The following is a 72,089-nucleotide window of genomic DNA, read 5'->3' as shown; positions in this document are numbered from 1 at the left end:
TCGCTCGCCACCTCCTAGGTGTTAACCCCAATACGAAGAAAGCAAAAGGAAATAAAAAAGACGCAAGGTAAAGGCGGAAAAAAGGTAGCCCGACTGAAGAAAGAATAGGAGAAAAGGCCAAAAGCGCAAGGGCAACCTTAAAAGTCCAAGGCAAACACAAAAGGGAAAAGGCACATTTTAAAATAAAAAGACGCACCCTGAAATCTTGTAAAAGAGCGCCGGGCTCTCACCCGTGCAATTTGTAAATGTAGAAGGGCGGTAGAAAGGAATCTAGGAAGATAGAAGGACAATGGGAAAAAGGGCCAAGGCTACGGCCGGCCATGTAAAAAGGAAAAAAGGGGATGACCACCCAAAAGGGATTTAGGGTTTTGTATATAAAGTTGAAAAGTGAATGAGAAGCTCATTCTTGTGTGTGGCCAAAAGTAGCTCTCCTCTTCTTCTTCTTCTTCTTCTTCTTCTTCTTCTTGCTTGCTTGAGCTTGTGCTTGAGAGAGGGAGTGTGAGAGTGTGAGGGAGTGAGTGTGTGAGGGTGAGGGACCGAGGAGGAGAAGCTCTGAAAGGTGAGAAGGATCGAAGCTTGCACGCGAGCTATGGCGGGAGAGCAAGAGCAAGAAAAGAGAGAGACAAGAAATGGAAACTCCAACGGTCACAATGTGTGACCGGGCCTTCCTTTATTCAAACTGTCACTAAAAGAATAAAGAATAAAGTGACGTGACGGGCGCCCGCCACCTGCAGTGTGCAGTGGCGGGTACTGTCAGTGTAGTAATACACGGGGCGGCACGGCGGAGGCGCCTTTACCCCCAACAACCTCCCACTTAAAGGCGAATCTGCCCTAGTGAGAGAGAAAAGAAAAAGAAAAGACAGTACAAATGTACATAGGTACAAGGGATGAGGAAAGGCGACATCTCATCCAACGCCCATCAACCTCCTGAGGAAGGCAAAGCGTTCAGTAGTGAGGCTCTTCGTGAGCAGATCTGCAGGATTCTCGTCAGTGGAGATCTTGACAAGATCAACAGACTTGTCCTCCACGACACCACGTATGAAGTGATACCTCACCTCAATGTGTTTCATCTTCGCATGGAAGACCGGATTCTTAGCCAACTGAATGGCACTCATAGAATCCGAATGCAGTGTAGGTGTAGCATCAATCCCAAGGTCAGCAACTAGACGGCCTAACCATATGGCCTCCTTACAAGCCTCAGTGGCTGCAACATACTCGGCCTCAGTGGTAGACAAAGCCGTACACTTCTGAACCCTGGACATCCAAGAGACAGCCCCTCCAGCATAGGTGAATACATAGCCAGAAGTGGACTTCCTACTATCTGCATGTCCTGCATAATCGGAGTCAGTGTACCCCACGACCCCTGTATCCTGGCTGCCATAGCAAATAAACATATCTGCTGTGCCCTTTAGGTACCTCATGATACCCTTCACGGCATCCCAATGTTTGTTGCCAGGTGTAGCCATATAGCGTGCCACAACACCAACTGCATGTGCAATATCTGGACGAGTGGCTATCATGGCATACATCAAACTGCCCACGGCTGAAGCGTAAGGGATCTTGGCCATCTCGGCCCTCTGCTCATCTGTCTGCGGACAATCGGCCTGTGATACCTTCACATAAGAAGGTAATGGACAGCCAATAGGCTTTACGTCCTGCATGCGGAAGTGTTCAAGGACTTTATGAATGTACTCCCACTGTGAGAGATACAAAAGCCCCTGATGCCTATCGCGCTTAATGCGCATCCCAAGTATATGTGAGGCCTGTCCCAAATCCTTCATCTCAAAGCTCTTCTTCAGCTGAGATTTAAGAGCATCTAGCTCATCATGAGCTTTCCCTGCTATCAGCATATCATCAACATAGAGTACCAAGATAAGCAAACTGCCATCACGGGCTTTCTTCGTGTAAAGACACGGATCCATAGCACTCCTGCTGTAGCCCTGTGACTGCATAAAGGCATCAAACTTATGATACCATTCCCTAGGTGCCTGCTTCAAGCCATACAAGCTCTTCTTCAACTTGCACACTAGGTGCTCCATGCCAGGTTCTGCAAAGCCCTTAGGCTGATCCATATAGATCTCATCATGTAAGTCCCCATGTAGAAAAGCCGTCTTGACATCCATCTGATATAGATCTAAGTCAAGCTGTGCAACCAAAGCCAAGACTAAGCGCAGGGTGGTCATCTTAACCACAGGAGAGAAGACCTCATCAAAGTCCACACCATGTTTCTGCTTAAAACCCTTTGCTACCAATCTAGCCTTGTATGCCGGCTTGGGGTGTCCAGGGGTACTTTTAAGCTTGTACACCCACTTGCATGGCAAAGCCTTCTTGCCCTTAGGCAAGGCAACCAAATCCCAAGTCTCATTCTTATGCAGGGAGTCTATCTCAGACTGCATAGCCCTCTCCCAGGAGTGACTGTCACCCCTGCGCATAGCCTCATCATAAGTGAAAGGCTCTCCTGCATCTGTAACCAAAACATAATGCATAGAGGGCTGAAATCTGTCAGGTGGACGTCTGTCTCTAGCAGACCGTCTCACCGCAGGCTCTGCTACCTGTCTAACTGCCTGTCCAACACCCTGGCCCTGTGGAGGAACTGCTGCAGGCTGTACTACTGGCTGTGCTGGAGCTCTAGGCTCCTCCTGAAAGATCACTCTGCGGATCTCAACCACCTTCTCAGGCTGCCTGTGCATCTTGTCTTCATGGAAGACGACATCACGGCTGCGTACTATTTTCCGCGCCTGCGGATCCCATAGGCGATAGCCCATCTCTCCTGACTCACCATAGCCAAGGAATATGCATTTAATGCTCTTTGGATCCAATTTACTCCTCTTGTCCTTGGGCACATGGCAGAATGCCTCACATCCAAAGACACGGAGATGCGCATAAGAGGGTGGCTTACCAGCCCAAACTTCCTCTGCAACCTGGAAATCCAATCCACTGGAAGGTGATCGGTTTATGACATGCACTGCCGTACGAACTGCCTCAGCCCAAAAACTCTGGGGTAGGCCTGCATGGCTAAGCATAGAGCGCACACGCTCCTGAATAGTCCTGTTCATGCGCTCAGCCAAACCATTCTGGGGTGGGGTGTAAGGGGCGGTCAACTGACGCTTAATACCCCTGTCATCACAAAACTGCTCAAAAGCACGTGAGACATATTCTCCCCCATTGTCAGTCCTAAGGCATTTCAGCTTATACCCAGTCTGGTTCTCAACAAGAGCAAGCCATCTCTGAAAAACTGCCAAGACATCGGACTTCTGCTTTATGGGATAAGCCCACACTTTCCTAGAAAAATCATCAATGAAGGTAACAAAGTACTTCGCACCACCCATAGACATGCAAGGCATAGGCCCACAAACATCGGAATGCACTAATGCCAAGGGCTCACTCATGCGTGGCCTACCCGATTTCTTATGCGTAGACCTATTCTGCTTACCATAAAGACAATGATCACACGAGTCAAAACGTGCATAATCCAAAGGCGGAAGATACTGCAAACCAGATAACATTTTCATTCCCTTCAAAGACATATGCCCCAAACGGGCATGCCAAAGTGATACATGTGGGATAGAGCCCACTGCCAAAACATGGTCTACAGAAGACCCAGATACAACAAGAGGATAGAGGCTGCCAGCCTTGGCGCCTCTAGCAAGCACAAGTCTGCCTTTGGTAATTTTCCAGGCAGAATCCCCAAAACATACATGAAATCCTGCATCATCCAGCTGTCCTGCAGACATAAGACTGTGCGTAAGCGCAGGTACATGACGTACATCCCTAAGCAAAAATGAACTGCCAGTGGAAAACTGCAACTAAATATCACCCATGCCCACAATGTCAAGAGACCTGTCATCTCCAAGTCGGACTGAACCAGATATAGTGCGGTAAGAGTGGAACCACTCACGGTAAGGCGTCACATGGAAGGACGCACCTGAATCCAATAACCAGCACTGTGTATACATACTAGGTGTCTCAGTCAAGTGTGAAGCATCAGAAGAACTAGCTGCAAGTATAAACTCATCACCACCATCGGACTCCTCAGTCTGCGTGACATTAATTTCCTCAATCTTGACGCTGGACTTCGTAGGTACTATGCTGCGATCAGAGGACTTCTCCTGCACTTTATCTTTCCCCTTATCCTTGCGCTTCTCATTGCGCAACTCATGTCACTGTGGTCTAATATGGCCCTTTTTCCCACAATGATGACAAGTGACATTTGCATTGCGCCCACGCGACTTACTATGCGACTTGCCACCACGAGATTTAGACCGACCCTTCTGCGAGTCACGGCCTCGGCCATTACCACGGTCATACCTGTCATTCCTACCTCTAACTGTCAAAGCATGACTACCACGAGAGGCATCCAAGTTTTTGCGATTCACCTCTTCCTGAAGAAGAGCACTCTCAACATCTGCCAATTTTAGAGTAGCACTAGAGGCACATAGGGCAGTGCGGAATACATCCCATGACTCATTCAGAGTCCCAAGCAAGAAAAGAGGAGTTACTTCCTCTCCAAAGGTGATATCCTGCGAAGTCAAATTCTTCAGTATAGCATGGAACTGGCTCAAGTGAGCAGACATAGTCGCATTATCCTTCATGCGCAGATCCATAAGCTGCTTCAACCAGTACATCTGACTCGCCGGACTTTTCTTATCATAAAGATTCTTGATCTTATTCCATAGATCCCATGCACTCTGTGCTTCCTCAAATACATTATAATGTACCTGTTCAGTGAGAGACAATACAATCGTGGACTTGCATAGCTCATCAAGTTCAAACCAGTCGTCATTGTCCATAGTTTCAGGCTGCTCCCCACTCAACCGAAGTGGCTTAATTTGAGATTTCTGCACCAAGACCTGCCAAATTTGACTCTTCCAATAAGAGTAGTTGGTACCATCCAACTTTGTAATGTTAAAGATGGCACTATCATGCGAAGATGATGCCATTATGCAGGCTGGAAATGCCCAAACAGTCCAAAAACTGCTTGCTGTTTTACTGCAGAAACTGCCCAAAAGTGACCAAAACGGGGTCCAAAGGGCGAGCAAAGTGTGCCAAAAGTTGCTGCCCACTTAGTACTAGGTGCGGTATACCAAATCAAGATATTTCAGCATGAAAAGTACACCTCAGTCCACCAATAACTGCTTGCTGTAATAAATTGCAAGTATGCAATCTAGAGAGCAAACTGTCCCAAAATAGGATCCATATGTCAAGCAAACAATGCTAGGTCCAAAGCCGGCATGAAACAGACATAAGCAAGGTCAATGACAGTGAAAAGAACATGAGCTCAACACCAAAGCATGTCAAAATAACATCTGCCAGTGAAAGGCACACCCCCAGACACTCTAGGCAAAGTGTTCCTGTAACTGCCAAAACCTGACACAAATAGGTGTCTGCTCAAAGAGAAAGATCCAAATATGAGACTCGGCTCATAAGCATCCTATGAACCAAGAGTACATCAATGCATATCCATAAATATCGGAGTATGATCCCAAAGTCTCAATGCGTATGTAGCTGCTCAATACATAAACTGCTCCAAATACATGTAAGTGCTCCAATAGCATGCAACTGTCAAAGGTCAAGCAAGCATGTAAAATGCTCCCACTGGCACAAAAGGCGTACAAGGCGAGCTTAGAAGCTCAGACAACCCAAGAGAAAGCACCAGTTATAAGTGACCCTGTCAATGCATCAAGCGCATCCAAGAGAGCATGACATACATGAAGCACCGGTCGTATTAACCATGAAGCAATACATAAGCCCAAATAAGCTCTCGGTCAACTCAATGACATCCAAATAGCAACCAAGATCAGTGATCAAGTAAGCCGGGAATGCTCAAATACATCCAAATCCAAGCTCCAAATGTCGGTATGGCATACACGAACCAAATAGCATATGTCACGAACCAAAGCATGTAATGCAAAAGCCTAACTGTCAAGCAGAGACATGAGGCATAGGCGGTCCATGAGCATGCCAAGTCGGTCCAAATGCCAGTGAAGATGGAGCTAATGCGAAGCTCAAAAGCATCCCATAATCTCATACATATGCTCCAAGTCGTCCCCAAATGTCAGAGACATCATGCCAAAGCTCAAAGCATACATCCGGTATCGGTAGGTAAGTGCCAAAGCATGTAAAGTACCTTCAGCCCACTATTATTCCAGCATGTATTTACTGTTCTAAACAGTAGATTTCAGCCCCGAATTCAAGCCAAAATCATGGTCAAACCAAATGCATACATCCCCAATACATCCGGGTAGGAAATAGACCGCATATGGGCATCAAACAAGGTAACCGGAGTAGGGTATAAGCATCAAATGCCAATGCCAAGTGTGGCTGCCCTGTTTCCAGCACTGTATAATAGTAAATAACAGTCCCAAATCAGCCAATATTTCAAGCCAAAATCATGGCATAATCATGTGCATACATTCCCAAGGCACTAGGCATCATGTAGACCGCATATGGGCATCAAATAGCACAACCGGAATGGAGTATAAGCAACAAATGCTAATGCCAATGGTGCTGCCCTATTTTCAGCCTGTTATGACAGTTTATGATAGTCCCAAATCTGAAGAAATCAGCCCCGAATGATCAAGACCAATGCCCAAATCTTGAATGACATCAAACATGAAGTCTATAGCCCTCTTGATCAAGGTAGAGGGCAAGAAGCAATGGCCAAGTGTGGAGCTGAAGTAGATGAGTGCTCACAGCCTGGAAAAAAATGATGCAATCTACCCTGTTGGTGCTGAACTTGCTGCTGCTCCACATGGGCTGAAAAGGGGGTAATGGGGGGCTCAAGAAGGGCCTATGAAAGGCCTATGACAAGCCTCTTTGAGCCTTGATAGGTGTAAGGCACAATATGAGGGGAATAAGCTTCAAGAGTTTGAAGCCATGGCTGCCCTTGCTATTTGCAACCTGTAGACTGAAATAAAACCGTGAAAGAATGATCAAATACCTCAGTATCAATGCCTTGAAGGTGCCTCAATAGGCTGGGAAGGTGCTCGGGAAGCCGGGGAGTGACGGGAGCTCGGGGAGATCGGATATGGCTGCCGGGATGGAGACCCAATGCGTGAAGCGAGTCGATGCGAAGGTCGGGAAGCACCGAGTCGAGCTCGAGCAAGAGAATGCCAAGCTCTGATACCAGTTGAAAGGTGAGAAGGATCGAAGCTTGCACGCGAGCTATGGCGGGAGAGCAAGAGCAAGAAAAGAGAGAGACAAGAAATGGGAACTCCAACGGTCACAATGTGTGACCGGGCCTTCCTTTATTCAAACTGTCACTAAAAGAATAAAGAATAAAGTGACGTGACGGGCGCCCGCCACCTGCAGTGTGCAGTGGCGGGTACTGTCAGTGTAGTAATACACGGGGCGGCACGGCGGAGGCGCCTTTACCCCCAACAAGCTCTCCATCTTCTCCTCTCTTCTTCTCTTCTCTTCTCTTCTCTTGTCTTGCTCGTGGCAATGAAGCTTGGAGCATGGAGCTTGAGGATGGAGCTTGCTTGAAGCTTGCACTTGGATTGTGGAGCTACTGGAGTGTGCGGGAGAGGAGGTAACTCGAACGGCACGGAGGTAAGCTCACTACACCGTAGATATGGATTGCGCGTCGGCTATGTGAGAGGTATCCATTAGTGCTCGCCTTGGAACACTTGAAACAATAAGCGGTCCGAGGGTCTTGGCGGTTGAGTGAAGGCTCCCACATTTTGGTTCCGTTGCCAGGACCAATGGATTCAAGCCTTGAGCGCTTGCGCGCTTCAAATCGAGCATCAAAGTAAGGGGTTTCCCCCCAACCGGTGCTTGAGGTAGATAGGTAGGAAGCGAGGGGGTTGAAGAGGGTATTCGATCTCCTTGGCAAGTAGGTTTTTTGCTTTCTGTGATTTATGTTGTGGAATGGAGTAGTATAGGTATTTATTTTGTGATTTGGATGCATTTAGGGTAGAAAAAAACAAAGAAAAAGAAGAAAAAAACAAGCAAATAGTAGGGTTTTCTGTTGCTATATAACAAGCTAAAACAGGGAAACAGGGGACCAGATTCAAGTTTTTGGGAAGATAGGGACAGGGAACTAGCTATGAGGTTCTGCAGTGTTGGGAAAGGACCTTAAGAGGCCTAGAAGGCCAGGACAGACCTCATTTCCTTGGTTTGCCTTGTGTGGGAGAGAGAGAGAACTTCTGGTTCACAGGACGAGGAAGTGCTGCCCGATTCCTAGGCATCGGTGATTCGTGCTACTTTAGGTGAGTCTGATGTTTTCCAACAAGTGCCCTGATCAAATTTAGAAAGTTTGTGGTGATTGTGTGCACCAGACAGTGAGGAGGGGTCAAACGCGCTGGAATCGCGCCCGTCGCCGACGCACTCGGACCAACTCGCTGTGGTCCGATTCTAAGAATCGGACACACTGGGAGTCAGACTGCATCCGATTCCTAGAATCAGACCAGCCCGATTGAACGTGCCACGTGGCACTCAAATCAACCCGTCTGATTTTGAGAATCGGACGCTCAGATCAATCCGTCCGACTCGGACACTCGGACGAGTCCATAATTGGACCACTCACAATCGGATCAGGCCATCCGATTCCCAGAATTGGACCAGCTCAGAATCGGACCACTCCAGAATCGGACCAGTCAGAATCGGACGAGTCCAGAATTGGACCAGTCATAATCGAACTACCCTGTCCGATCCGATTTCCAAAATCGGACCACTTTTTCGATCCGACTCCCAGAATTAGAAGTGACCAAAATCGGACCACTGGTCCGATCGGACCAACCCAAAATCGGACGTCCGATTCTGATAATCGAACTCTTGAAAATCGGACATTTGAGAATCGGACAAAAAACTGTCAAAATCGGACACGTATTTAGAATACAAATTCTGATACATTTAAACCCCGAGATTGACCCCTAAGGCTACGTAGAGCTGAAGGCACATCACAGATCCATAACGGGGCTAAAATTTAGAGCACGTAGTTCAAAATTTGGCTATAAAAGGTCCTCCAAATTGCATATGGTGTCTATCGTAACGGCCCTGCGGGCCGGGGGGACTGCCCCCCCCCCCCCCCCCCCCCGGACCCCCGCAGAGGGGGCTCTGCCCCCTCCGCACCTCCCCCAAGTAGGTTGGAGAGAAAACACGCGCCGTGAGAGGCCCTCCAAATTGGACCCTAGTGAAGTAATGGCTCTATACGAGCCTGGATTCTCACTTGCAAAAGAGTAGCCAAAAGCCCATACCCGAACAGAGAGAAACAGAGACCCTAGAACCTCAACGGGCCAATCTAGCCATCAAGGGTAAAAAGACCAGACCATGAGAACACAAATACATTGTATTCATACCATGTCTAGTCAGAGCAAAATGCAACATCAGCAAACTGCAAATGCCGAGATGACTAGACATGACACTCTGGATGAGAGATGTACCTTGAGCAACACTGCACAGACAACCCAAGACTGTGGTGGAGAATCCACGTCTGGACATGCGAGTGGGGACTCAAGGGCATCTGTCAGAAGGCTTAAATTTACAAGCCAAGACCCGGAAGATGAGGACATAGTGCCACCTGCTTATCTTAGGGTCAAACTCACCACAAAAAGAGAGCATATTATTGATGCTCTAATTGATGAAGGAGCAGATTTTAATATCTTGACCTATGAATCATGGACCCTCCTAGGCCAACCAGAGCTGACACCGACTAGTGCAACTCTTAGCCCTTATGGGGGACACCCACAAGCACTCATGGGGAAGTGCAAAATCCTTGCGACAATTGAAATGGAAAGCTTGCCTATCCTATTTCATGTTCCTCCAAAAAGTGCTAGCTGTGGGAAAGAAACCCTCCTAGGTAGACCCTTCAAAAGGGCGACCGAGTGTGAGGTTGATTATGTAGCACAGAGGATACACCTGACACTACCTGGTGTGAGGATAGTCACAACCTTTAGCCAGGGTGACCTCATCAAACCTCAAGGGAAAGGCAAGGAAGGTGTTGACGTAATAGTCAAGCCTACTAATGAGAGCAAGGACTTGTTGGAAGAGTTGATACAAGCACTGGTGGAACAACGAGGACCAGTGAGTGAGGCCATGCTTGAAACAAAAAGGTCAAGAGACAATGCCAAGGACGGGCTTTGGACCTACAAATATCATAGAAGACCCCAAAAGAAGCCCAAGCCTTATAGGCGAAGGCATCGATGGAGAGCTAGCACAATGCCACGATGGATATCCAAGGCGTTGCTTCGGGCTCAAGGGTATTATGCAGGCAACCGATGGATTTGGGTGCCAAAACCCCTTGCTAAACATCCCTGGTCGATTGAAGGCCAGAGTGCATCAAAAGCAATGAAGCACAGGAGGAAATCTAAGAGAAACTCTAGGTCTCGAGGCAAGAAACGAGACATGAGTATTCAAAAGAAAGAGCCTCAACCTAGCATGCTTAATAAGTAGATATCGTATGTAACCATTGAGCGTGCACAAAAGCCATTAGTATCCAATGAGCCTTTGATTTCCCAAGGGGAGAACAAACATCATAGACACAACATTGCTCATGGCAAGGCTACTCGCTCAACAAAGCAAATGGCACAATCATCCAATAGCCTTGAGAAAATCAGTCAGCTAGTGCCACATCCACCTAGGAGTCCTAGATCTCCTACGCCCTCTTCTCCTAAGCAGACATAGGAAGCACTACAGCAGTTGTCAAGGGTGGCTACTCAATTCCAATCTCTATCTCCATCTAAGCTTCCAACCGTCAAAAAGGTGGGACATGATGCCATCTGTACCTCTCGACCCAAGGATATGCCTGAAGCCACCTAATGCGACTAGATCAGCTCATGTTCGATCTACACAGATGAGTGCTCAAAGGCCAACAAAAGACACAACCACTTCTGATCACCCTAGGGACTTGACACCACAATCCACCAAGGATAGCCAGCCCACTAAACTAGCTGCTACTACTTCCAATTAGGGACCACAGCAGTCACAGCCCTTGGTTGTGACAATGCCCCTTGTGGAACGTGTCCTTAGTAGTTTACCTGTGGAGGAGGTGTTGCAACCAAATCCCTCGGAAACTCCAGCACTTTCAAAGTGCCTAAAGCCTAGGAAGGAGGAGTCAAGTGCAAGGGAGTTGGTTGAAAAGCTAGACCCTCCGAAAAGAGTGGCAGTTGTGCCCTCACAACCGGGCAAGGCTATCCAGCAAATGACGGCTATGTCCCATAAGGACACACTAGAGAAGGGGAATGCTGAGGCCCAACCAAGCACATCAACGGTCGATATGGCCCAGGGTCCTGAGTCGTTGAGAGAGGCACCTTCATTAACCAAGAAAAAGAGGAGAAAGCAGAGAAAACAACAACAGATGCAGGTGGTTGTGGACCCCAAGAACATTGAGACGAAGGGCACTGGAGAGCTGATGAATGAAGCATCAAGTCCACCCACCAATGAACCCACTGATGCCTCTCCTAACAGCGGTGAAATCTCAGACACATCCGTGTGTTCTGAGAAACCAAAGCAACCGTTGCCATCAATAGTTGCTTGCAACACTCTATCCACTGACAATAAAACTCGCATTGATCAATCAAGAGTGGATACAACGTTGTCACAACAGGGTAACAAATCTATACCAGTCACATCCGAGAAGAACCATGACGAAATAACAGCAAAACCTCAGGAGAAACGTGAGAACCCCAAGAGCATAAGAAAACCTAGTGTGGACCAATCCTGCTCATCTAGGCCTGAGCCCCCAGCCATGCTAAAGCCTAAGGAAACTCTTAGAACTTTGCATGAGATAGCAACTGAGCAAGCCCTCGTTGAACATAGAAGTGTCGCAGAATGCTTAATTGAGTTGGAGGCTAAGCTCAAAGTGGTCGCGTGTGTCTACGTCCTTGCGGACATGGGCACGATCCCCAAGGAGCAGCTTGGAGATTACTTGACATTTCCTCTATCATGGGAAGAACAAGAACATCTTAACGGGCACTACGACAGGCTCCTGCATGAACATATGCGACTCATCCTTGACGAGGAGACTGACGAACTGCACCTAACCGTCACATTCAATGAAGTGCTCTGCCGACTGAATCTTGTAGACATAGAGCTACTAAAGTGACCGTCAGTAGGCCAGAGTCAATTTGAGCAGCGTTTGTGCGAAAGCCGTGTCATAATGGCCGAACTAGGGGCTCGGTCTCAGAAGAGCGATTGGCCAAATGGTAGTCTCAAAGAGACCCAACGTACGTGGCACCAACTTCCCTTTGAGTGCTCACTGACATTCGGGGTACGAGCTTAGCTGGGACTAGGCTACAGGGCCCTTTGATTGATAAGGTTCTCACTGAGGAGGAGTTACATATTGCCAGTAGACTCGGTCAAGACTCCATGCTGCTCAACGTGGCAAAATATCTATCAGTATTAAGTCAGCTGCCACGAATACTAGATGCATGTGCCACGCTCGGGTACAACCCTGAGTTCTACACCTGGTTCTTATCCTCATGATGTGACATGGATTCATAGATATGTATATAAATAAACGCTGATTTTTGTGTCACCATGTATAAACAATATCAACACACACAAGCAATGATAGTCAAGCGCAGGGAGAAGAGTCGAGTTGGACAGGCTAAGCTCCTCAGGTCCTTCTCTCATCACACTTTTAAAAGCCGTGTGACCATTCCCACCCCAAGTGAAGGGCATGCTACCCACATTACCGCCATAGGAGGCCTTGACCAACAACACTGATGTTGTAGACAGAGTGCACTCCCTTTCTATACACCTTCTTCCGTTTTTGGTCTATCCTTCCGAGGATGTACCCTGTCCCACTCCAGGACAACCAGTCCACGTGACTTAGCACAAACTAATATCTGCTAATGACTGGAGGCAACGTGAACATCAGCATGGGGGCCATTCCTATACAACAAACAACGCATGCCTTACCCCTTCCCTCCTTGTCATATGCGCTTCATGAACCACACTAGAATCCCTTCCATGCAAATAGTTGTATCCTATATCCAAGTCTAACCCTTGGATTGCATCTTGCAGGCTTCCTTTTGTGGTGGAACGCATGGAGAATCATGGAGAGCTGGCATGCAAAGACGCTCTTCGCAAAAGACGGGAGCATGTGGCACGCGCCCCTCCACCGGAGCGCTATGTGCCCACCATCAAGAGGTATGCCAAGAAGCGAGGCCCTAAGCGACACTGCCCAGGGCAAAGGCCAAAGAATCCTCGAGTCAAGAAAGTCGAGACTCGAAACGCACAACAGGTGGCACCACTAGTGGTAGGAACTCCCAGCTCCCGCTCGGGCCCCAAACGCTCAAAGGCAGAAAGGGCAGCTCGGGAAAGAGAAGAATTTAATGAATTATTTAAAGACATCCTAGAGATGGTAGCACGCCAGTATTACACCATTCATGTCCCGGCCGACATGTTCCTTGCTCACCCCCACGGGAGCCCCACACCAGCAGAGCCCCAATCACCGGGCCATCCAGACTCACCCCACCTCGTACAAATTGAGTAGCCCATAATGCATAAAGGGCTTATCAAATGATAACTGGCATGAACTTTTGGTTTTTAAATGGTTAAGTGTCCCGACTTGTTAAGTGTTGATATGTTCCTGACTTGTATGAACTTATCATATCTGCGTTTAATATGTGCTACGCCTTTAGCAAAAGAAAAAGCTAATCAAACGTAGGAGATAAATGTCTAGTCAACACCATAGAATTCAAATAAGTGATGTCTCCTTGCATTGCACTGGTTTATTATAGTTGCGGCATGCACAATGCATATGCTCTCATGAAGCGACAAGTGGATGCAGGATAATACAGGTCCTTGTACGAAAATGTTCAATGCCCAATCACCGCAACACCCACAACCCCACAACGAGCCGCGGCAAAGCCATGCTACCGAAAGCACCCTTGCCAATCGCCCACATTGCATGGCCCACAAAACATTACTGGGCCATGCCCTGGGTCAAGCTCTATAGTTGGCTCACGACAGTCGTTACCTCAATTGTACCCACATCGCATGTGCCGCAAGGTGGGTTGCAATATCTCAAGTGTATCTCCCCCTTTCGCCAACTGCTTCTCTAACAACGAGGCTAGGGCACCATCATCATTGTACTATTCATTTTCTGAGCCTTCGAAGCTTGACACTTTCCAACCCATTGAAAGGCTGATAGCCTCAACATATGGTAATGGTTGTACTCAGGCAAAAAAAAGAAGAAGAAGAAGAAGAAGAAGAAGAAGAAAAGAAGAAGAAAAGGAAAAGAAAAGAAAAGAAAAAGAAGTGAATGGAAAAATAAGAAGCACCCACGATCACAACACAACACCTAGGGGTCCTCAAATTAGGTACGTCTGGTGACCTTGGTCGACCGGCTTCGTCCCTAATCCCCTAGCCCCTTACACTCACCCACAATTGTTCAGGGCACATCAAGGGCAGGACATACCTGGGGAGCTTGTCTCGCCTAGGGTTCGACCTGTCACCTTGACCCACTTGCACAATTTTCTTTTGCACTCTGTCTACGTACCATTGCAATCAGTGGTGATAAGCACTGCACGATTGGCCATGAAAAGTACACCGTACTCATCAAGCAAGTCCAATGGTTTCTAGCTACTGAAAGTGCGGTGTCCTTGTATTCCATTATGCTACATCGTGCAGTCACAATGCAAAAGAGGTCTCATATGCCTTCACGCGTACTCCTTCTCCACATGGACAACTTTGCTTCATCCACGAATTATTATGAGAAACTAGCCCACGGTCTTCTAACTATGTAATATCTAAGTATGCATGAGCACTCGCATAATATTTGCACCGAAGTATATCCAAAGTTTGGGTCCTCAAGTGCAGGACAATACTCTAGGCTTGCTTAGAGTTTGACCTGTCTCCCAAACTACCCAAAATATGTCTTATGCACGATGAGAAGCCTAGCACTACCCTTAGGGAGAGACCACATGCGAGGTTTTCAATTGTAGGTATTGAAGACTCCAACGAAGGTGTCGTTCGCTCTTCATCAACACTCAACTCTGAATTCCTATCATTATCACCCTGTAAGCCTGCCAAGAATCAACATGTACAGAATCCCCAACAAAGCTACACTTGTGATGGCCATCACTGCAATCCCCAACACCGAACAGCCCTACCACCAACTCCAACAACCCTTCCACTAGCCACCTTGGCCACCAACAGGCCCCCATGACCTTCTTCCACACCACCACCAACACTCCTCCACGGAAACCACAGGCGTCCTTGTCACCCACGTCTTCGGTGCATGCTAAACGCTTGCTACCTACAACGGTGAGTGCCATGGGACTGGCACTCGTCTAGGAGGGGAGTAATGTTAACCCCAACATGAAGAAAGCAAAAGGAAATAAAAAAGACGCAAGGCAAAGGTGGAAAAAAGGTAGCCCGACTGAAGAAAGAATAGGAGAAAAGGCCAAAAGCGCAAGGGCAACCTTAAAAGTCCAAGGCAAACACAAAAGGGAAAAGGTGCATTTAAAAATAAAAAGACGCACCCTGAAATCTTGTAAAAGAGCGCCGGCTCTCACCCATGCAATTTGTAAATGTAGAGGGGCGGTGGAAAGGAATCTAGGAAGATAGAAGGACAATGGGAAAAAGGGCCAAGGCTATGGCCGACCATGTAAAAAGGGGAAAAGGGGATGACCGCCCAAAAGGGATTTGGGGTTTTGTATATAAAGTTGAAAAGTGAATGAGAAGCTCATTCTTGTGTGTGGCAAAAAGTAGCTCTCCTCTTCTTCTTCTTCTTCTTCTTCTTGCTTGCTTGAGCTTGTGCTTGAGAGAGGGAGTGTGAGAGTGTGAGGGTGAGGGATCGAGGAGGAGAAGCTCTCCATCTTCTCCTCTCTTCTTCTCTTCTATTCTCTTCTCTTATCTTGCTCGCGGCAATGGAGCTTGGAGCGTGGAGCTTGAGGATGGAGCTTGCTTGAAGCTTGCACTTGGATCATGGAGCTATCGGAGTGTGCGGGAGAGGAGGTAACTCGAATGGCACGGAGGTAAGCTCACTACACCGTAGATATGGATGGCGCGTCGGCTATGTGAGAGATAGCCATTAGTGCTCGGCTTGGAACTCTTGAAACAATAAGCGGTTCGAGGGTCTTGGCAGTTGAGTGAAGGCTCCCACACTAGGCAACCCCCACACAAGCCACGTCCTCCCCCTCGACTCTCCCTCCTCCCTCTCTGTCGACTACCCTCAGCCTCGCTGGATGCACGAGCTTCTGCAAATGCACGTGCTTCTGCAGATGCTTGTGCTTCAGCCGATGCATGTGGCGCACGTGGAGTACCTGCAGATGGAGTACCTGTATGTGGAGTCTGGGAAGTAGTACTAGTCAAAGACGCCAGAGGCGTCCCAGACATGACACTGAACACCTCGTCCGCTGTGGGAAAGCGGCCAAGGTGTCTGGTCATCTCTCCCATGAAGTCTTCCCTACTAGGAAAACCTTCAAAAAATGCATTGATCCCCCTGCCAAAGTAGGCCAACGTATCATTCATGCGATCCACATCTGGGTCATTGCTAGATGAACCAGGATATGACATCTGCAAAAAGAACATAGGAAAAAGACAAATTTATTTGCATACAAAAAATCATATATTACCTACATTTTCAAAGAGCTTTCTTTAGACATTGAGCATAACACTTAAGTGCTAATGCTTCTCTTAAACAAGAAAACTGATAAACACAAACATGGGATTGGTCACATTCATCATTGCAAGATACGTGATGTTTACTATCAGAACTGGGAGACCTCGCGCGTGTATCCCCGCGTCTACATTGCAGGTTAGACGCGCCCTCAGACGCGCTCCAGAGTGAACCTTCTGTCCAGTGCGTCTATCTGCGCATCTAAGATGCAGCACAGACGCGCATCCCAGGTCAATGCGCGTGTAGACTGCAGGTCAACCTTCTGTGCAGCGCGTGTATCGTCGCGTGTACATTGCAGAGCACATGCACCAGCACACGCGCCAGCACACACGCTCTAAGATGTGCCCTCAGACGCTCTGAGAGAAAACATTTTTTGCATCTATGTCTGCATGTACACTGAGATGTAGACGCGCTTGGTCGGCCGATTTTAGGCCGACGACGGCCATTGATGATTTACAAAATGCAATACATAATGGAATCACAAATCCTAAATATACAGACAGAGCCAAAAGAGGAAGAGAGAGACAAAGAGAGAGAGAGAGAGAGAGAGAGAGAGAGAGAGAGAGAGAGAGAGAGAGTCACCTTGGGTGTTTGGTGTGGCGGGTGGTGGTGCTTCTTCCTTCTCCTTCTTCCTCTCCTTGGTAAGTTACCCTCCCTTGATGGTTGCTTGCTTGCTTGCTGCTTCTTCTTGTTCTCTCTTTCTTCCTCTCCTTAGCTTTCATTTTTCCCTTCTTGTGTGTTTGAAATGAAAGAAGAGGTGAGTCATGTGGAGGTGAGGCATGAAGAGACTAGGTGAGGCATGAAGAGATTGCATATCGGCTAAACTCAAGCTTCAGAACCGCAAAAAATGTAGGAAAGGAAATGCGCAGTTTGAAAAGAAATGATTTAAGTATGGTTTGAATTTTGACGTGTGCGTCTATTTTCGCGTGTATATGTGTGTCTATTGTTTAGATAGACGCGAGTATAAACGCGAATATAGACGCGAAAATAGACGCCAATATAGAAGCGTAGTTAAACGCGGATATAGACGCACATTTGGGCTTTATCATAATTTTTTTAAAAAAGATAAGTTTTGATAGTGAATTCTTATCATAAGTTTTAATGTATTTATGACGATTTTTGTGTATTTAAAATTGAGATCTTATGTAAACATATGAATGACAAATATTTTGATGTTGTCATGAATTAGGTTTAATCATGTCGACGTCATCATCACCTAGTGCGGTGCAAGCTGGTGAGTCAATGAGCATATCCTCAAGTGAGGATGAAACATTGCGTCTTCATAATCGAGATGCATGACTACAACGAAAAATTAAATGCATGTGTGATCGTTGTTGAGGGTGTATTTTTCGAGCATGTCGAATTGCAATGTCACACCTCAGCTTGTATGGAGAATGGGACCGAGAAAAATCACCGGTATTCATTGTTTTTTTTAACCACTAAGATTGCATGTCTATGTTATGGGAATTATATATCAATGTACATGAAACTCCCTTTTGTGGTTGAGCAAGATGCGGTGCCACATCCTCAGATGCTCCCTCCCGGGCATCGAGAGGCTGCAAAACGTTGACGCGAGGAGGCAGAGTCTTCAAGAAGAGTAGAGACTGACGACCATGATAGTAGCCCTCATGAAATGCCCCATCAAGTTGTAGAGGATGAGATTTTGGACAACATGGTACACCATCTATTTTCGCAACTGGTTCAAGGAGAAGGTCACTCTACAAAGCCAGATGATCCACTATATGTAGCATCATCTACTCCGTTGTATGAAGGTTGTACGTACTCCTTTCTTCGTGCATCCCTCAAGATACTTAACTTGCAAACAATTTACGGATGAAGTAATGTCAGTTTGGATGCGTTATTGAAGTAGGTATCAATTCAGTTTGGCTTATGAATCATAATATTAATTATTCTATTTTGAAATCAGACAGAAATATATTGTTTACATAATATATTGTTTGTTTGTTAGGTTCTCTATATTTTTTCGTCTTCTGTATTGAACTGAACTCAAGATCAATCACTTGTTGGACCCCATGCACATATTCAAAAATTTTGTATCTACATTATGGGATCACTTGATAGGGGCTCATGATTCAGTTAATGTAAGGGAGGATTTACGTAACATTGGTCGCATGAGACGAGCCTGGCCATGCATTGGACCCAGAGGAAAGATTGAGCTACCCCATGCACCTTGGATGTTGTCAAAGAACGAGGAAAAAATACTGAAGGAACAAATATATAGTTTTCGAACACCCACAGGATGTATGAGATGTCTCAAGGGAGCCTTCATAAAGAAAAAGAAAAGAGGTGTGGAGCAACTATATGGTTTGAAGTCCCACGATTGGCATAAAATGATTCAAGTAAGGATATCTCTAACCATGAATATAGTAATTAGTGGAGTAACTATGTGTAAACTTTGGGGTATGATGACTATGTGTAAACTTTGGGGTATGATGAATATAGTAACTAGTGGAGTAATTATGTGTAAACTTTGGGATATGAAAAGATGATGAAGACTTGAGGATGACCTCTATAGTACCTCAAGGAAAAGGAATGAGTAAAGTGCTAACAAAAGAAGAACTTCGTAAGTTAAATAGTTTTTGTGTGCTCAATAGTGATGTAATGAGCAAATGGGTGACACTATATAATGAAGCAAGGGCAAGAAGAAAAAGCGAAAGACAAAAATTTCGCACTAGATATGGACGTAATGTCTCATTTCCAGATCATCTAAATGTGCTCCCACGTAATATTGATATAGATTGGTTACATGAGGAAATGGAGAGAATGGAAAAAGAGGAGGAAATTAATATATCTCAAGAAGAGTGGAAATACACACGAGGTTGCTTATCAAAGGTGAGACATACTATTAATTAATTTGTTTCTATAAGTTTTATTTTATATAAATAATTGACATGTTTGATCTTTTATCTTTTACTACTAGTGCATATTATTCAATGCACTTTGATGTGAGGATAAACATCTTTGAATTCAACGTATAGATGAAAAGAGAAATACCCAAGATTGTGGTGTCCTTGCTCACTTCGAGGATACCAATGGTACCATGGAAGGTTATTGTGAAGCTTGAATTTAGACGATTCTTTATATATGTACTGGATGTGAAGTGGTTTAAATCCAAGATATTCTGAAGCTTGAATTTAGACGATTCTTTATATATGTACTGGATGTGAAGTGGTTTAAAGAAGTGGTAACAAATGGTGAGCATTGCACAATCAGACATCATCCAAGTGGTTTTGTAATCATTGACTCTACAAAATTTTACCAAAACAAGAATGACACATTAGTACTACCTCAACAATGCAAGCAGGTATATATGCAAAGGCTAAATTTTTTATATGTATACATGTGATACATATACACAATATAATAAGTACTTAAGTTTTTTGCTTTTGTTTTTCAAATACAGGTTGTGTATCATCCAATGGTAAACAATAACTGATGGTGGTATGTCATCCCTATATCTAATCATTTAAAACCAATATATAGTAATATTACCGACATGGAGATAGCAGATGACAATCCAATAATTAATGATTATGTGCATGATAACACCATAATGGATGATATGTGTGATATACTACAAGATGAACCTTGCGAGGATGTTCAAGGAAACGCAGAAGAAGACAATAATGTGATTGTCGATGATATTGATGAAGTTATTGAGCAATATAGCAATACATCTGATAGTGGGATAGACTTATTTGTTTCGTTACCTCTTGGTAACATAGACCTAAAAGTAGATAGTTTAGCAAGGGCTGATCTCAATGAAGATGAGATGAATCATTCACTATAACATACTTAATTTGCTTATTGATTCAATCATCTAATAGTGGGATAGACTTATTTGTTTCGTTACCTCTTGGTAACATAGACCTAGAAGTAGATAGTTTAGCAAGGGCTGATCTCATTGAAGATGAGATGGATCATTCACTGTAACATACTTAATTTGCTTATTGATTCAATGTGTATTCCTAATTCTATGCTTTTTATCATGCACACACGTGCATACTCAAGAATCAGTAGTCAATTTTAAAGCTAAATTGAATTTTCTATAATAAAAATGAAGTATCTTTTATCATCTTCAAGTACGTAGAGAAATTATGAGATACATATTGCAATGCTTGCTACTAATTGTAAGGTTTCTGTCGCATGCCGCTAATTACTTATATCAGGCTTGTCAATTGGAGGAACTGCCATTCATTAGAGAGCAATGAAAAAGTAATTATTAACTCTCTTTTTTAAATTCAATGATTCAATGTGTATTCTCAATTCTATGGTTTTTATCATGCGCACATGTGCATGCTCAAGAATCAATTTCAGGTGGTTAAATAATTATTAACTTTGGTTTTTTAATTATGTGAATTGCTAATTTTAGGTGGTTAAATAATTGTGCATCTGCTGGCATGTCTATATTAGCGTCTATTTGCACGGATATATAGATGCAAAATTCGTGTCTATTTACACGCACGTTTACACGCACTTATAGACGCTCTGATAGACGTGTCCGACTTTGCGCGTCTAGCATGCGCGTCTATGCCTCGTTTCTGTTGTAGTGAAATACAATGTCCAATAATGAAATATTTAAACCGAGCACCTATGCGCATACAAAATAATAAATGTTTGTCAAGCGCTTTAATAAATAAACATGCCTAAATAAATATTAGCACCACACCTTTAACGATAAGACGTATGCCCACATCAAAAATGATAATTTTTTCTAGGTAATTTGAATGTATGCCATTAGTCGATGCTTCCCAACGCCACCACTGTCTACTCTACACATCAACTGAAGCATTCACAATTATTAAAACATAATAATATTAAACCAAAAAAGTGAATACCTAGCAGTTTTCAGCTACAAAATAAATAAATAGATTGAAACTGTGTCCTAACCTCAATTTAATACGAGTGCACTCTAAACTCATAAAAATCCATTAATTTAAATATGTATTTTGCGAAATCACCCGTTGTGGAATCACCCACGTGCATATTAAATTAACCTGATGCCTGAAAAGGACAGGCATCCCATCAACTTCTTGCACAAGGAATCCACCTTGTGTACGAGCCTCGGTAAATAAATATAGTTTTACGAAATCCACCAAAAAACCTCAAGAATCCATCGTGGCAAGTAAATAGTTTTACGTAATCCACAGAAAAACCTCACGGAATCCACCGTGGAATATGCCTCTCCTAGCATCATACCCCAAGGTGGAATAACAATTGTCCTCAATTGCTATTAGCTCAATGTGGAGTGAGTAGTTAGGGATAAGCACTTAGGTCATGGATGTGCATCCATTAGGCTTCTTCAATAGGATGATTTTTAAACTTAATCAAATATCTAGAGTATCTATAGCCAGTTCTAATGGTCATAAAGTCAATGTCTAGAATAGTTTCAAGTTCAAGGATTTCTATTTCTTCTTCTAAAAAATGAGAATTTTCATAAACAGGGTGGGTAGGTAATTGGCCTCTAAAAGGTCATAGTAAATTGATATGAAAATTATTATGGATTGTCCATTGTGGAGGTAGTTCTAATTTATAATTGATTTTGTGAATGATTTTGAAAGGTCCATAAAATCTAGGGGCTAACTTAACAACAAGGTGTTTCTCAACACTTTGCAATCTTCTCTTTTCAATGCGTGATCAAACATAATCATCAACATTGAAACTCATAGCTTTTCTTTTCTTATTAGCTTGTTTAGTGTATGATTGTTGGGCTCTCGCAATCATATCTTTCACTTCAACAAAAATAGTAGCATGTGTATTGGCAATATCATCAACATCTTTAACTTTGTTTGACAATGATGTAACAGGTGTAGGCAATCTATGTCCATAAATGATTTCAAAATGTGTTTTTTGTGTAGTTGTATGTGGTATATTATTATATGTAAATTGAAGTAAATGCAAATGTGTATCCCATGTTTATGTTTTTAAAATTGTGTATGCATATAAGAGATCTAGAATTGTACTATTAGTAGCTTTTGTTTGCTCATTGGTTTCAATATGAAATGCAGATGAGAAATCAATCTTAGTACCTAAATTAGCAAACAAAGTAGTCCAAAAATTATTGCAAAATCTAGAATCACGATAAAAAATAATAACTTTTGACAAACTATGGTTAGTGAAAACAGTCTTAAAAAACAATTGTGTAGCTTGAGATGCAGTTAATGTTTTCTTACATAGAAGAAAATATGCTTGTTTGCTAAATCGATCTACGAGAGTCCAAATCATATCATGATGAGCTTGTGTGTTAGGCAAACCAGTTATAAAATCCATTGAAATTATGTTCCCATGGTCGTTCAAGAATTGGTAAAGGCATTAATAACCCATATTGCTTACCATGGTGTCGCTTGACTCTTTGAAAAATTAAACACTCATAAACAAAGTTAGAAACATCAGATTCTATTTGTTGCCAATAAAAATCTTCAACCAGTGTTCTTAAAGTAGAAATAATATATCTATGGCCTTGATATGGGGGACAATGAATTTCATGCAACACAAATGATCTAAATGGAATAGTGATACATAATCTTTTCTCATAAAATATAAATCCATCAAAATAAGACAAATAATCAATTGGAATCCAGTTATTAGCAACAACTTTATTCCAATCAGCTTGAAAATTGGGGTCATGGTCATAGGTATCCTTCATAGAAATAAGGGAATCAAAAGATAGAACATAAATTTCATGGATACTTGGTTTTCTACTCAATGCATCAGCAACAACATTCTCTCTACCAGGTTGATATTGGATAAGTGGATGGAAACTTTGAATGAAAGTAGCCCATTTAATATGACAGTTAGAAATTTGTGGCTGACTAAGAAGATGTTTGATATTTTGTTGGTCAATTTTTATCATGAATTCGGATCCAATTAGATAGTGTTTCCATTGATGTAAGACTTGTACTACAGCTAGCAATTCCTTATCATAGGTAGAATACTTCATTTCAGAGGGTTTAAGTTTGCAACTAGAATAGGCTATGGGATGTGAATCTTGCATATTAAGGACAGCTCCTATTCTTGATCCGCTAGTATCAATGACTACTAGAAAGAATGGTCGATTAAAATCAAGCAATTGCAAAACAAGTGCATGTGTCAAAGTATGTTTCAATAAATCAAAAGACTTTTGTTGGTTATCAGACCAATGATATACAACACATTTCTTTAACATTTTTGTCAAGCAATGCAAGCAATGAAAAGTTTCTCACAATTTTTCTATAAAAACCAGCAAGACCTAAGAAAGAACGTAACTCATGCACACTTTTAGGGATTGGCCAATTCAAAATTGCTTCTATCTTTTTAGGATCAACACAAATACCATCAAAAGAAACAATGTAACCTAAGTATTCAATTTGGGCTTGAAAATTTTCACTCTTGTCAAGGTTAGCATATAATTGATTTTCTTTTAACAATTTGAAAACCAAAGATAAATGTTCATAATGCTCATTCTCATTCTTACTGAAAACCAATATATCATCAAAGAAAACAATTACACAATGCAGATACTTCAAAAATATATAATTCATCATATGACTAAATATAGTTGGTGCATTAGTCAAACTAAAAGGCATAACAAGGAATTCATAATGTCCAAACTGAGTTCTAAATGCAGTTTTGAAAATGTCAGGTGTATCCAACTATACTTGATGATATCCAGATTTAAGATCTATCTTGCTAAAAATAGTGGCTCCTTGTAGTTTATCCATGAGGTCGTCTACCCTAGGGATCGGATATCTATTCTTAATAGTGATCTTGTTTTGGGTATGATAGTCAATGCACATCCTATAGGTATTTTTTTTTTCTTAACTAACAGGACAACTACACCAAAAGGAGAACTACTGGGCCTAATGAGTCCTTGGGTTAACAATTCTTTAACTTGTGCTTGGATTTCTTTCTGTTCAATTTGATTATGTCTATAAGATGCTTTACATGGTGGTTGAGAATATGGGATTAAGTCTATTTTATGATCCAAGGGGTAAATTAAAAATTAAAATGTCTTTAAATTGTTAAAGAAATTATGTGTGCCTAGATGCATCTGATTTTCCTTAGCTTCAATTTCATTCACCAATACTAAGTATGATTTGCTACCTTTTCTTATTGCACGTTTAGTCTGTGTGTGACTAAGCAAGGGAAAATTGTAAAAGGTGTGCATTCCATGCAATGTAATTTGTTTTCCGTTAGAATAAATTTTCATAGAATCTGTGGAATAATCTATGTCGAGATTATATTTGTGATGCCAAGGCATTCCTAAAATGATAATACTAGCTTGTAAAGGCACAACAAAGAAATTTTTGCACTCTCAACATAATCACCAATTTTAATTTCTAAATCATGAACTTCTTGACATGTACCATTGTATCTAGTGTCTAAAAATGCATCCTTTATGCGATAATGAGTTGGAACGGTAGATAAATTCAATTCTTTTACTAAGTTTGTAGAAATAAAATCATGTGTGCTCCCATCATCATGTAAAACAATCTTTTTGTGACCATGCACAAGATATTTTATTGTTAATAATGAATGAGGATTTGGCATACCTGGTAAAGTATCTAAAGCATCGCTGATATCATCATCATCTTCAGTAAAATCTGGGATAGCTTCATGGTCTTCCTCTATAGCCGCTCCCAAGTAATTGATTTGAACAGTTGGCTTCTTGGATTGACAGTTCACTTCTAAGTGTCCAAGTTGATGATACTTGTAGCAAATTACAGACTTGGCTTTGGAAACAGTATTGATAATGGTTAGAAATTTGGGTATGTTGGGATTTAGCTGGAGAGAAGGCTTAGGATTTTGATCTGTGTTTGATGGTAAAGCAGGGAGTCATATTTAGGGTTTACAGAAAGAAGAAGAAACAAAGCGATTCTGATTTAATCTTCAAAAGTTAGAATTGAATTACTTTGTACCAAAGTTACCATTAGTTAGAAATTGTTGTGGTCGCTTTTCTCATCCACGAATTTTGTCTTCAGTATGATGGGCCAAAGAAATCGCATCCTCCAAAGTCTTTGGCTTGAATAATGTTCACTTCCGCATAAAAGTGACCAAGCAAACCGGACATATACTTGCGCTTGTGGATCCCCTCATGAACATCTTCAAGCATTCAAAGTTGCAGTAAGGCACTCCAAAAATACTCAGTGTATTGCGGAATGGATTCACGATCTCTTTGTAGCAGAAGATCCCACTGTTTGATTGCTTTTTCATGGAATTGTGGTGGAAGAAACTCTACAAAAATTTCTTTTGAAAGGCCTCCCAAGTAGTAGGACAATCAATACTCTTGCGGACAACAATCCACCATAACGATACTCTGTCTACTAGATGGTTAGTGATGCATTTGAGTTTATCTTTTTCAGCATATTTCTCTTTATGGAAATAATCATCAAACTGATTGATAAAAGTGATAACAATTTTTCCATCACGTTGCCCATTAAAAGTACGGATTTTGAAATTTATTTTACTTATTTTGGCTTCTTTCCTGAGAGACTATGCTTCGAGTGTCGCATCAATTGTACATCGAATAACATCTTCAAGTTGCACTCCATCTTGATTGATAGTGGATCGTTGAAGTGTAGCCAGTTGTGCTTGCAAATTTTGGCGTGCTCTTCGTTCCTCTTGAAGTTGCATCATGATTCAGTCCAATTTTTGCTCCATGGTTGGTTCTAGCAAATCACCTTCGACCATAAAATCTTTCATGTTTTGATCGGACATCTTGCAAAATCTCAAAAAACCTCACATACTCGAAATCTTGTTAGAGGGATGAGCGTAGCTCAAGTTTGAGTTTACAAGGCTTGCTTTTTTTAAAAAATATGACTTTGCGATCTTGCTTCTTTTGCAGGTACGATAATTGATGTTGGCCTTCTTCCAAGCAAATATGTCTTTTGTATAGTCTACATGTGAGAGTCTGCTTGCTAGAAATCGACTTTGTTAGGGTGCAGGTGTGAACACAGGCTTGCACAAAATGTGAAACAGGTTCGAGATAAGCTTAGTGTGAACACCCACTATGGGAAAGAGATTTAAGGATTGAGTTTGCAACCTTAGGAAGGCCTAGAACTTTAAGCTTTTTTTTAAAAGCCTAAGGATTTTTTTGAGATTTGATTGAGGATGGCGATAGCTTGATGATTGATTCGACGACGATCATGAATTGTGTTGGGCTTAAGCTTTTATAAATCTTATTGGGCTTTGTAATCTCAAACTTAATGAAAGTTACTTATCTGCTTCTCTAAGAAGAAAACGACTTGCAAAGGAGCTTGGGAAGTTGTCCTCTGTTGCCTGGAACTGGTCCTTCGCGATTTGACAGCATAGAAGAGGGTTCTTCACCGCCAGGAACACTCTGGTATTAACGATTTGTAGCGAAACTGCCTATAGAGCCCGTTTGTTCCAAGAGCTTCAACTTCACATGAGATGGTAAGCGATTAGAAGCCCTTGATCTCAGCTTCACTCTAATACCATTGATGCACAAATCGGATATTGGATGCATGTGTAGTGAGTACCGGAAGGTCCCCAAGAATAAAGAACACTACATAAACTTCATGAAAGCAAGAAGAGAGTTTGCACGACATGAGACAAAAAGACAAAATGGGTACAATCTTCCCCCATGCCTTGTGTGAGCACTTCACAAGGCATGTATTTATAAATTTATTAATCTCGAAGCTAAAAAATAGCCCAATTTACAATTAGCATGCTTTTGGCTTTTATGTTTGCTTTTGCCCAAATAAAGAGTAAAGTGTTTGGGCATCCAAAGAAGTCGGGCTATGCCCAAATACAATGTCCAATAATAAAATATTTAAACTATTAACCCCAAGCTGAGAAGGCAGAAAGACGAATGAAAAAGCAGAAAGAAGATGGAAAAGGAGCAAGGACACGCAAGCGGGCTCCAAAGCTAAGCTAAAGCCAAAAGCGTAGTTTTAAATAAAAGGAGCCTCAAAAACTCCAAAAAATCTTGTAAAAGAGCGCCAAGCTCCCTCTTGTGCCACCTGTAAAAGAATAGTCTAATATAGGCCTACGGCACAAAGCAAAAATAGGAAATTAGAAAAAGGGACCTTGCCACAATGGCCGGTCATGTAAAAAAGGATGGGTGCCCATGGGGTTTTAGGATTTGTATATATAAAGTTCAAAAAGTGAATGGAAGCTCATTCTTTGGTGTGTGCCCAACAAGAGCTCTTCTCTTCTCCTCTCCTTGCTTGCATGTGCTCTTGAGAGAGGGAGTGATTGTGAGAGTGAGGGAGGGAGTGAGTGGAAGTAAGGGACCAAGGGGGTGAAGCTCTTCATCATCTTCTCTTCTCTTTCCTTCTTTTGCGCCCATGGCTATGGCGGTTGGAGCTTGGAGAAGGAGGAGGCTTGAGCATGCTTGAGCTAGCATCTAGGATCGTGGAGCTACCGGAGTGTGGAAGAGAGGAGGCAACTCATATCTGCATCAAGGTAAGCTCACTACACTCTTAGGATCGAGGGTGCATCGGCTATGTGAGAGGTAGCCATTAGAGCTTGCTTGGAACACTTGAAACAATAAGCGGTCCGTGGGTCTTGGCAGTTGAGCATGAGCTCCCACATTTTGGTTCCGTTGTTGTCGGGACCACGGATTCAAGCTGGAGCGCTTGCACGAACCATATCAAGCATCGAAGTAAGGGATTCTCCCCGGAAATGGAGCTTGAGGTAGGTAGGAATGTTGGGTGTTTTGATCTTCAAAACAAGTAAGTATTTTGGGTTAGTTAGTTTGTTTGATGATTGGAAAATAGGGAGAAATCATGTCAATTTGTTGCTTTGGATTCTCGTTGCATTTAGTGTAGGATAGCATTAGGAAATAAAACCGGGAAAGGGTAGGGTTTACTATTGCAAACAAGGCAAAACATGGCATAAAACATGCAAAAAAATGGCAAAAAGCTAGCGTGGGATGCTTAATGTCGGCAAGTGAATGATTGAGAGTGTCAAAGCCCTGCCCGGGAAGGGTTTAAGAGCTAAGAGGCCAAGGGAGAGCTCATTTGCAACCATTGCAGTGAGAGTGTGTGTGTGTGTGAGAGAGAGAGAGAGCCCCCGCGAAGATTCGATTTGATCGCGTCGTCGGAGAGCCTACCGCTCACCCTAGGTATGCCAATCACTTCCCTTGGTGCCTTAGCCAGGATGTGGAAGTTTATGCAGGGGATGATTGTCTCACTAGGGAGATTCGATCGAAATCTCATTGCGCGGCATTCATCACACCGCGTTTGGCCCGTCCGAATGGCCCTTGTTAGGCCGAGTCCCAAACTTGGCCCTCGGACCCGCCCATTTGGACCTCGACCCGAAAACCCTAATTGGGCCTCAAACTTGGCCCGTCCGAATTACTCGACTTGGCCCTTCGACCAAACTAACACTTGGCCCCAAGTCCACTTGGCCTGAGTGTCCACTCGGCCCAGGGCACGATACTCGACCCTTGGCCCAACATCTAGCTCAGCCCATCTGAGTTACTTCACTCGGACCTCGACCTACAAAATTTTTTTTGCACTCGAACAAGTGAGATTCGGCCCGTCCGAGTCACCCGTTGGCCCCTACAACTCAAACCAGTTGGGCTTAGTGTGTGCCCCAACTCAGTCTCAAAGATTTGACTTGACCCAATTGGAGCTCAATGGCGCAACTTGTCGTAAGCCTTCCTGACGCTTAAAGCCTGATTCTGGCACACTGAGTAGACAAAATCGTAAGGCATGGCTGCTTAATAGTTCGAGTGGGCTGTTGCGATACCTAGAAACCCAGATACCTAGAGGTAACCCACCGAATCGTAAAACCCTGATCGAGCCCAAAGCAAACGGCAAGGAAACGTAGCCGAGAGGCCCTAAATCCCTCCTAGATGGCCAGAGAATCGATCTACCAAGCCTATCGGCCCAAGTGCATGACGCTTAGAGGTTGTTTGTCGCGCTCACCTTGAATTTTCACACTTGAAGGGCACTTAAGAAAAATTGAAAGCCTGATTGAACACACGTGCACTAGAAAGAACACCCGCACGGAGTGGAGATAACTTGAGAACTGCATTTAATAAGTCAAGGAACTCACTCAGATAAGCCACTCAAGGAACCCACAATAGGAGAACCCACGGACAGAGACAAACCATCAACACGCAAAGTAGGACCAAGCAAGTGGCGCAAGTGAAGGGGATTTGACAAACCCACTCAATCCGATTGATAGCTTGGCAAAGCATGAGGACTCGACCATGGTAGAGAAAAGCTCGGACCTCAGGTCTAACGAGGAACTCGACTTGGGTGTCTTCCCAGAGGCTATTCAGCAATTGGTCAGCAGCTACGATGCGCACGCTCGATATGAGCACTGCGGTCGAACATCAGATGCTATCATCGCAGACTTAGAAGAAGAGAGGAAGCTAGCCCATAAGGCATTGCAAGGCATAGCCACGTACAATAGAGACGAGTAGGTCATGAGCCAAAGGCAAAGCATGGAGTTGCGTGAGGTATAGCGAGTACTGAACTTACTGGTCGAAACCAAACAGATCACGAGAGAGCCCTAAAAGGAGACTTAACGTTGAGCGAACTTCTTATGAAGTGCTTGTTAGACAACACCACAGTAGAGCAAAGTGTTGTAGCATTAGCAACCTCACTACTTGCAGAGTTAGGAGAAACCCAAGGCTCTAAGAGCCAGTCTAAAATCCCGATAGTCGCAAAGCAGCTCAACAAGTACCAACCCCATGACGACCCATACAGCTTTGTAGAGTAGTTTGAGCAAGTCTGCGAAGCCAACGGCCTCATCCACCTGACTCAGCATTCTCAAGCGTTCAGATTCTGCTTAAGTGACAAGGGCAGGACCTGCTATACAAGTTTAGACGCTGCAGAGTGGGCAAACTTCAACAGCCTCAAGGATCTCTTCATTAAGAGATTTGCTGAGCTGGATACTCCGACAATCTGCTGGTGCGATTGATGAATGTCAAGCAGAAAGAGAAGGAGGGCATTCGCGATTACATAACCCACGTAAGGAGCCTCTTCAAGAGAATCCCTACAGGTGAACGACCGATTGAAAGAGCAGTTTCAACTGTGTTCATCAGCGGAATTCGAAACGAGGAACTGTATAAGGCTTTGGCAGCCAACTCAAGCTTGCAGCGAGACATGCTAGCTAGGGTTTTTGAGGAAGCTATCAAAGTTGATGACCAACTGAAAGAGAGGAGCTCCAAAAACTCCAATTCATAAGAAACCAGCTCACGAGGCTTGGAAAGAGCACCAACCTCTGGTGAGCAACCCACACCATTATCCCAAGATAAGGGGAAGGCCACTGAGATGAACCACGACTTTTGGCTGATGTCAAGATGGAGATATTCAAGCTGCAAGACCTGTGGAGACAACCAATGTGGCCACACATCCAATGTGTGTACTGTGGCGGAAATCATTTGTTAGCCGAGTGTCAAGACCCTCGATCGAGACCTTGCGTTAACTGCGGCAGGTTCGGTCACGACGCTATGCATTGCAAATTGCCCAGGAGACTTTCGTACTCCCAACCATATGGTTAGCCTTACCTAGCAAATAGACCGCAACCACTATTTGAAAGGGAATCCCTATTGGCCCTTCCTGCGCCTAATGACATGAAGCCGGCTGTCCCCCCCAGGATGGACATAAACCCCATAGGTATACCAAGGCCGCCCTATCCCTATGTGACCCATCCACCGAGTGACGCTCTAGTCCACTACGTGGAAGAGCCAAATGAGGAAGAGACTTACTTATACTCTTATGTCTCTCACCACGAAGAGGGTAACACCGTCCTCATGGACTATCGACCAGTACCAATGATGGCGTTAGGAAGGGGACGAGGTAGAGGCCTAGGGGGGCAGACACAAGATCCAATCATCTGTTGGACCTGTGGACATCCAGGTCATGTCTCATCCCATTGCCCAGAAAGGAAGCAACATAATAGAGAAAAGGCTGACCTAAGGTGTGTGGAGTGTGGAATCACCCACCTCTTCGTCAATTGCCCAAAGCGGAAACCTTCTACAAATTCAACCGAAGTACCATCTGTCCCATTGGGACTATTTGGCATCGAGAACTTGATGGGGAGGCCACGCCCATCCCGTTGCGGGTCATGACCCGTTCCCAGACAAAGCAGGCTGGCATATCTCTACCAAGGCCTAGCAACCTTGATGTAGCCTCGATGGGAAAAAAGAGCCATAGGCAAAGGAAGAGGAGGCCGGAGGCTAAGATCTCACTGAAAGCTGAGAGTGCTACAATTTTACCTGTTGGAAAGAAGGTTGAGGACGCAGAGACAAAAACATCAGCCCCCAAGAAGGCCGAAAAGGGGAGTGCCAAGGTAGGGGAGTACCCATGTCCGAAGAGCCAACTCGAGGCCATAGAGAAGGTGAGGGACTCGGTAAAAGAGGCACAATCGCACTTAAGAGACGCTGAGCCCATCCTAGAGGATGGGAGCGAGGATCTCATCAGCATGACCACGGCAGACTCACCCCCTCAATCAAAGTCAGGAAGGGCAACTTAGGGCAAGCCTTGATGCTGAAGGCCCACAAATTAGTCACGGCCATTGGCCAGGACAATTCGACACAAGAGAGGGACAAGCAACCGGCAACCTCCTCGCCACGCTAGTGACCACCCCAGTGACACTAAGCCTAGGAGTTTTGCTTAAGCAACACCCCACCCTATGGCAAAACCTCAAGCTATGGGTCGAGGAGTCATGAGAACAGGCATCAAATCTACAGGATCAGGACGTAGAAACATAAATACCGAGTCTAACGCTACACTCTGTGCCAATATCCTTGCACATTAATGCTTTCTGGGAAGGCACCGAGATGCATGTAGTGTTACTAGTCCTAGCCTTAGGAGACACAACAAGAAATGGGATCATAGACACAGGAGTTGGGGTTAGTGTGTTAAGCCATGCGGTACTGCAAACCTGGGGAAACCCACCTGTTGAGACTGCTCAATTTAACGTCACACTAGCAAACGACATGAGGGTGAGGCCATTCGGGGTACTTAAAAACTGGCTAGTAAAAATCACAGGTGTCCAGTTCTCGATCAACTTTATAGTCATGAAGGGGGTGGACTACGATGTCCTGCTAGGCCGGCCTTGGATGCACAATGCTAGAGTTATTGAAGATTGGGGTAAGAGCTTGATATTCTTAGGCAACAGGATAGAAGTTGTGAGGGTGGAGATGGACACTTGGAAAACCTCACCAGTCAACTTGGATGCCATCTCCTCGATGCTCAAGGGTGACAGTCAGGTCAAGAAGCCTTATGAGCCCTTGACCAAGTATACCCCATGTCTAGAAGACGAGCGGGATTGGATGCATGTCCTTCCTACAATGGACATGCCATTCTCGGACCAAGAAGCGCATGAGCAAGCCATCACGATAATGGGCACGACCGACGGAGCGTCCACTATACCAGTGTGCATGATGGAAGGAACCCATCTTGGGAGACCTAAGCCTATTACCTTCCAAGTGCCATGCAACAAGAAAGAACTCCAGGAGGCCCTGGAATACTTAACAGACAAGCTGGCTGACAACTCAGCAGCAAACCTCACACCTCTCCAGGACCTCTTAGGCAAATTCGAGTGGCAATGGACCAGAGTGCATGACTTGAACCTTATGTACAACTGGGCCTTAGTCTCAGATCAGCGACAAGAGAAGTACCAAGCCCTATGGGACGACGAACTGGCTAGTGCAGAGGACTCTGACGATGAGTACAAAGACTGCCAACCCTTCGAGGATCAAAGTGAGGGGGAGGTGGATTCGATAGAGTATGACATGGAGGGACATGAAATAGAACAAATACAGGCGGATTCCAAGCCGCAAAAAAGAAGTGCCTACAAGACAGAGCGAGGACTCGTGCACATGAATTGTGACTGTGCCTGGTTAGAACACATAGCAACCATAGACCTTGAGCAAGCAGACCTAGCTTAACCAGGGGCGACACAAGTGCTTAGAGTAGAATCACCATCTGAACTGCGACCTCCAGGGGAGACCCCCTCTTCTAGTGAAGACAGCGAGTTCGACTCTGAGTTAAAAGTGAGCTCGGATAGTGACCTAGAGATACCTAGGCTGCCCAAGACTCGCGACGCACTGCCGGGGACTTACTTGTCCACCTGAGATGCAAATGATTCAAGCAAGAAAGGGCGAACCAACCCAGGGACACCCGAACAAACAAGCAACGAAAGCCACGAGACCTTTCGAAATGATTTATGAAATTCAAGAAAGGAGATAGGGTAGTGATCTTGATGGGTGTCAAACGGCAAGGCCAAACGAGCGAACCAATCAAGGGACCAGCCAGGGTCAAAGAGGTGAACTTAGCCTGGGAAGGGGAGACACCCCAACCAGTCTTCATTGCCGATGACTTGACTGAGGACAAGGAGGCGAGTCTGGTCGCCCTCTTGTGAGAGTATGTGGACGTGTTCGCATGGTCCTTGGAAGAGCTTAAAGTGGTAGATCCGAGTGTGGTGACTCATAACATACCCATGACACCAGACGCAACATCGGTGAAGCAGCGACCGTACCCAATGAATCCTAAGCACGCTCATGATGTCAAGGAAGAAATTGATAAGTTGATGAAAGCAAGATTCATTTACAAAATTGAGCACACTGACTGGGTATTACCCATAGTCATTGTGATGAAGAAAAATGGAAAACTAGAGTGTGCATCAATTATAAAAAGGCAAACGCTGCTACCAAGAGGGATAACTATCCCTTGCCATACACCGAGCACATGCTTGAAAGGGTGGCAGGCAAGGAGGCCTATAGTTTCCTGGATGGCTTCTCAGGATACAACTAGGTGCAAGTGCATCCTGCCGACAGGCATAAGACTGCCTTCGCCACCAAGTGGGGCGTCTTTGTGTACATAGTCATGCCCTTCGGGTTGACTAATGCCCCTGCCACCTTCCAACGTCTCATGCGCACCATATTTAAAGACATGCTTTGCAAGGAATTAGAAGTCTTTGTCAACGACCTCTGCATTCACTCGACCTGGATGGAGCACTTGAACAAACTCCAAGCAGTCTTTGATCGGTGTCGCCTATATCGTCTCTCCCTGAACCCCTTGAAATGCCAATTTTGGGTGAAACATGGATGCATCCTCGGCCATGTGGTGTCGAAGAACGGCATTGCCACTGACTTCTCGAAGGTCAGGGCTATTGTTGGCCTTCCATCCCCAACCAACTACAAGGGAGTTCAATGCTTCTTAGGCCATACGGGATACTATCAACGGTTTGTGTTGAATTATGCATTGATAGCAAGACCTTTGTACAAACTGCTAATTGTCTTCAAATGTACTGAAGCCTGCCAATGCGCATATGAAGAGTTGAAGAAGGCTCTAACCACAGCACCAATTCTATGAGCCCCGGATTGGACCATAACCTTCCACATACATATAGATGCTTCTAAAATCGTTGTGGGGGCAGTGTTGTGCCAACCTGGCGAGCACAACCTAGACTATCCAGTGAGCTCTGCAAGCCGACAATTGATGGAGATGGAAATGAATTACTTGACGACCAAAAGAGAGGGCTTGGCCATGGTGTTTGCTGTGAAGAAGTTCCGGCATTATCTATTGGCTACACCCTTTACCTTCTTTGTAGACCATCAAGCCTTGCTATACCTAGTGAACAAACCTTGCAATACGGGACGAATAACTCGGTGGCTCCTTCTGCTCTTGGAGTTTGACTTCTCGGTGGTTGTATGGAAGGGGAAACTGTAAAATATTACACGGCGCAGCGAACAGAATCTGAGAAAGAGATAGAGAGTACACAACAGATAAGAGGAGAATCAGTAAAATTCTTTAACTCCAAACAACTGATACAAAGATGGCTCTGTCCACCCGTGCGCTTCCACTGTGTGAAGCTTAGATGGCGATCTAGACAGAAGATAGGTGAAGAGCTTAAGGCTAGCTGGAACAACAACTCTGACTGGGTGAAAGATGAGTGTAAGATGGCTGCGAAGGGGTTTAGCTTTTATAGCTCGCGAAGGTCGTTAGGTCGGCCTGCTGACCGACCTACCATATGAGCCTCCACTAGTCGGCCAGGGAATATTCCAGGGAATATTCCCTTTACCATCGGGCCGGGGGCGCTGCCCCCGGACCCCCGCCAGGGGGGCCGCTGGCCCCCCTGGGACCCCCCAGCCAGGGGCCGCTTCCGCGGCCCCCGGACCCCACAATAGGGGCCCCTTTTAACTCCCTTACCACGCAACTCAATGCAATGTGCCTCGAGTTGCTACCAGCTTAACCACTCCGTCTAACCCAAAGATTAGACCCACAACAGTCACCTTTTTGCCATCCGGTCACATAGACCTCATCTGATATACAAGTCAGGACTCAACCAATGTCCGGGCTCACATTTGGCTTCTCCTCATAATGGGGGCCTTACAACTTTGAGCACCATGGATCATTGGTAGTACCTAATGAGGGTGGGGCATTGATCATATCTAACAGAAACAACACTACATGGCTGATCATATGTCATGCATCCCCATAGGGAAACCCGCTGGAGAAGGCATCACTGATGAATTGCCAGACGTCCACCTCTTTAACCTCTCCAACGGGAGGTATTTATTCAAAGCCGATTTAACACCATATTGATCAAATGATATAGTCCAACTGCTTGAGCATGGACTACCTAAACGACCAATAGAAAAGGCAAGACTAAGGCGACTTATTCTCAAAATCCAACCCTATCAGTTGATAGCAGGCTAGCTATATCACTTAGGGCAAGATGGATTGATGCGCAGATGTGTGAGCATGAGATGCACGACATGCTCTTAGAGGCACACAGTGGGATTGCTGGACAACACTTTTGTGGAGACACAACAGCCTGCAAGGTGTTGCAATCTCAACAATGGTGGCCAATGTTGTTCCGTGATGCCACGCGATTTGCTAAGCATTGTGACAAATGTTAGCCGACAAAAATCCCGATCGCAAGGATCAGATGGAGTTGACCCCAGTCATTGCACGACAACCCTTCGAAAGATGGGGGATCGACTTCATGGGACCCATCAACCCTACTGCACAGTATTCTCAGGCCAAATATATCATTGTGGCCACAGACTACCTAACAAAGTGGGCAGAGGCAAGAGCAACCTGAAAGAATGATGCTCGAATGACTGCCAAGTTCTTATGGGAGCAGGTGATCTCACGATTCAGATGCCCCATCGAACTAGTCAGTGACCAGAGGACACACTTCATCAATGAAGTGATAACTCATCTCCTATCCTTCTTCCTGATTATCCATCGGAAATCCTCTCCATACTACCCTTAAGGAAATGGCCAGGCGAAATCCACAAATAAGATTCTTGTCAACGTCCTAACCAAGGTAGTCTCGGCCTCACGCAATGACTGGGATAACAAGCTGATGGTGGCCTTGTGGACTTACCGCACATCTTACATGGACAAACCCCCTTTAGGCTCACCTACAAAACCGAAGCAATTCTCCTCGTGGAATTCTTTGTGCTCAACCTACGAATTGCACTTTAGGAACAATGGGAAGGAAAGCAAGCATGGACGCAATGCCTAGTAGAACTCGAAGGCCTCTCGGAGACCCATCTTCTAGCCATTCATGCACTCATATGGCACGATGCAAGAGCTGGTTTGACAAACATGTTAAGCAATGTGATTTCGAACAAGGTGACCTAGTGCTCTTATACTCAATCGAGGGGCACAAGCAAAAAATGAAGTTTTGGGGTCTTGGACCTTTCAGGGTCCATGCAATTAGCCGAACGGGCAACGTCGAGCTCGAAACTCTAGCCAGCAATGGAATTGGCTTCTTCAATGGCAGTCGTGTCAAGAAATACTATCCCCTCGTGCATCCTTTGCATGAACCACCAATGTTGGAACCACCAGTCAACGTCTGTGTAGCCACCATCACTGAAATCGACGATGTGGAGGAGGAAGTTGTGGAACTTGCATACCTACACATCACGGTCACTACCAAGCGGACATGCATCTTCAATGCCTTAATTGACGAGGGAGTGGACTTCAATGTCCTAACTCATGATCATTGGACCCAACTTGGCAAACCACCACTATAACCCACTAACGCCAGGTTGAACCCATATGGGGGCCACTCCTATGCACTCCTCGGTAAGTGCAGGGCTGTCGTTTCTATCGAGACTGAAACTGTACCAATGATCTTCTACGTGCTGCCAAAAACCAAGGACGCAGGCACGGAGACATTGCTAGGGCGAACCTTCAAGAAGCAAACTCGTTGCCATGTCGTTTTTATGAGTCGCAACGCGTTCACCTCGCCATAGGCAACATCCGCATTGATATACCTTTCACAAAGGGTGGCACGATAGAACAGTCCACATGACCACCAATAGAACTATTAGCATTCGAATCTAAGGAGAAGGGTAGTGCCCACCGGTGGCCCCCCACCACCACTCAAGCACTACTACTCGTGGTGGCAAAAGCTAAGGCTCAACAACATAGTTTCCAATGGAGGCCTAAACAGTCACAACCGTCGCCTAGGAGTCGTCACACACGACCTCATAAGACCCATAGCTCTAAACATAGGACACCAAGGCATAGTTACAGAAATCAGGGCATGATTCGGCGCAGGTGGGTCTCCAAAGCTCTCCTGCATATGCAAGGCTACTATGAGGGAAACACCTGGTTGTATATCCCTAAAACCCACCTGGCCAAGACCGCTACTCATATACTACCCTCGAGCTTGATCACCCCTAGCCCCATCAAACCTCAAAACCACAAGCTGCAGTGCTCCCTAGGACCGCATCCATCAAGCCCATCTACGCATATGCTCGAGAAACTCGGACAAGCCTATCGGCCCAAACGACAGACATCATCACATGACACATCACCCACTAGAGTCCATCCAACAACAAGGGTCCACTCTAAAGGCAGCAGTCCATCAAAAGTGGCTTTTTCTCTCCCAGCCCTAAGCCAGGAAGCCCAATCGCTACCTAAGGCACACCCGCAACCACAACTATCCACAGTCAAAGGCTCTGGTGCCATCGAACCCCAACCACCAACACGTCTTAAACCCTCCTACGAGCGGAATTCATTTTTGACACTGGCCTCAGATCTAACCGCAGATACAAGGGATGATGTGGTTGATTGCATTAGACGGCTCGATGCCACCTTCAGAGAGCTGGCTCTAAGCTATGACCGCTTGGACTTAGGCTTGTTGCCCGAGCCTTTTGCAACCAAAATTCACACGATGCCTTATTCTTGGGAGACATTTGAACTTGCCTTTGCAAAGGCAGCAAACTCCGCTATTGTATTGCTTGACAATGAGGTCTCTAAAGAGCAAGCACTCAAACAGCATCTCATAACGTCATACAATCAGCGAACCACTTCCGTCATCACAGACCAAGAAATCGTTGAATTATCTCATCTTGCTAGGACTGAATCCCCATTTTTGTGGCACTGGTACACTCTTAGGTTGCAATGGGAATTAGAAGGTTGCCGAGTCATGACCAACACGGAGCAGTGTTGTGCAATCAAAACAGCGGAGTATGACCCCACTTATATCACGCCAACCTCATACAGAGTGTTGACCACTCTTCGCAACCGCCCCTTGGAGGAGCACATCAAGGGACATTCTTACCCTGATCGCCTACTGACTAAGGAGAAGCTACACATTGCTAGCCGCGGCGTCTCTAGTGACTTCCTAACAGATGTTCTCACTTACATAACGCACGTTGGCACTCGCCCTTTTGATCTTGATCGCACAGCTCAATTAGAGTGCAACCCTGATTTTTACACTTGGTTCCTTCACCGATGACTCCTAAGACGCATTCCAAGGTCCTCAACCCCCCAGACCTTCAATCCTAGTAAGGATTCTTCTCAAGCTGGGAGGGGAAGGGGAGTGAGGTGAATCAAGAGATAAGGTGAATCAAGAGATCAATTAAAATCAACGGGAGTTAAGCAAAATGCATAAGCACGTAGGCAACAAGCGAGGTAGAAAAATGTCAAGAGAACTTTAAAATAAAAGGAAAAAAGTTAAGCTGAAAAGGGGGGCTCCACATTGGATAGGATTTTGAGGCTTCCATTCAATAAACATGTAAAGTCTTTCCTTTTCAATCTATGATGTTTTTGTATTTCAATTTGGAAGAACTAATGGAAACTGGGGTTCATGACAGGAATGAAAAATGTCACAATAAGACCGTGCCCACCAGCTTCCATTCACGGAAGAGGAGAGAGCGCAGTACAACATCACCCTGGAGAGCCACGCCTACAACCAACTAAAATTCCAAACCATTCACAACATAGAAGGATTGGTGGCCAAGGAAGAGGCGGCGGCTAGGAGAGTCGTTGAAAAATGCAACTTCACTAAGTACCTGGAAAGATTCGCACAAAAACCTGACCACACAAAGTGTGTGGAATTTCTCAGGTCTTACGACCCCGACAACGAGTGCGGCACCATCACAATAGGAAGGGGACAAAATGCCAAGCAAGTGCTGGTTCGATTAACCCTCGCCTCGGTGGAAAAGGTGGTGGAACTAGAACCAAAAATAGAAAAGAAGGAGAAGAGAGATGTGTATGCCATGCTGGGGATGAGAAAGGAGGACGTGCTGACAAACGATGGCATTAGCATTCAAGATATCCCTAATGCAAAAACCAGATTGCATGCAAAACTAGCACACACACTCTTTGATGCACCAAATCAATGTGCCGATGCTAGAGAACGTGGCGGCTCATACCCTGCATGAAGTCGATTGGAACGGCTATGTGCCTAAAACTATCGACCAGACAGCTAAAGTGCTAGCTTTAGGAAGCATGCCCGCAGGAGGAGAGTCTCCGGTGTCTAAGGCCACAGAAAGAAAGAAGGCCTCGTCAAGGCCTCGTTCATCACTTATGGAAGCATCTTAATAGCGCCATCCAGGAGGCTGTAAAAGAGACACAGGATGCATAAGAGGGGTAAGGGGAAATGCCCGACAGGTCACCCCCTCATCAGTACCAGGAGAGGTCCAGTGAGACAAGACTGAGACCGATAAGGAAGGAAAGGGGCAAGAAGAGCAATCAAGCAAAAAGCAGGTCAAGGAAACCAAGAAGAAGACATCGCAGAGGAAAAAGAAACCAGATGAAGGCCGCAGGAAGGAGAAGGAAGATTTGGAAAAAGAAAAAAGACAATCCCTCAGGGAGGCCGAGGAGAGGAAGAAAAAGAAACAACAGAGCAAGTCAAGCGGGCTAAAAAGGCGTCGAAGCAGGAGGCTAAAAAGAGAAAAAGAGAGGAGCAGGAAGAAAAGGAGAAACTGGAGGAAGAATACAAAAAGGCCGAAAAAGAAAGGCAAAGAAGAGCTGCAGAGGAAAAAGAGGAATTAAGAAGAAAGGAAGAGGAGGACTTGGCCAAGGCTACACACTGTTCCATTGAGCAACAATGCAAGGCGGATGATCCAGGAGCCTGGAGCTAGCTGAGGGAAGAAGGGCCTAGCTCTAGTGTGCAGGCCTGGAAGGCAAAGGCAAAGCACCCCTCCATCCTCCCCCCACCCTCATCGCACCCTCCACTGAACCCACCCTCATGGCACCCTCCACTGAACCCACTATGCTCACCCCTAGCATCCCCACCAGCATGGAAGTTTCCAACTTTGTGGCCTGGATGCAATACTTCATCAGTAAAGAAATGGGCCAAGGGAAGAGCACACAAACCACGGCCACGGGGCAAAAAAAGCCAGCCGCGAATGCATAATTGAGAAAGGACCAGAAGCGTCCGTGTGTGGAGGCCTTGACCACCACCACACACGCAACAATGACGCCACTAGCTAGTTACGACGAATATGTCGCCGAGCTGCTCTCCCAATTGGAGAGGGCGAAGGAGGAAAAGAAAATGGTGGGGGTTGAGTTGGTGGCAGAGAAAGAGTCAGTAGTAGCTGCCTTCCAATTGGAGAAAACCCACATCATAGCCATGCAACAACGACAAATATTTGACCTCAAGCAAGAATTGAAAGCAAAAGAAGACATGGAAGAAAGCTACAAACAGTGGCTTGAGGATGAAAATCAAGAACTTGTGCAGATGCAGTGGGAATATAAGCTTCTCCTGATGCAACGTGGGGAACTGGAGGCGAAAACCGCCAACGTTGAGCAAATGATGGAGGAACTAAATGCCAAAGAAGAGGAGAGAATACAAGAGAGGGAGCAACAGTGAAAAGAGATCGAGTCCATGACCGATCAACTGCACCTCAGAAGGAAAGGGTACGAGAATATGAGCAAAGAACTCAGAGCCCAAGAGCAGAAGCTCGTAACCTTAGCACAAAAGCAGGGGGAGAGCATGGAAGGAATGAACAAAAGGGACGAGGAATGGGCCGCACAAAACAAGAAATAGGTGAAGGCACTGGCGCGGCGCCTCGCTTTGGTGGAAAAAGAAAAAATATTGGCAGAAAGCAAAGTGGACGCCGCCCAGACAGCTTCACTACCCTGCAATAGGCCTTCCTCAACACATTACTGGACACGACCTGGCCAGAGGGAAAGGAGTCGTTGGAGATGGTATAGAAGAAACTGAGCATCACACGCAGGGCCTTGCATGTGGACTACAGATGCCACCCCAACCTGCGAAGGTTAGGCTGGGCTTAGAAGAACAACGAAAGTACCTACTATTGGCCGGCCTAACCCCCCAGGAGTTGGACGCACTCGGCTTTGAGGAAGGAGCGCAACTAGACAACTGGCAGGGGGAGGAGGCTGACATTGAATTTGTCATAAGGAGAACCAGTGAAGAAATAATCCCACAGCCCCCCTCACCGCATGACCAGAAACAACAACAAATCGGCCCTAGACCACGCTTAGGGAGTGACGGAGGAAATTAATTGAAGAAACCAGGAGGCAGTTGAGAGCCAAACCAGTCGTGTGGCCATCCGCACCCCTCCCACCATGCCCCGATGACCTCCTGACGCAATTCCACGTGGAGCTGGTGATTTGGGAACAACAAGAAAATGCAAAGGACCCTTTCACTTTCAGTTTCCTCATGCCTAACAGCCTGAAAAGGGTCCTACCAATTAAGGTAATGGAGGAGGTGATCGTGACTGGCGGCCGGCGTTGGGCCAAAAATGGCTGGAAGATAGAGTGAAGACCCCCACTCTATGGGGCACGGAAGAAGTAGAGTTTTGGCAAGACAAGGTGTTCGAGGTACGACACACTGTACAGGGCTACAACTGCCAAGCTCTTTGGAGAAGGCAAGAATGTGATATTAACATGCTTGTCTGGATGGCATTTTGCAATACAAGGTGTTCGAGGTACCACATACTATACAGGGCTACAACTGCCAACCTGAAGGCGAGTATGCGACTTAACATGCTCGCCTGGATGGCATTTTGCAACACCCTACCCTACGAGAGGAACGACCCCACATTCATGGCATATCCTCGTAGAGTAGGCATGGATTTTGTTGCCACCCTCCATGGGCGGCATGACTTCCCCATCATCTGCAACTCCAACATCGCCTCCTTCCAGCATGCCCTCCTTTTTTATTTAGGAAGCCTAAGTGATTCCATGACGCACTTTCTTGCAAACTTCTCCTCCTGTCCAGATCCCACCTTTATAACTACATGTAATTACCTTAGGCTTCTTAAGCTATTAGTGAAGCAAGACCCGATACCACAAGATTATGGCTTGCCCCCCCTCTTTTTTTACCCCAACGCTATTGATAGTTGTGCCATGGCACACCTAATGATGAGAGCTAGCCTTCTTCCCTCCTTTTGCCTAGCTCTCCTAGAAGATATGAATGACAACCAGTTTACTAGGTGCAACTACCCCTTCCTTTCTACCACTTCTCTCCATGTCCGCATGAACCTCAAAGGGTACATGCAAAGCTGTCAATTTTTGAGCAAGTCCATCCGACCCCCTTCTCCATCTCCATCAAACAAGGAAGATTAGGTACAGGCTGTCGTTCTCCTAGTAGTGCAAAAAAAAAAACCACGCAGGCGGATCCTTACACATGGAATACCTATGCATCCCTACGCATGGAATAAACCAAACAACTCACTTCCACAACCACTCAGCACCACATAAAGCACAATCACTGCACCTAGGGGTCCTCAAGTTAGGCGTGCTCGATGGCTTCGGTCGGCCGGCGGCTCCACTCCTAACCCCCTAGCCCCTTTTTGCTCCCCCACTTCTCGCTTAGGGCCCATCAAGGGCAGGACATACCTAGGGACACCACTCGCCTATGGTTAGACCTATCACCCTGAGCCACTCACACTACACACTAAGATAGACATCCCCCTCCTTAGGTCGAGCACCACCCACTGTCCTTCCAAGCACCACCACCACGCCCACCCACAAACATCAGAGGCCCCCATCAACATCCATTACTTCTCTAACCAACCTTACTCCCACGCTTCCATGAGCACCCGAGTCTACATGTTGCCTTGCTCTCACATCACTACTCCGCCGACTACCTCTTCAATCACCAACAGTCGACAAGAGTGCCATGGGACTTGCACCCATCTCGGAGGGGGGTAATGTTAACCCCAAGACGAGAAGGCGGAAAGACGAATGAAGAAGCAAAAAGAAGATGGTAAAGGAGCAAGGACACGCAGGTGGGCTCCAAAGCTAAGCCAGAGCCAAAAGCGTAGTTTTAAATAAAAGGCGCCTCAAAAACTCCAAAAACTCTTGTAAAAGAGCTCCAGGCTCCCTCTTGTGCCACCTGTAAAAGAATACTCTAATATAGGTTTAGGGCACGAAGCAAAAAGAGGGAATTAGAAAAAGGGACCTTGCCACAATGGCCAGTCATGTAAAAAAGGATGTGTGCCCATGGGGTTTTAGGGTTTGTATATATAAAGTTCAAAAAGTGAATGGAAGCTCATTCTTTGGTGTGTGCCCAACAAGAGCTCTTCTCTTCTCCTCTTCTTCTCCTCTCCTTGCTTGTGTGTGCGCTTGAGAGAGGGAGTGATTGTGAGAGTGAGGGAGGGAGTGAGTGGAAGTCAGAGACTAAGGGGGTGAAGCTCTTCATCATCTTCTCTTCTCTTTCCTTCTTTTGCGCGCACGGCTATGGGGATTGAAGCTTGGAGAAGGAGGAGGCTTAAGCATGCTTGAGCTAGCATCTAGGATCGTTGAGCTACCGAAGTGTGGAAGAGAGGAGGCAACTCATATCGGCATCAAGGTAAGCTCACTACACTCTTAGGATCGAGGGCGCGTCGGCTATGTGAGAGATAGCCATTAGAGCTCGCTTGGAACGCTTGAAACAATAAGCGGTCTGTGGGTCTTCGCGATTGAGTGTGAGCTCCCACATAAACCGAGTGCCTATGCGCATACAAAATAATAAATATTTGTTAAGTGATTTAATAAATAAGCATGTCTAAATAAATATTAGCGCCACACCTTTAATGATAAGGTGCGTGCCCATCAAAAATAATATTTTTTCCTAGGTAATTTTAATATTTGCCACCATCGGGTGCTTCCCAATGCCACCCTTGCCTGCTCTACACATCAAGTGAAGCATTCACAATTGTTAGAAAATAATAAAATTAAATCGACCAAAGTGAATACCTAGAAATCTTCAGCTACAAAATAAATAAATAGGTTGAAACTTTGTACTAACCTCAATTTAATACAAGTGCACTCTAAACTCATAAATGTCAATTAATTTAAATATGTATTTTGCAAAATCACCCGCTGTGGAATCACCGACGTGAACATTAAATTAACTTGACACCCGAGCATCCCCGTCAACTTCTCGCACAAGGAATCCACCTTGTGTACGAGCCCCGGTAGATAAATATAGTTTTACAGAATCCACCGAAAAACCTCAGGGAATCCACCATGGAATATGCCTCCTGACATCATGCTGGTGTGCAAATCGGATGCTGAATGCGTGTGTAGTTAGCGTATCGAAAGGTCCCCAAGAACAAAGAACTCTACATAAACTTCATAAAAGTAAGAAGAGAGTTTGCATGATATGGGACAAAAAGAAAAATTGGGTATAATCTCCCCCCATGCCTTGTGTGAGCACTTCACAAGGCATGTATTTATAAATTTATTAATCTCGAAGCTAAAAAATAGCCCAATTTACAATTAGCATGCTTTTGGATTTTGTGTTTGCTTTTGCCCAAATAAAGAGTAAAGCATTTGGGCATCCAAAGAAGTCGAACTATGCCCAAATACAATGTCTAATAATGAAATATTTAAATCGAGTGCTTATGCATATACAAAATAATAAATATTTGTCAAGTGCTTTAATAAATAAGCATGTCTAAATAAATATTAGTGACATGCCTTCAATGATAAGGCACGCGCCCATCAAAAATGATAATTTCTTCCAGGTAATTTAAATATATGCCATTGCCTAGTGCTTTCCAACGCCACCATTGCCTGCTCTACACATTAGCTGAAGCATTCACAATTAGTGAATACCTAGCAGTCTTTAGCTACAAACTAAATAAATAGGTTGGAACTCCATCCTAACCTCAATTTAATACAAGTGAACTCTAAATTCATAAACGTTTATTAATTTAAATATGTATTTTGTGAAATCACTTGATGTGGAATTACCCACGTGCACACTAAATTAACCTGATGCCTAAAAAGGACAGGCGTCCTCGTCAACTTCTCACACAAGAAATCCACCTTGTGTACGAGCCTCTGTAAATAAATATAGTTTTACGAAATCCACCATGAAATATGCCTCCCGGCATCATACTGGTGTGCAAATCGGATGTTGGATGCATGCGTAGTGAGTGCCAGAAGGTCCCCAAGAACAAAGAACTCTACATAAACTTCATAAAAGCAAGAAAAGAGTTTACATGACATGAGGAAAAAAGACAAATTGGTAATAATCTCCCCCCATGCCTTGTGTGAGTGCTTCACAATGCATGTATTTATAAATTTATTAATCTCAAAGCTCAAAAATAGCCCAATTTACAATTAGCATGCTTTTGGCTTTTTTGTTTACTTTTGCCCAAATAAAGAGTAAAGTGTTTGGGCATCCAAAGAAGATACAATGTCCAATAATGAAATATTTAATATGAGTGATTATGCACATACAAAATAATAAATGTTTATCAAGTACTTTAATAAATAAGCGTGCCTAAATAAATATTAACGCCACACCTTTAATGATAAGGTGCATGCCCATCAAAAATGATAATTTCTTCTATGTAATTTAAATATATGCCATCACCCAGTGCTTCCCAATGCCACCATTGTTTGCTCTATACATCAACTAAAGCATTTATAATTGTTAAAAAATAATGAAATTAAATTGATAAAAGTGAATATCTAGCAGTCTTCAACTTGAAAATAAATAAATAGATTGGAACTTTTTCCTAATCTCAATTTAATACAAGTGCACTCTAAACTCATAAACGTCCATTAATTTAAATATGTATTTTGCGGAATCACCCACTGTGGAATCATCCACGTGCACATTAAATTAATCTAACACCTAAAAAGGACAGGCGTCCCCATCAAATTCTCGCACAAGGAATCCACCTTGTGTACAAGCCCTGGTAAATAAATATAGTTTTACAGAATCCACCGAAAAGCATCACAGAATCCACTGTGGAATATACCTCTTGGCATCAAGTTCATAGAAAGACTGAGTTGTTTGCTTATTGTTGGCAGCAAGATATTAAACCAACGTTTGTTGCAAGTAATGTTTAGGATATGGGTAATGTAAGTTGTATACAAGTTGGAAACACTCAAGCTAATGCCCTAAAGCAATTAAAAAATATAATGATAATAAGGCAAGTTGTGACATATTTAATCAAATGTATCTTACTACATCATACTCAGTTGAAGAAAGCATGGTCTGTTGGAAATGAAAGGTTAGAAGGATCGAAGCTTGCTTGAAAGAGCTGTGGCGGGAGAGCAAGAGCAAGAAAGAGAGAGAGACCAAATGGGAACTCCAATAGTCACAATGTGTGACCGGTCCTTCCTTTATTCAAATTGTCACTAAAAGAATAAAGAATAAAGAATATAGTGATGGTGATGGACGCCCACCACCTATAGTGTGCAATGGTGGCGGGTATTGTTAGTGTAGTAATACACGGGCAGCTAGGTAGAGACACCTTTATCCCCAACAACCTCCCACTTAAAAGAGAATCTACCCCAGTTATTAACCGTCAGACGAACAAGGTGAAAAATCTTGAAAAGCTAAAGTAGAAGACAAAGGCCAAGGCAAAGTGAAACGGAAGATGAAGGCGCACCAAGAAAAATCTAGAAACACAAGAAGAGCAGAAAAGTCCTGAATAAGGGAAAAAGATGCACAAGGAAAAGCACAAGTCAATACTTTTGTAAAAAAGTGCAAGGCACACCATGATTTATTTTAAGAGTGCCGGGCTCTCATCCGTGCAATTTGTAAAGGTAGATGGGCGGTAGGAAGGAAGCTAGGAAGATAGGAGGACAATGGGAAAAAGGGCCTAGGCCATGGCTGCCCATGTAAAAAAGGGGATAAGGGGATGACTAACCAAAAGGGATTTAGGGTTTTGTATATAAAGTTGAAAAGTAAATGAGAAGCTCATTCTTGTGTGTGGCCAAAAGTGACTCTCTTCTTTTTCTTCTTCTTCTTCTTCTTCTTCTTCTTCTTCTTCTTGCTTGCTTGAGCTTGTGCTTGAGAGAGGGAGTGTGAGAGTGTGACGGAGTGAGAGTGTGAGGGTAAGGAATTGGGGAGGAGAAGCTCTCTTACTTCTCCTCTCTTATTCTCTTCTCTTCTCTTGCTCACGGTGATGGAGCTTGGAGCGTGGAGCTTGAGGATGGAGCTTTCTTGAAGCTTGCACTTGGATCATGGAGCTACCAAAGTGTGCGGGAGAGGAGGTAACTCAATCAGCATGGAGGTAAGCTCACTACACCTGTAGATATGGATGGTGCATTGGCTATGTGAGAGGTAATTAGTGCTTGGCTTGGAATGCTTGAAACAATAAGTGGTCCGAGGGTCTTGGCGGTTGAGCGAAAGCTCCCATATTTTGGTTCCGTTGCCGGGACCAACGAATTCAAGCCTTGAGCGCTTGCGCGCTTCGAATCCAGCATCAAAGTAAGGGTTTTTTCCGAACCGATGCTTGAGGTAGATAGGTAGGAAGCGAGGGAGTTTGAAGAGGTATTCGATCTCCTTAGCAAGTAGGTTTTTGGTTTTTTGAATTTGAAAAAGCATGTTGGAGTAGTGTAGTTATTTGTTTTGTGATTTGGGTGCATTAGGGTAGGAGAAAACAAAGAAAAAGAAGAAAAACAAGCATTAGGGTTTCTGTTGTCATAACAAGGCATGGGAGTTTGATTCGATTTTCGATTTGCATTTTGGAGTTTATTTTCTATTCTAGGTATATACAACTCTTCCTCTCCATCCATAGCTTTGATCTCGAGGTATGTGTGATGGGCCGTAACCTGAATCATGTGATTCAAGTGATTTATCGTTGAGCCGGACAAAGTCACGCTGCGTTCGGCCAGTCCGAGTGACAACGATTCTGGGCCGAGTCTTAGAATCGGCCCTCGGCCCACTACCTCTTGGATCACTTGACTCGGCTCACTTGACCCAGCCACCTGACTCGACCCTCGGTCCACTCGGTAACTCGGCCCTCGGACCATTTGGCCATTCAGCTCACTACACTCGGACGCCTTTCACTCGGCCCGTTTGAGTGAAGCATTTGGACCAACTTTGAAATTCGGCCCTCGGGCCTACCAACTTGGCCCACTTGACTCAGCCCGCGTGACTTAGCTCTCGGCCCACTCGGCCCCTTGGACAACCAAACTCGAACTGACCGAATTTGACATTCGGACTAGTTACATTCGGCCCTTTCTACTCAGCCCTCAGATGAGCCAAATTGGGGATTCGGCCCCTACAACTTGGACTTGTTGGGCCGAATTTGGATTTTTTCAAATTTTAACCCATAGACCTGAAACTGATTGAGAGACCATTTAGAGCCAAAACCACATCATAGATCTATCAATAGGCTGAAATCTAGGGCAAGTAGTTCAAAACTTGGTCAAAAACGGTCCTTCATATCGTGCATGGTGTTTACTGTAACGACTTTACGGGCCTGCCCCCCGCGCAGACCCCCACAGAGGGCTCTGCCCCCTCCACACCTCCCCCAAGTAGATTGGAGAGAAAACACGCACCGTGTGACAAGTCCTCCAAATCGAACCCTTGTGTAGTAATGGCTCTACACAAGCATGGATTCTCACTTGCAAAAGAGCAACCAAAAGCCCATACCCGAATAGAGACAAACAGAGACCCTAGAACCTCAATGGGCCAATCTAGCCAACAAGGTCAAAAAGGCCACACTGCAAAAACATGTACTTGTTGCATTTGGACTACATCTGGTCAAAAAGGAAAGCAACAACATCAAGCTACAACAGCGAGGATGACTAGATGTGATCGTCATAACGATAGATGTACCTTGAATAGCACTGCACAGGCGATCCAAGACATCAATGGAGAATCCACATCTGGTCGTGCAGTTGGGGACTCAAGGGCATTTGTCAGAAGGCTTAAATTTATGAGCCAAGACCCGGAAGATGAAGACATAGTATCGTCTGCTTATCTTAGGGTCAAAATCACCGCAAAAAGAGAGCACACTATCGATGCTTTGATTGATGAAGGAGCAGATTTTAATATCTTGACCTATGAGTCATGGACCCTACTAGGCCAATCAGAGCTCACACCGGCTAATGTAACTCTTAGCCCTTACGGGGGACACCCACAAGCACTCATAAGGAAGTGCAAAATCCTTGTGACAATCGAAACTAAAAGCTTGCCTATCCTATTTCATGTTCCTCCAAATAGTGCTAATTACGGGAAGGAAACCCTCCTAGAAAGACCCTTCAAAAGGGCAACCAAGTATGAGGCCAACTATGTAGCACAGAGGATACACCTGACACTACCGGGAGTGATGATAGTCACAACCTTTAGCAAGGGTGACATCATCAAACCTCGAGGGAAAGGCAAGGAAGGTGCTGACATAACAGTCAAGGCTACTAACGAGAGCAAGGACTTGTTGGAAGAGTTTATACAAGCACAAGTCGAACAACGAGAACCAATGAGTGAGGCCATACCTGAAACAAGAAGGTCAAGAGACAATGCCAAGGATGAGCTTTGGACTTACAAATATCATAGAAGACCCCAAAAGAAGCCCAAGCCTTATAGACGAAGGCATTGATAGAGGATCAGCACAATGCCATGATAGATATCCAAAGCGTTGCTTCATGCTCAAGGGTATTACGTAGGTAACCGATGGATTTGGGTGCCAAAACCCCTGTTAAACCTCCTTTGTCGACTGAAGGCTAGATCATATCAAGAGCAAAGAATCATAGGAGGAGATCTAAACGAAAAACCAAGTCTCAAGTCAACAACAGTGGAGTGACCGATCCCCTCACGTTTGAAATCAAGAAACCAAAGGGGACCAATCGGTTGGTAGATCCTCAGCCTAGCGTACTTGACAAGAAGATATCAGATGTAATTATTGAGGATATGCAAAACCCACTAGTGCCCAAGGAGCCTTTGATTCCCCAAGAGAATAGCAGGCATCATGGGCACAACATTGCTCATGGCAAGGTTAAATGTTCAATAAAGCAAATGGTAAAATCATCTAATAGCGACGAGCAAATCTTCCAGCCAGTGTCGAAGCCACTTAAGAGTCCCAAGTCTCCTACACCCTCTTTCCCTAAATGGACACAGGAAGCACAACAACAGTCATCAAGTGCACTTGCTCAATCCCAATCTCTATCTCCATCTAAGCTTCCTAATGTCCAAGAGGTGGGACATGACACCATCCGTAGCTCTCGGCCCGAGGATATGCCTATGCACCCTAATGTGACTAGATCAACTCATCCTTGATCTACACATGTGAATGCTCAAAGGGCAACAAAAGACACGACCACTTCTGATCGCCCTATGAACTTGATATCGCAATCCACCAAGATTAGCTAGCCCACTGGACTAGCCGCTACCACTTCCAATCAGGGATCACAACAGTCACAGCCCTTGGCCGTGACAATGCCCCTTGCGGAACATGTCCTTAGCAGTTCACCTAGGGAGGAGGTGCTGCAACCAGTATCCTTGACAACTCTAGCACTTCCAAAGCACCTAAAGCCTAGGTTTGAGGAGAAACCTCTCAAAGATGTGGCCAAGGAGATGGCACATCTGACCAATCAACCTAGCAAGGCTGTCGAGCAGGGTGCAGCTACGTCCCATGATGAGGACACACCAGAGAAGGGGAAAGCTGAGGCCCAACCAAGCACATCAATCTGGCTGACCTAGTTCAGGGTCTTGGGTCGTTAAGTTATGCACCTTCACTAACCAAGAAAAAGAGGAGAAAATAGCAAAAACAACAGCAGTTACAGGTGGTTGTGGACCCCAAGAACATTGAGACCAAGAGCGTTGGAGAGCCGAGGAATAAATCATCAAGTTCATCCACCAATGAACCCATTGATGTCTCTCCTAATAGCAGTGAAACCTCAGACACATCCGTGTGTTCTAAAAAATCAAAGCAGCTGTTACCATCAATGATTACTTGCAACACTCAATCCATCAACAACAAAACTCACATTGACCAATCAAGAGTGGATACAACATTGTCACAACAAGGTGACAAATTTATACTAGTCACATCCAAGGAGAACCATGATGCAATAACAAAGCCTCAAGAGAAACATGGAAACCCCGAGAGCATAAGCAATCCTAGCATTGACCAATCTTTATCATCTAGGCCTGAGCCCCCAACTATGCTAATAAAGCCTAGGCAAACTCCTAGAACCTTGCATGAGATAGCAACCGAGCAAGCCCTCGTTGAACATAGAAGTATCATAGAATGCTTAACTAAGTTGGATGCTAAGCTCAGTGTTTGCACATGTCTATGTCCTGGTAGACATGGACGCATTCCCTAAAGAGTAGCTTGAAGAATACTTGCCACTTCCCCTATCCTGGGAAGAGCAAGAACATCTTGACGAGTACTATGACTGGCTCCTACATGAACGCATGCAACTCACCTCTGACAAGGAAGCTGACGAACTACGCTTAACTGTAACATTCAATGATGTGCTCTGCCAACCAAATCTCTTAGAGATAGAGCAACTAAAGCAACAATTAGAGGGTCGAAGTCAATTTGAAAAATGTTGGTTTGAAAACCGTGTTGCAATGGCCAAACTAGGAGCCCAGATTATGACAGTCTCAGAGGAGCAATTGGCTAAATGGCGGTCTCAAAGAGACCCAACCTATGTGGCACCAACTTCCTTTCGAGTACTGACTGCCATTCGGGGTACAGACTTAGCTGAAACTAGCCAAGAGAGCTCTCTGTCTGATAAGGTTCTCACTAAGGAGGAGCTACATGTTGCCAGTAGACTCGCACAAGGTTCCATGCTACTCGATGTTGCAAAATATCTATCGTTATTGAATAAGCTGCGACCACGAGTACTAGATGCATGTGCCATACTCCAGTACAATTCGGAGTTCTACAATTGGCTTTTATCCTCGTAAAGTGACATGGATTTGTAAATATGTATATAAATAAACAATGAATTTTGTGACCTTGTATAGACAATATCAATACACACAAGCAATGATAGTCAAGCACAGGGAGAAGAGTTGGGTTTGACAGGCTAAGCTCCTTAGGTACTCCTCTCACCAGACATTTAGAAGTTGTGTGACCATTCCTGCCTCCAGATGGAGGGCATGCAACCCTTATTACCGCCATAGGAAGCCCTGACCAACATATCTGATGGTGTAGACAAGGTACCATCCCTTTCTATACACCTTTCCCCATTTTCGGTCTATCCTTCCGAGGATGAGCCCTCCCCCACTTCATGACAACTAGTCCACACAACTTAGCGTAAGCCAAGATGGAGGCAAAACGAACATCATCATGGGGGCCATCCCTCTACAACAAACACTGCATGCCTCATCTCTCCCCTCCTCATCATATGCACTTGATAACCCACTATATAATCCCTTCCAATGTGAATAGTTTTATCCTGCCTCAAGGCCTAATCCTTGGTTTGCATTTTGCAGGTCCCCCTATGGTAGCAACCATGGACCACATAGTGCAGCTGGCACGCAAGAAAGCTCCCCACCATCAAAAAGAGCATAAGGCACTAGCGCCCCCACCAGAACGCTACGTGCCTACTCTAAAGAGGTACACGCTGAAAAGAGGCCCTAAACAACACCGCCCAAGACATAGCTCGAAAACCCCCCAAGCCAAGAGGACGATGGCTCAAGGGAGCACACAGGGTGTGGCAACACCAGTCGTGCAAGCTCCCACCAGACGCTCGGGCACCAGGTGCTTAAAGGAGGAGAGGGCAGCTCGAGACAAGCAAGAATTTGATGCATTGTTTAAAAGCATTCTAGAAATAGTTGCGGCTAGGGACTACACCATCCGGGTCCCAGCCGACATCTTCCCCACCCAGCCTCACAGGAGGCCCTCATCGGCAAAGCCTCAATTGTCCGACCACCCGAACTCACCCCGGCTCGTGCAAATAGAGTAGCCGCTATGATATATAAGCAGCTTAACAAAGGCCATCCTACCATAACTTTTTGTCTTTAAATTGTTAAAGGGGAAGGCTCCCCACCTATATACACTTTCCTTACCTATTGCTAATATATGCCACATCTTTAACAAGCATCAAAATATGCATCGCAATTAGTATCATAGGATTTTGATAAAGTAATATCTTGACATGATTGCATCTATTCATTGTACTTGAGGCATGCAACTTGCATATACTCTCATGAAGTGGCAAGTGGATGCAGAATGATGCAGGTCTTTGTGTGAACCTTTTCAATGCCCAAGTCACTGCAAGACCACCAACCTCACAAATTCCTCTTTTTGGGTTACACTCTATGCCGAGCACTCATGGCAGTTGTTACCCCAGTTGTACCAATATCGCACGTTCCAAAGAGGGTTGCAATATCTCAAGTGTATCTCCCCATCTCAACAACTGCTTCTCTAACAATGAGGCTAGGACACAATCATCATTGTAATTTCCATTTCCTGGGCCTTCAAAGCTTGACATTTCCCAACCCATTGAAAGGCTGATAACCTCGACATATTGCAACGGTTGTACTCAGGCAAGTCCAAAAAAAAAGGAGAAGAGAGAAGAGAAAGAAAGAAAGAAAGAAAGAAAAAAACACAAGAAAAAGAAACGAAAAAGAAAACAAAAAAGTAAAAAAGCAAAGAAGGAATGAAAATATACGAAGTACCCACAATCATAGCACAACACCTAGGGGTCCTCAAATTATGTATGTCCAGTGACCTTGTTCGGCTGGCTCCGTCCCTAGTCCCCTAGCCCTTTCACATCACCCACAATTGTTCAGGGCACATCAAGGGCAAGACATACCTAGGGAGCTTGTCTCACCTATGGTTAGACCTGTCACCCTAACCCATTCACACGATTCCCTCTTGCACTCTGCCTTAATACCATTGCAATCAATTGTGGTAAGCACCGCACGAATGACCATGAAAAGTACACCGTCCTCCTCAAGAAAGTCCAATAGCTCCCAGCTACCAAAAGTGCGGTGTCCTTGTGTTCAATTATGCTACGTTGTGCAGTCACTCACAACACAAAGGATGTCTCATACACCTTCACGTATACTTCTTCTCAACATGGACAACTTTGCTTCATCCACACATTGTTACGAGAATCCAGCCCATGGTCTTCTAACTACGTAATATCTAAGTATGCACGAGCACTCATATAATATTTGCACCAAAATATATACACAATTTGGGTCCTTAAGTGTAGGACAATACTCTCAGCTTGCTTAGAGTTCAACCTGTTTCCCAAAATAATTGAACTATGTCTTGTGCACGATAGAGAAGACTAGCACTACCCCTAGGGAGAGATCACCTATGAGAGGTTTTCAATTGCAGGTATTGAAGACTCCAACGAAAGTGTCGTTCGCTCTTCATCGACATCCAACCTGAATTCTTATCCTTTATCATATTGCAGGCCCACCAAGAATCGTCATGTGCAGAATTCCCAACAAACCAACACTTGTGATGGCCATAAGTACAATCCCCAACTCCAATAACCCTACCACCAGCCATCTAGGCCACCAACGTGCTCCCAACGACCTTCCTCCACACCACCACCAACACTCCTCCATGGCAACCATCAATGTCCCTTCCACCCACATCTTCAGAGTAGGCCAAAGCCTGCTACCTACGATGGTGAGTGCCATGGGACTAACACTCATCTAGGAGGGGGGTAATGTTAACCATTAGACGAACAAGGTGAAAAATCTGGAAAAGCTAAAGCAAAAGACAAAGGCCAAGGCAAAGTGAAACAGAAGACGAAGGCGTGCTAAGAAAAATCTAGAAACATAAGAAGCACAGAAAAGTCCTAAATAAGGGAAAAAGGCGCACAAGAAAAATTGCAAGTCAATACTTTTGTAAAAAATCAACATGTATCTCATGATACCCTTCATGGTATCCCAATGTTTCTTGCTAGGTGTAGCCATATAGTGTGCCACAACACCAACTATAAAGGCAATATCTAGACAAGTGGCTATCATGGCATACATCAAACTGCCCACGGCTGATGCATAAGGGATCTTGGCCATCTCGGCCCTCTGCTCATCTGTCTATGGAAAAAATTGGCCTGTGAAACCTTCACATAAGAAGGTAATGGATAGCCAGTAGGCTTGACATCCTACATGCGGAAACGCTCAAAGACTTTATGAATGTACTCCCTCTATGAGAGGTAAAGTAGTCCCTGATGCGTGTTGGGTGTAATGCGCATACTAAAGGCATGTCCCAAATCCTTCATCTCAAAGCTCTTCTTCAGCTGAGATTTAAGAGCATCTAGCTCATCATGAGCTTTCCCTGCTATCAACATATCATCCACATAAAGTACCAAAATAAGCAATGACCCATCACATGCTTTCTTCGTGTAAAGACACAGATCCATAGCACTCATGTTGTAGCCCTGTGATTGCATAAAGGCATCAAACTTATGATACCACTCCCTAGGTGCCTACTTCAAGCCATAAAGACTTTTCTTCAATTTGCACACTATATACTCCCTGCCAGGTTTTGCAAAGCCCTTAGGCTGCTCCATGTAAATCTCATCATGCAAATCCCCATGCAAGAATGTAGTCTTGACATCCATCTGATATGTGTCCAATTCAAGCTATGCGACTAAGATCAAAACCAAGCGTAGGTGGTCATCTTGACCACATGAGAAAATACTTCATCAAAGTCAACTCCATGCTTTTGTTTAAAACCCTTAGCAACAAGTCTTTCCTTATAAGCCAACTTGGGGTGCCCAGGGAGACTTTTCAGCTTGTACACATATTTGTATGGCAAAGCCTTATTACCGTTAGGCAATGCAACCAAATCCCAAGTCATATTCTTATGCAAGGAGTCCATCTCAAATTACATAGCCCTCTCCCAAGAGTGACTATCACCCCTAGGCATAGCCTCATCATAGGTGAGAGGCTCTCCTACATCTATAACCAAGACATAATGCATTGAGAGATCAAATCAATCAGGTGGACATCTAGCTCTAGTAGACCATCTCACTGCAGGCTCTATTGCATGTCTATCATCCTATCCAACACCCTGGCCATGTGTACCAAATGTTGCTGCAGGCTATCCAATTGGCTGTGCAAGAGCACTTGGCTCCTCTTGGAATATAACCTTGCGTATCTCTATCACCTTCTCAGGCTGCCTATGCATCTTGTCTTCATGGAAGACTACATCATGGCTGTGGATGACTTTCCATGCCTACGGATCCCAGAGGCGATAACCCATCTCGCTTGCATCTTCATAGCCAATGAAAATGCATTTGACACTCTTAGGATCCAACTTAGTCCACTTGTCCTTGGGCACATGGCAGAATTCCTCACATCTAAAGACACGTAGATGCGCATAAGACGAAGGTTTCCCAGTCCTACCTCCTCTGCAACCTGGAAATCCAAACCACTCAAGGTGATCTATTGATGACATGCATAGTTGTACTGACTATCTCAACCCAAAAGCTCTGTGTGGTAGGCTTGCATGGCTAAGCATACTGCTACACGCTGCTAAATGGTTCTATTCTCAGCCAAACCATTCTGGGGTCAGTTATAGGGGGCGGTCAACTAATGCTTAATACCCCTCTCATCACACAGCTGCTCAAAGGCATATGACACATATTCTCTCCCATTGTCAATCTTAAGGCATTTCAGCTTATGCCCAATTTGGTTCTCAACCAATGCAAGCCATCTCTGAAACAAAGCCAAGATATCTGACTTAAGCTTAATGGGGTAAACCCATAGACTGACAGGGCATGGGCCCATAGACATTCCAATGTACCAATGCTAGGGCTCACTCATGTGTGTCCTACCAGACTTCTTATGCATATTCCTAGTCTGTTTTCCATAAGACAATGCTCACATGAATCAAAACATGAATAGTCAAGGGGCGGTAAGTACTGCAAACCAGAAAGCATTTTCATTCCCTTCAAGGACATATAGCCCAAAGGGGCATGCCAAAGAGATACATGTGGGATGGAACTGACTGACAAAACATGGCCAATAGAGGACTCATCAACTACAAGATGATAGAGGCTCTCTAGCAAGCACAAGTCTGCCACGGGTGATCTTCCATGCAAAATCCCCAAATGAAACATGAAATCGAGCATCATCAAGCTAACCTGCAGACATAAGATTGTGTGTAAGCACATGTACATGACATACATCCTATAACAGAAAGTGATGCCAATAGAGAACTACAACCGTACATCCCCAATGTCAACAATAGCAAGTGACCTGTCATCACCCAATCAAACTAAACCAAAGACAACGCGGTAGGAATGGAACCACTCACGGCATGGTGTAACATGAAATGAAGCACCAGAATCCAAAAGCCAGCACTACGCATACATAGAGTGAACCTCGGTCAACGGCATAGCATCACAAGAACTAGCTGCAAGTATGTACTCCCCATCGAAGTCATTAGTCTGCATGATATTTATCTCCTCAATTTTCACATTGGATTTCACACGAATAATGCTATGATTAAAGGACTTTTCCTATACTTTGTCTTTTCCCTTCTCTTTGTGCTTCTCATTACGTAACTCATGACACTGTGGGCGTATGTGACTCTTCTTGCCGCAATGATGACATGCCACATTAGCATGTCTTCCATGAGACTTGTTGTGCGACTTACCACGCGACTTAGACATAGGCTTCGGCAAGTCTCTGCCACGTCCATACCCATGGTCATTCTTTCCATTACCATCTTTGCCTCTAACAGTCAAAGCATGCGACACATGAGAGGCATCCAAGTTCTTACAGTTGATCTCTTCCTGCAAAAGAGCACTCTCTACATCAGGCAAGTTCAAAATAGTAGCAAGCAATTTTGAACTGTCTGCACCATTTTGGACTGCATTATGGGTTCTTCTTCCAATGATAGCGCTATCTTCAAAATCACTAAGCTTGATGGTATGAATTATGCCTATTGGAAGAGCCAAGTTTGGCATGTATTGGTGCAGAAATCATAGATAAATCCACTAAGGATGCATGGAGAGAAACCTGAAACTATGACTGATGATGACGAATGGAATGAGCTTGATGAGTTATGCAAGTTCACCCTCATCTTATCTCTCACTAAACACGTGCATTACAATGTGATTGAGGAAGCACAGAGTGCTTGAGAGCTTTGGGATAAGATCAAAAACCTCGATGACAAGATCAAAGCTTGCTTGGAAGAGCTATGGCGGGAGAGCAAGAGTAAGAAAGAGAGAGAGACCAAATGGGAACTCCAACAGTCACAATGTGTGACCAAGCCTTCCTTTATTCAAACTGTCACTAAAAGAATAAAGAATAAAGTGAGGGTGACGGGCATCTGCCATCTACAATGTGTAGTGGTGAGTACTATCAATGTAGTAATACATGGGTGGTTAGGCAGAGGCGCCTTTACCCCCAACAGGAAATGGTGGCACAAAGCATTTTGGGGATTTGTTGATGCAATCTATACTAATGCATATATCATATATAAGCACTGACATCCAAAATTATCACACCATGAGTTCCTTGTGAGATTATAAGAAAGGTGATTGATAATGTGTATGGCACAACACAATACATAGCAAGAGTAATAAATCATAATGGTGATATAAATGCAAAATTCATATGCTTGTAAAGTACGAAGGGAGAAGCAATAAGAAATGTGTGGTTTGTGCACCAAAATGGAGGGAAGAAAATTAAAATCACGTAGATTCTTGCAATATCATTGAAAATAAGATTCTTGCAATGTTGTTGAAAAGAAATGGCATACCAAACACATTATATGGAAATGTGTAGCATGTGATAAGCATGTCTGCACACATGAGTGCTTTGTGCAATATCACAAAGAGCTCTTACATACGCTTCAAAAGGTTAATCAATCAATTCAAAATGTGGTGTATAGGTAAATCTCTTTTTGTTCAATGATCTTTGGTGAAACTTATGATCAAATATACTTAGTATGTCTACTCACCTATTTTGATTTTTTGTAGGTTTGGAATTCGCTAACATTGCCATAAGTTCATCAACACTTGTAATTTTTGGATATTTTTTTACTTTCATGCCATCATGGGTTCATGGTTTCTATGTATATCTATTTGGATGTTTTAAATACATTTGAGATCCTATTTTGTGGATGTTGTCAAGCCATGTATAAAACTGTTCTATTGTAGCATCATTGTTAATATCAAGAATGAAGACATGAAAATGGGGAGCTTTGCACAATATTTTCATGTAACTATTTTTTTTCAACTCTATTCATGGATGAGAGACTCGCAAGAGTTTCATAGCTAAGTTGATACTATATTACTAGTAATGTCACTATCAAAAGTAGGAAAAATAGCCACAAAAGTGGCTCTAGTAAGAAATATTTATCACTTTTGAGAACCTTCATACACCAAATTGATAAAGGCTTTTGTACCAAGCTATTGATAGGAGGTTTTTTAATATATAAAAGGAATTTTCAATGCAAAAATGTTTGTGCTGAAAAAAAATTGGATCATATTTTATTAGAAGATTGAAAATGTAGTAGAAAATAGAAAATGCACCTCAATAAGTGTAATTGCTTTACATAGCAACATATTTCAAAATATGTCCTTTATTTTTTTCAACTGCTTATGGATGTCTAGAAGACTATATTAAGAGGTCTTTGCATAATTTGCTACAACACTAGTGTTAAACTTCTTCTTTATTACTATTTTCTTGGAAACCTTCATCTTGCCTTAATCATCTTCCTCTTGTTGTGATTGGCTATAATTGGTAACCATATACTTGAATAGCTTTTCTCTTAGATACCAAATGCTCACTAATGTTTCCCAAAAAATTGTATATGTTTAAAATTGAAAGAGTGTTACTTCGCCATTATTTTGCAATGAAGTAGTTTTTGAGTTAAATTCTACCTTAAAGATTACATTCTTTGATGTTTCTTTTATAAAATTTCCATCGTCGAGAAAAATAAAATGAATCGATCTTTTAGCATTTGTAATTACTCTCCATCCACATGACTGACTATCTTCTTAATGGAGACTTTGAAATCAACCACAAAGAGTAAATATTTCAAGTTATTTATGGTAGTTTGTATTATCAGCTATCTTAATATCTTTTGATCGAAAACTTTCCACAACTTATCTATACTCTATCTTTGTAAGAATATCAAAATGGATGCATTTTTTCAAGCATTTCAATCAGTATTTTTGCACCTCTACATCAAAAATAAAGAAATTTAGAATACTATATAAGTAATAAAAAATAAAAATGTAAATATTATAAATTTTTTAATAAGTAACAAAATTTTAAATAATGAGGGAAGCCTTGGACCATTGCACTTACATCTTGGCATTTCCATGGGTTTCTCTTTAAAGAATTAATGAAATGGCATTGCTTATTAATGCAATCTATGGTAATCAAGCTCTAATGAGAATTGAAAATGGTCATGAAAATAATTTATTTAAAAAAGAAGAAGGAAAACTTCAAATAGAAGAGCTAATATACTTACCATACCTACTATGGAATCGAAAGAAGGTCCATAGTTTCAAAGTCCATTAGATTAAACATGTATCCAAATCTACTTATCTTAAGCTCATTTCTCCTCATAAAATGGGGGATAGAGGGATCAAGCACTTAAAATTTTAGTTGTATATGTATAGGAAACTCATGTATCATACATCTAAAAAAGGAAATAAGATGGTAAAGATTCAAATCAAGAAACAATACCATACATATAGTGGCCTTAAGAAAAAAAAATTGAGTATGTAATAACTTATTCTAGCATGAAGAATGAATAACTTATTTCCCTACTTTTATCACTAATTATCTCAACACACTCGGAGTAAAATATTATATGATCCTCTTTCTTGCCTATGCCATTAGACACAACACAATTCAACCTTCTAAATTAACACTTGCAAGTAGATGAACGAGCTCATTTTCTAATGATTCTAGCTACTTTGCTTCTTTTTCCTCTATCTTTTTCCTCATGCTCCCAACATTTCTTACTTGTTCTTCTATAGCATTTTCCTCTTTTTTTCTTGCTCTTGTATCTCTTTGGTTTGTACTATCCTCAATTTTAGGGCATTTATCTAGCTTTGGCTACTCGGATGGTGGCACATTAAGAATTTTGTATGTGTTTTATAAGTGAGAGGGATTGGCTCAAGAATCCTAGAAAATCTTTATGGGTGGTAGCAAGATCAAGGTCTCCTCTTTGAAGCATTTTCTTTTCTCCCAAACCTATTTGCCAACAACTTTTGGAACAAAAAATAGAGAATCTCACCTATACCCAACCACAAAGAATTTGGAGGTTATTTATTTTCCTAATAAGACATTAATCATATTGTGTGACACATTACTATGTGGTCAGACCAAAACTTTGTGTGTGATTTATCTTTAAATGTCACGGTGGACTAATCTATCTATTGTTGTGTCACAAAACTAGCCCAAATGATAGGCACACATCACAGCTATTATGAGGGGAGAAAATGAATCATGATCAATCCATCTTCATTGATTCCATTTCCTCAAGGCTCACTTTTTTATGCCCACATGGAGCATCATTCATCTCCACCTTAATCAATCAAGGTACTTTGGAGAGCATGCCCAATGTGTAGTGTGGCTATGTAGGAGAAGGGACCATTGGAAAGTCCACATTACACCAACATTGTAACATAATAATCAAGGGGCACTTTGATGATTTTTTGGCTTCTTACAAGGCAAGTATCCTTTCTATGTTAATTGATCATGATTCAACACAATAGAAACTAGAAAAGCTCTCAAAATTCCAAGACAATATGAAAGGGATGCAAGCTTTTCTTTGATTAGGATTTTAAGAGTATCTTATGCTTTATTGAAGTGTAGAGATACATCTGACCAACTTGCTACCCACATCAAGTTGGATATCTATGCTACTACATGCCTCTTAAACATTGAGAAGCACACATTAAGGTAGGCGATGTGAGTAGAAGAGAAAGCTTGGATATGAATGAGACTAGTGCATTGTGAGCATTTAATGGGAGTGCTCCTAGGCTAAATATGATGCTCACTAATGAAAGCAAGACCTTAATAGAGAGATTTTGGGAGGAGCATTGTAGAGCATCTCTTGAATTCAAAAAGGCACTACAAAAAGGTATGGGATGTAAAGAATACGTTGAGCATAGTGCTTGCTTCTTGGAGATAACATAGATAGAGCTTTAAAGGAAATTTAAGGAGGCCCATCTCGACCTTCAGTTAGGTCAAAGATCCTTTGGAAAATGCATGCCTTGGTTTGTTTGATACTATAAAGACTAGGTTACGTGTTGTTGTATAGGTACCATGTGTAATGTAAGCTCATGTATGATATATTACATAAGCTCTCCAGTTGTGATGGTGTCCTTCTTGTTAGTCCATGTGACTTTGTTCACTTGGTCTTATGTCCTTGATCCTCTAATGACCAGTACCATGCACTTTGTTGTATTTTGGGGACTTGTTCAAGTTGTGGATCGTCGTGCAAAGCACCTTGGTGTCCATGGAGGACAACTTAGATGTAGAGATTGTATAATGGCAAAGGTATGAGTATTGCATGGTTCCAAGGCTTCAAAAGGGGAGAGTAGAAGACCATAGCTAGTTAGTGTCCTACATAGAGTATAGGCAAGTGGCAAGATCATCAATTTTGATCATGACTTGAGAGCTTTCCTTTGGAAGTGGTGGTGTTTACTATGGACTTCTCTAAGATCTACACCTTTGCACCTTAGCAAGAGATTCAATTAGAGAAAGAATGTCAATGCTTCTTGCACTTCTCATGCTTTGACAGTTAGAGGCAATAATGGCAGGAGTGGTAATGACCATCATGGAATAGGCTCTCAACAATCTCATTCTCAAGTTCTCAATCATGTGGGAAATAAGTCCCATGGCCATAAGTCCTCAATGACTTATTATTACTGTGGAAAAGCAGGGCATATTCGGCCACACTGCCATAAAATGTGTGAGGACAAGTGCAAGGAAAAAGGAAAGGGTAAAGTACATGACAAAAATGCTAATTGTGGTGTTTTCCCTAGCAAGTTGGGCATTAAGATTGAAGATATTAATTTCATGTAGACTAATTTTGATAATGATTTTATACTCGCAGCTCCTTCTCTTGATCCTTCACGACTGACTAATGCTTTGTTAGGGTATACTCAGTGTTGGCTGATAGATTCAAGGGCTTCCTTTCATGTGACCCCTCATAAAAAGTGGTTCCATCCCTATCACAATTTGATTGGATCCATTTGTGGCACTAGAGATAGTTGGTATTGGTGATGTCATGTTGTAGTTTGGTTCAAGTTGCATGTTTACTCTTCATGATGTACATCATGTACCAACTCTCACGAAGAGCCTTATCTCTGTTGGCACTTTGGATTATGCAGGTTATGTAGTTTCTTTTGGTGATTCCTCATGGAAGATTACTAGTGGAAATTTGGCCATTGCATGTAGTGCTAAGTCCAATACTCTCTATCCCTTTCTTATATCTAGGTTAGTTGACCACATTTTGGTCATGGATACCATTCCCCATGTATCTCTTTGGCATTGTCACCTTGGGCATATGTCCTTGAAAGGAATAAAAATGCTTACCCATTTGCAGTATCTTCCACCACTTGACTATAAGTGCTTTGAGTCTTGTGATCATTATTTATATGGCAGGCACACACGTAGTAATATGCATAAGAAGTTTGGTATGACATGCATGGGTGACCCATTGGACCTTGTTCATTTTGATATATGTGGTCCCATGCCCTGCAAGTCGTTAGGTGTGGTGCGAAGTATTTCGTTACCTTCATTGATGACTATACGTATAAAGTCTATGCATATCCTATTAAGTAGAAATTAGAAGTCTTTACTACATTTTAGTGGTTGCTTGCTTTGGTTGAGAATTAGTCTAGGTATAGGCTAAAATGCCTAAGGTCAAATAATGGGAGTGAGTATGTCTCTAAAGCCTTTGAGCAATTTTGTGATGAGAGGGGTATTAAGCATCAATTGAGCACCCCGTACATCCCACCCCGAATGATCTAGCTAAGTGTATGAATAGGACAATTTAAGAGCAAGTTCATAGTATGCTCAGCCAGGTAGGCTTACCACAACATTTTTAGGCTGAGGCAGTTAATTTATACTTGATAAATTGGCCCCAATGTATTGCTCTTGCCTATCATGTTACAGAGGAGGTATGGTATGGAAAACCTCCCTCATATGCTCATTTGCATGTCTTTGGTTGTGAGTTTTTCTACCATATACCCAAGGACAAGTGCAACAAGCTGGATCCTAAGTTTAGGAAACACATATTTCTTGGTTATGGAGATGCAGGTAAGATGGGTATCACCTTTGGGATCCGTGGGCTCTCGGAAGGTTATCCACAGCCATGATATCGTTTTCCATGAGGAGAAAATGCATAAGTAGCCTAAGCATATCACTTAGAATCATATGGCAATATTTCAGGTTGAGCCTCCTGCTACAACTGTACAGCCAACTAGACAATCTACAGAAGATCTACAGAAGCAGCATCAAGGCTAATGCTTGAATGGCCCAAGTCCCTAATGCTTCACAAGATATCCATCCCCCCTAGCCAACTTGCATGGGTTGAGCCCTCTATGAATCATGTTATGGTGATAGATGCTAGTGAGTGATAGATGTTAGTGAGCCTCTTACTTATAATGAGACCATGCATAGAGGTGATAGTTACTCTTGGGAGAGGGCCATGCAATCAGAGTATGACTCACTGCAAAAAAATCATATGTGGGATTTGGTTCCTTTGCCTACTGGAAAGCCTATTTTGCCATGCAAGTGAGTATACAAGTTGAAAAGTACCCCTAGATTCCCCAAGCTAGCATACAAGGCCAGATTGGTTGCTAAGGATTTCAAGCAAGAGCATTGCTAAGGGTTTCAAGTAAGAGCATAAAGTATTTTCTCCTGTTGTGAAGATGACTACCCTATGTTTGGTATTGGCTTTGGTTGCTCCGCTTGACTTGGAACTTTATCAGATGGATGTCAAGATAGCTTTTCTTCATGGGGACTTACATGATGATATTTACATGGAGAAACCTAAGGGTCTTGTAGAACCTGGAAATGACCACCTAGTGTGCAAATTGAGGAAGATTCTATATGGCCTTGAACAAGAACCATGGAATGGTACCACAAGTTTGATGCTTTTATGCATTCATAGGGATATCCCCACAATGATATGGATCTCTGTTTATACACGAAGAAGGCTCGTGATGGCAACCTTATAATTTTAGTCCTCTATATGGATGATATATTGCTTGTTGGGAGTGCTCATGATGAGTTGGATTCCTTAAAAGGTTAGCTCAAGAAGATCTTCGAGATGAAGGACATGTGATGGGCCTCACATATTCTTGGTATTGAGAAACATGGATCCTTGAGCAAGGTCTAGCTATGGAAGATGGAAGTCAATGACAAGAAGCATGATGACTGAGACTAGACATAGTGATTGTTACTCAAGTGAATTAGGTTTCAAGATCGATTAGCTTGGACTCATAAACACAATCTTGAGTAGAGAGACAAGACTAAAATTAAAAGGTACAATAGCATTCATAATGTAACTTAATGTCAAGTACATGCTTTTATAGTTGTAGGATGGTTTCCGTTTTCTCAGTATGCCTATGGGATTCAAGTAGCTTCGCCTAGGCTATTGGATGTCCCTTCCCCTATAGAAAGAGATTATCTTAGGAGTGTGATTGCATAAATCTCAACGTGTCTCCTCAATCACAACATAAAAAGCACTGAGTATACATAGGATGTCATGAGTAGAACCTTGCTAAGTGTAGACATGGTAAAAACCAACCATATAAGCCAGAGGATGTCACAAGGCCTCACTAAGTGTGCAAAGGCTATAGTACACATGTCACATGATGATTACAAAGCTAATGATTAAATCATGCAAGTACACACAAGGCTTAAAAAAGTCTAGTAACTTGGAGACAAGGACCGATAGGCCTTTGTGGTCTTTGTCTTCAAATATGACATTGTAAGATTTTTGTGAATTTTTTTCTGCATGACAGATCTTCTTTTCCTTATCCTTCCTAACTTTGATGTAGATCTTCTTTTTATTGATCTTGATGCTCTCCACTTTGCTTGCTTTGATGTTATCCACTTTGCTTGAATCTTCTTTGAGTTTGCTCTTATGGTCCCCCTCAAGCAAAGATACCACAATCTTTGAGTTTTGCATGATGACCAAGGTAGCTAAAATATCTTCAAAATCTTCAGATGGAAACTAATGGGTCTAAGTCCCCCCACCAAGAGAATTAGTACTCATTTTGCCTGAGTTGAGAGATCTAACCCTTCAAAGTGGTTGCTGTAAAAAATGAGCCCAGATCTGGGAAAATGCAAATGTCATGCATGATGCACATCAACATCCTCCATTTTTGTGCCAAGAAGTTGTGTCTTGAATTGCAAAAAAAAAATTGTTGAGAAGAAAGCTTGAAGAGATAAAGCCTAGTTGAAGAGATATGGCTGCTCCAACAGAGGTAGATGCTATTGGCTATGCAGGTCAAGAATGGTAGACTGAAAATGAAGTGAGAGATGAAAGATTCTTGTGGAGTTGAGCTAACTAGAGGTTGTGGGGATCTTGAGGATCAGTGAGCTAAGCTAAATGATGAGCTCATCATAGCTCTTGTACCATGTTGAGAAACAAAGATCCTTTAGCAAGGTCTAGCTAAGGAGGATGGAAGTCAATGACAAGAAGCATGGTGAACTAAGACTAGACACTGTGACTGTTACTCAAGTAAATTAGGTTCAAAGATAGATTAGCTTGGACACAATCTTGAGTAGAGAGATAAGACTAAAAGTACAAAGTACAATAGCATTCATAATTTAACTCAATGTTAAGTACATGCTTTTATAGTTGTGGGATGGCTCCCCTTTTCTCACTGTGCCTATGGGATTCACACAACTTCTCCTAGGCTATTGCATGCTCATTGCCCTATTGCTCCATACAAAGAGGTTTTCTTAGGAGTGTGATTTCATAAATATCAACACTTGGGATGTGCATTGCATGGGATCACTCTAAGGGGCTCCTTTACTTGTCATAGAAGGAGTACATTTAGAAGATCCTTGAGCAGTTTCATCTATAGGATATCAAGCCTATTGGCTATCCTTTACCTTCTCATGTGAAGGTTACTTAGGCTAATTGTCCACAATATGGTGAGAAAAAGGTCAAGATGTCTAAGATCCCTTATGCATCCCCATAGTGGTTAGTTTGATATATGCCATGATAGCCACTCGCCCTAACATAGCATTTGCATTGGGAGTTGTAGTACGCTATATGGCTAACCTGACCGATGGCATTGGGATACCGTCAAAGGTATCATGTGGTACTTGAAGGCCATAGTAGCTATGTGCATTTGTTATGGTAGCTAGGATACAAGAGTCATGTGATCTATTGACTCTAATTATGCAGGACATGCAAATAGTAGGAAGTCCACCTCTAGCTATGTCTTTACCTTTGTTGGAGGTGTTGTTCTTAGATGTCCAGGGTGCAAAAATGTAGGGCCCTATCTACTACAAAGGTAGAGTATATTGCAACCACCCATGCTTGCAAGGAGGCTCTATCATTAGATCGTTTGGTGGAAAACCTTGGTAATACTAATGTGGTCCCTACACTGCATTCGGATTCTTTGAGTGATATTCAATTGGCCAAGAATCCAGTCTTTTATGAGAAGATGAAGCACATTGAGATGTCTTTTCTCATCCTGTTGTACTTATGAATATTTGTACTTTATCACTTTTTTCTTTTTATCTCCTCACTACGAAAACATTCACCTTTTGAGTAAGAGGCTAAGGTGCATGTGCCTAGCCGCCCATGTATTAGTTATACTGACAGTACTACCTACACTATGTATTAGTTACCTGCACACCTGTACATTGCAGGTGTGGTGGGCACCCATCACTGTCACTTTATTATTTATTCTTTCAGTGACATTAGAATAAAGGGAAGGTTGGTCACACATTGTGATTGTTGGAGTTCCCATATCTTGTGTGTGTCTCTCTCTTACTCTTGCTCCTTCCACCATAGCTCTTGCTTTTGTTCTATGTTTCCACTTCAAGGCACACTCCCTTCACTTAGTTGTCTCAATGACCATCATGTTCACATGACAAGGGGACTTCCATTGGCGCCTTAGCCACATAGACCATGAGAGCATTTGTGCCACTATTAGCCTTAGAGTAGCTATAGATGATTGATCCCATGTGCGTTATGTACATATATTAACTATTATTTAGTTCATCATTGAGCATTGACCTCCATTGCTTTTGTACCCAAATTTATATGATTTTTTTTTAAATCCATGGATCTTATGCATATATATATATATACATATATATATGTATATATATATACATATATATATACATATATATATACATATATATATACATATATATATATATACATATATAATCTATATCAGTGTATCATTGAGCATTGATCCCCATTACATTTGAATCTAGATTTTGATGGTATCTGCTTTAAAAATGAAGAATCTTTTAGATATGTTGAACATGAGTGATGTTATGAAGGATGCAATGCATGTTTCAATTTCTTTTAAATAATCAATCTGTATCAAATAGAGTACAACATGAGACTTTTTTAGCACAATAATATGAGTGAGTGAGTGAGTGAGAGAGAGAGAGAGAGAGAGAGAGATAGAATCTTCTTATTTGAAATTTTTTCAGATTTCAATTAGTTTGAATACAAGTTTTACTCTTTCCATACACTTTATCTCACATTACTATCGGTTACTCATGTATGGTCTTATAAAATATATGTATTTATATTGATGATCTATATCTGTTTATTTGAACATTGCTCTCCATTTTAGGAGGATCTAAATTTTGATGGTATTTGTTTCAAAAATGAAGGGTATTGTAGATCTGTTTAATGTGAACATTGATGTTATGAAGGATGCAATGCAGGTTTCAATTTCTTTTAAATAATCCATCAGTATAATATAGAGCATAATATGAGACTTTTAATCACATTGCATGAGAGAGAGAGAGAGAGAGAGAGAGAGGGATGGGATCTTAACTTGAAAAATTTTTAGATCACAATTTATGTTTGAATATAAGTTTTACTATTTCTGTAAACTTTATCTCATGTTACTATTGATTACTCGTGCTTGATCTTGTAAACATGCTTTTAAGTGATCTATCAACATTGTATAGAGCACATTATAAGAATTTTTTTATTGAAAATCATATGTGAGAGAGTGTGTGTGTGCATGCATGCTTGAATGCATTATTACTCTCTTTTCAATGCTTAATCATAACAAATATTTTTAGACATGAAAAACATTAAGGAAAAAACATCTCTAAACATGTATCAAAAATATATTTTAAACATACTTAATCGAATAGTAGACATTAATAAATGTTTTGGAGAGTCAAAACTCATAACCAAATAAAAGAGAGAATACAACTTTTGGAATATGTCTATTTTTCCTTTCTACAAACCCATTTTTCTATTGGGTATATTTGCAAGTAACTCTCTCTTTATCCCATGAGACCTCAAAAAATCACTAAACTCATTAGAGAGGTATTCTCCCCCTCTATCTAACATCAAGCACTTAATTTTCATGCCTATTTCTCTTGTAATACTAGACTTGAAAGTTTTGAAGTGCTCAAATACATCACTCTTTTTCTTCATGAAATATATATATATATCTCTTAAATAATCACCAATAAATGTGACAAAATATATGTTGTTACTAAGAGATATTTTTTCTGTAGACTCCAAAACATCTGTATGCACAACATCAAGTGTATTCTCGCTCAGATCTCTATCATGTGAAAAATATTATCTTGCTTGCTTATCAAACTAACATGCTTCACACACTTTATGAAATTCTGTAACTCTAAAAGCAAGCAACCAACCCTTCAAATTGTATTAATTTCAATCTTTGCATATTTGCATGTCCAATACGTTTATTCCATATTTCAATGTTTATAATCTCTCCTTTGCATTTAGCATACATAGCAGGAATTCTAGCATCTAAGGTGCCAAATCTACTTCCTTTTTGGACCTTATCATTAAAGTCTTCCACAAAACAACCTTTTGTATTAAATCAAACCTGCAACCTTTAGTCTACTATTTGGTCAATAGACACTAAATTATTTGTGATTGATGGCATATGTAATATATCCAATAAATTCTTTGTTTGATTATCATGCAAGGATAAGGAAAACTTTCCAATGTGTGAATTTGGGTGGCATGAATCATCACCCATCCGCACATAATCTAGATTTTGTAAATATTGTATCTCTCCAAATCATTCAACATGATTGGTCATATGATTAGATGCACCTAAATCAATATACCATATACCATCATGTGTTCCTCTCTTCTTGTAATACCATTTATCATATACTGCATAACAAACGTTTATTTATATCTTCATTATGTTATGAAAATGAGGCATAGTTTCCTTGTTGCAATTCATCAATGTGGATATCATCCTTCTTAGCATAAGAATGGGCTGCAATATGACTTGTTTTGCCACAATAATGACAAACAATACCAGAATTTTCAAAACATGCATTCTAAAGGGACCTAAAATGGGCCGGCACTGGCTAAGGCACTAGCCAGACCTCATGCACTCAACAAACAACCCCACCACACGGCCTTGTGGGCTAGGAGTGTCTCTCAAGGGATACACTATCCTAAATACTAATCACTTCGCATTTATAGTCTGTAATCCAACGGATGTTCTCTTTTCCCATCTCCTCAAAGGGAGATTATACATATATCGGCAACAAATGCCATGTATTACATACACAAGGGCACCCCACCAACTGATTGCCATGGCCCTATTGTAGCTCTCCTACATCTTGGGGATTGGCCCCTTGATGCACTGCTTCCACACATAGACATATTTGAAACACTCGTGCATTGTGCAAATCCATTCTTTTCATGTTTCCATACACTAACGTGTAATTGCTGTAATGAGAGAAGACACTAAGCCTTACACTCGTGCTGTACTTCCCTTTATTCAACTTAACGTCATCCTATATGAATAATGCAGTAAATATATCAGATTTTATATCATATTTCAACGTTCTAACTCCCCTCTCTCCCTACCGTTTAAAGTTTTGCTTGCGGTGATAGGTAAAAGGGTAATTTCATGTATATTTCGCACAAAATAAGCAGTAAATACTCACAAAAACATATAAATGGGGATAACCTAAGGTCAACCCTCAT

The sequence above is a fragment of the Lygodium microphyllum genome, chromosome 8, assembly GCF_053477565.2.
Source record: "Lygodium microphyllum isolate KBCC chromosome 8, Lygodium_microphyllum_v1.1.10, whole genome shotgun sequence".
NCBI lineage: Eukaryota > Viridiplantae > Streptophyta > Polypodiopsida > Schizaeales > Lygodiaceae > Lygodium > Lygodium microphyllum.
Note: the sequence above shows the minus strand (reverse complement) of the source record.